Genomic DNA, 70,588 nt, shown 5'->3' with positions numbered 1-70,588 from the left:
ACAGGGAAGAAGAGGGTTGGGACCATAGTTGATGGCCTTGGCTTCTAAGAGGGGTGAGGTTCTTCCTGTTCAAAGCCACACAGGCTTTGATCCTTCTTAGTGTCTCAGCCCTCCCTGTCCTCTTTGGTCCTAGGACTAAAGCCAGACTGTTTATTTCCACCTGCACCCCTTTCCTCCTTCCCCTCTGCTTCCCAGGAGGCCAAACTGGGCAGATGAGCTCATTTACTACCTTAGAGGTGAGTGACTGACAGATCTGGGCCTCCTAAACTGAGCAGGTCACAAGCAGAGAATGCTGGTCTCTGATGCCATCATGGCCATGAGACAGGGCCCCCTGCCCTCAGCTACAAAGAGGTGCAGGCAACCACCTCTTGATTCCAGACTGGGGCTTCCTCTAGGGTGGTGGGCACCAGGGAAGGCAGTATAGGCAGTCAAGCTATAGAGAGCATAAGCCCCATTCCACAGAGGACCCTGGCTTAGGGATCCACAGCAGCAAGTAAGTAGCAGAGCAGAAACTAGAGGAAGGGGAAGTAGTGAGGAAATGTGGATATCTTGGTTTGGATTCCCCAAAAGCAGATCCTGAAACAAGGATCCAAGGTTATATTTTGGAGATCTCCACAATAGTTAGTGTTGTCCCTCTGAGTAAGTAGAGCTTCATCTTGCCAGAGAATGCTGAGGGCCAGTGTAGGACACGTGCCTTCCAGTTATCCCACCTGAGGGGCGAGGGAGTGGGGGTAGTTATACATCATTGCCTGCCAGTCATAGACTGAAGGCTGCTCCAGAAACCTTTAAACCTTCAGCCCTTGGCCTGACATGCTTGTGGGGAGGAGGCTCTGGCTGTCAGGATAAGTCTTTAGGCAAAGAGTTGCAAATGTTTACAGCACAACAAGGGAAGGGCCCAGGGAGATGTGGGCGACTACTTCAGCCTCTGCTGCAGGGAGGTAGATGGCAACAGAAGGGAAAACTGTCCAGAACATTTTCCAGTCTTCTGGTGGATTTCTGATGATGGCATTAAGCCCTCAAGTTTTCCCACTTTTCAGATGATAGCACCAGTCAGGCTCACATCCAGCAGACAGTCTTCCAGCCTCAAGAAAGTTTGTTTGAAGCAGGAGAGAAACAGCCCTGGTGGCCTCTGACCCTGCAGTGATGTTTCCCCAAGAATGAGGCTGTTGTGAGACAGGCTGGTCCTACACTTGAGACTGGAGAGGCAGACCCCAGACTGACCTGTCCCTCTGGTGGCTCCTGGCTCTCTTCCTCCAACATACTAGTGGAGCTCATGCCCAGTTTATAGAGAACTTCGGGATCCAGGATGTTGGAGCTGAAGGGCCCTTCACCCAGCCCCCAACTGCAGAGATGGAGGGATGAGGACAAGAAAGCAAAGGGGGCATTTCCAGGGTCCCACAGCCAGTCAGAGCCATTGTGTGTGGTTTTGCAAGTTGTCAACTAACTGGACAATAATGTCCCTGCAGCCAGTCACAGGGAACTGTAACACAACCAGAGTGTCAAGTGAGAGAAAGACCAGCTAAAGGGTTGAATGTATTCATTTCTGATTGCTGCTGTAACAAATCACCACGAACTTAATGGCTTAAATACACAAATGTATTATCGCACCACTCTAAAAGTCAGATGTCTAAAATGGGTTTCACGGAGCTAAAATCAAGGTGTCAGCAGGGCTGCAATCCTTCTGGAAGTTCTAGGGAACAAACTGCTTTCTTGGCTTTTCTAGCCTGTACAATCTGCTTGCATTCCTTGCCTCACGGCCCCTTCCTGCATCAAAGCCAGCAACACTGCCCCAAGTCTTTCTCACACTGCTGTCTCTCTGCTTCTTATTCTCCTGCCTCCTTTTGTACTTGCAAGTATTCCTGTGATTACAGTGGGTCCACCTGGATAATTCAGGATAATCTCCCCATCTCAAGTCAGCTGATTAGTAGCTGCTATGGTTTAAATGTGTCTTCTCCAAAAATTCATGTGTTAAAGCTTAATCCCCATGGTGGTGGTATTGGGAGAGGGAGATGGGGCCTTTTGGGAAGTAATTCAGTCATGAATTCACACCTTGTAAAAGGGCTGGAGAAAACTAGTTTAAGCCCTTTGCTTCTCTGCCATAGGAACACTCAGTGTATGTCTCCTCCAGAGGACACAACAACAAGGCACCATCTTAGAAACAGAGACTGGGCTTCTGGCAGAGACAGTGAACCAGACTGTGCCTTGATCTCGGACTTCCAACCTGCAGAACTGTAAAAAATAAAAGTCTGTCCTTTACAAGTTATCCAGTCTCGGGTGTTTTGTTATAGCGGCACACACAGACTAAGACTGAAATTTAATTGCATGATAACCTTAATTTCCCTTTGCCATGTGACCTAATGTTCACAAGTTCTGGGATTAGGATGTGGACCTCTTCAGGGACCACTCTTATGCCTATCACAATGGATGCCCAGAGGCCTAAGATATTCTTTTTGAGCAGAGGAGAGATGACAGAACCCAGACCAGCCCAGAGAAGAGGGACAAGCAGAAGGGGTGGGCAAGGAAAGACAAACAACAGGTCCTGACTCAGAGACACTGGCTGAGCGAGCAGGTATGCCCTGCCCAAGGAAGTGTGGGTGTGTTTGCTTGTGTGTGTTCCGTCTGTCTGTATATCTATGTATATGTGCACACACACATACATGCCTGTGAGTGTGCATGCATGCATAATCCTTCCTTACCCTTCCAACTGTCTCATATCAGAATTCTCCAAGGAGGTAAAATGTGAGCAGGGCCGGGCGCGGTGGCTCAAGCCTGTAATCCCAGCACTTTGGGAGGCCGAGGCGGGTGGATCATGAGGTCAGGAGATCGAGACCATCCTGGCTAACATGGTGAAACCCCGTCTCTACTAAAAATACAAAAAACTAGCCGGGCGTGGTGGCGGGCGCCTGTAGTCCCAGCTACTCGGAGGCTGAGGCAGGAGAATGGCGTGAACCTGGGAGGCGGAGCTTGCAGTGAGCCGAGATCGCGCCACTGCACTCCAGCCTGGGTGACACAGCGCGAGACTCCGTCTCAAAAAAAAAAAAAAAAATGTGAGCAGGACTTTGAAGGCAGGGCAGGGTAGCGAGCTGGGCTCTGTCATTCTGTCCCCAGTAAGCACACCTCCACTTCAGCTGGAGGCCATCCCTACTCCCTCCCAGGTCTCATCTCTGCCTAGGTAAGCAGCTCCATAGCCACACAGGCTCTGGGCAGGGCTGTGCTATCCAGGCAGGGATGAAGGTGCGAGGTGGAAATGAAGTTTCTTCCCACACTGGGCCTGGTTCCTGCAGCACTGAGCTCACACAAAAGGAAGGTGGCAGGGGCAACTCATGGTGTCTCACACTAAGGGCAGACCTCCCATCTGGCCTCCAGAAGGAGGCTGAGGCACATATGCAGCCAGGCTTCTCCCCAGACCCCATATTCAGGTAGCAGAAACAGCATGGAGGCAGAGCTCCCCTGCCCCAAATGAGCACGCCCCATAGCCAGGAAACATCAGAGTGGACTGACAACTACCAGACGAAGCCCTCCGAAGACAGAGAGGCTGAGGCCCAGAGAGGTCACAGGGCAAGGTAAGATAGAACTGGGATGGAATCTGAGGTTCCTCTTCAGTTCCTTCTTCCTTCCTTTACAGAATAATAAACTAACAACAGGGAACAGATGAGGACACCTGGTCCAGCATGGTCTGAGTACATAGGAAACCTCAATGAATGCTAAATAGTTGGGTGAGTTGATGAGTGAGTAGATACAGAGAAGGAGGGAGGGAGAAATGGAGAGAAAGAAGAGTAAATGGATGAATGGATGGATGGATGGATGGATGGATGGATGGATGGATTGATGATGAATGGATGGATGATGAATGGATGGATGGATGATGGATTAATGGATGGATGGATGATGGATGGATGGATGATGGATGAACAGATGGATGGATGGATGGATGGATGGATGGATGGATTGATGGATGAATGGATGGATGGATGGATGAATGATGGATGGATGGATGGATAGATGGGCACTCATCTACAAGATTCTGATACAGTCATGGCCTGCACCACATTGTCTCATCCTGGGACTAAACATCCCAGTATGACAGCTAGGAAGGATTCGATTACTCCTTATTCATTAATTCAAGGCAGCGTAAGAGATGATCCAGGGTGTGGCTTCAGGAGTCAGGCTGCCTGAATTCAAATTCCTATTCCAAGACTTACTAGCTGTTCTACCTTGTGAAAGTTGCTAAACCTCCCTGAGTCTCAATTTCTTCATTTGCAAAACAGAAATAATGAGAGTACCAACTCACAGCAAGGTTGTGAGAATTAAATGAGATTATTTACATTAAGTGCTTAACACAGTGTTTGGTGGATAGAGAAAACTAAAAATAATATTAATTATTAATATAAGTAGCTATTAATTTCATGGTTGCTTACCACGTCCTTTTCTTTAATAATAATAAGATAACAGAGATACTGCCCAGTAGCCCCATTTCCTTCAGTGTTAGAGTCAATGGTCTTACAATGGCCCACAGGACCCTGCATGACCTTGCCTCATGTCTTGGCTGGCCCTGCCTTCTATCTCCCTCCCTCTTGTCCACTCTGCTCTTGCCACACTGTGCTTCAAACATGCCAGGCATGCTCCTGCCCAGGCCCTTGGCAGCTGCTCTCTATCAGGCTCGTCCTCCAGAGGGCCTCATGACCCACTCCCTCACCTCCTTCAAGTCTTTGTTCTGATATCCCCTTCTCAGTGAGGTCTTCCCCCGCCCCTTTTGAATTGCCCATTCTGCCCTATCCCTGGCACTCTAATCTCCCTTGCCGGCTTAACTTCACCCCATGGCACCTACCAAGATGTGACTCACCATGCACTTAACTTAGTCATCTTGTTTATTGCCCACTTCCCACAGCAGAATCTCAGATCCATGAGGGCAGTGAGTTATATCTCTTCTGTTTCCCAGTGCTGGAGCAATGGCTGCGCAGAGTAGGCGTTCAATAAATAGTTATTGAATGAATAAATGATACATTGTGAGGATATTCCAGGCCTTGCTGCCTGTGTCCAAAATCCCTAATCAAAGATGAAAGGAGGCACACCTCCAAATGGAAGTGGAAACAGTTCCCAGAAACCTAGAGAGACATCATGAAGGAGGTGGTCTTTTCCTTGAGCTTTAGAGGGTGAGGAGGATGTCCTTAGGTAGAGGGGGTGGGGGACATTCCAGGCCAAGTTGACATCAGCCAAGGCCCTGCAAAGAGGAACGGTCTGCTGATGTGCAGCATAGGGGTCCCTTAAAACAGGCCAACCTTGTTTCAGGGAGAAAGCTTAGAAAGTGGTATAGGTGACTCTAGTGCCATGAGGTAGGTTTTTGCAGGCTGTAGGGGAGAGTGCCAGGTCAGAGGCAGCCCCGGAGAGTCTCATCCCAGCCAGGCAGGCAGACCCAGAGAGGTGCAGCTAGCCTTCCCATCGGCGTGGCTGCAAGAAGGATGGCCTGCACTGAGCAGATGCAGAAGTGAGCTTTCCTTCCTGCCCCTTCCTGCACTGGCCTCAGAACCTCCAGCCCACACTGGAGCTAGAGTGAGGGCACTCAGCTGGGGTGAGTGAAGCCCTTCCTCTAGAAGAGTTACACTTGAAATGGACCCACCTCTTCCGCATGGCAGGATACTGCCCCCTCCAAGCAGGGCACAAAGGAGGCTGCCAAGAAGGCGGAAGCCTGGCCTGACAGATCCAGCTCCGCTCAGCCCCCACAGATCTGAGCTTGACAAGGGCTGCAGGAAGAAGAAGGGCAGGACCCTGTGAGTGCTCAGCCTGCGTTGAGCCTTCACTCTGGGGTGAGATGGGGGACCCACATTCAGAACCTAGCTCTGCTGCTTAACTGTGCTGGGCAATACCTTCAAAGTCTCTCAGTCTCACTTTCCTCATCTAGGAGAACAACTGGACCAGGCTGGGCCAATCTGGGATTTGGAAGTGGGATTCAGAAAAACTTTCAGAAACTTGAAAACTAGGGGGCTCAAGGTGCTGTTCTGGGGAAACCTCTATAGAATCAATGAACATGAAAAAGCATAGAAAGCTGGTTCACAGGGAGAGGAGGACGCCTGAGGGAGACGAGGGTGCCCTCAGGGAGGCGAGGCAGGTGCAGCCTGGGTTACTGATGGCTCTTCCCAATCCATGGCTGCATTTCCAGCCGGGGGTTATCTGAGATATCCCGTGTCCTTATAATGCATTCTCCTTTTTTTCTCAATTTGCTTAGAAAGGATTTCAAGTGTGTTTCCCTGTGGGGTAGGGCCCACATGCTCTTTGCAAAGGGCCCTTGCCACTCCTCTGCTAAAGAGGTGGAAACTATTTCCCCTCCACTGGTCCTGTTGCTGGTTTGCAATGAATGAGGCATCAATGACATTCCGGGAATTCCCGGTCCAGGTATCAAGAAGACCTGGCAGCTTCCACTTTTGCGCTATTGGGGGAGCCAGCTGCCATGTAAAAAGTATCACTTCCCTGAAACCACTATGCTGTAAGGAAGCCTGAGCTAAACCACTTGGAGAGACTACATAGAGAGAGGTGGCCCTAGCTGGTCCAGCCATCCCAGCCCAGGCTCCAGACAGTAAACAAAGAACCCTTCTTGAATGTTTCAACCCCAGCAGACAACTCATGGAACTGTCCATTTGAAATTGGCCCAATTTTCCCAAAGAACTGAAGCTTGAGAAACTTACATTTGTCTTATGAGTTCCTGTCTCAGGAAATCGACCATCAGGCCTCCCAGATAGGATCAAGAAACTGATACATTCCAGATCACCTTATCCAGACAACGAGAGGCCAGACCTCTCATCTGACCATCTGCTGCCTGTTCACTAGCTCCTCTTCCTTCCCTGCTCTACAAATTCCTAACTCTGGTCAGGGAGAAAGTCAGATTTGAGAGTTGTCTCCCATCTTCTAGTGGATGTCACCCATACCAAAGCCTTTCTTTCCTGGCAATACTTGGTGTCTCTGTGATTGGCTTTCTGCACAGCAAGAAACCTAGCTGAACCCCTGACATTTGGTAACACATTGACAGCTGAGCTGTCCCCATTGAGCTCTCCTCAAATTGCAGAACCATGAGCAAATAACTTATTTTTTTTTTACCACTACATCTTGGGATAGTTTGTTATACAGCAATAAATAATTAAGGCAAGTTGTAGTAAAAAAAAAAAAATGCTATAATCCTTACTATGCACATATATTGGGCTCCTGAGTTCAGACAGTGACAGTTCTGATAGTGAGGGATAACCAGCTAGGAGGTGAGGTGAGGGCCCCAGCCTGGTCCCATGAACATCCCTCCTGGACTAGCTCAGTGATCTGGAACCTCACAGACTACCTGCCCAGAGCCACACCACTCTTCTCCTCCCTTACCAGTGTCTTTACTAAGCACCTAATTTATTCCATGAGCAATTCCTCTACCAATGGCCAATAACCATATGAAAATATGCTCTACCTCATGAGTAATCAGAGACATGCCAATTAAAGCAAGAATGAGATTCACCTTCCTGCTTATCGGATTGGCAAAATGAAGATTGAGGGTTGTTATACACTGGGGTGGGACATATTGGGGGCCTCAGGTGCTGGGAGGCAAGCAATTTGAAGAGTAGTTTAGCAGCATTATTGAAATACAAAGTGTGCATAGCCTCCAATTCAGCAATTCCACTTTATATATTGGAGAAATATTTACATATGTTACACAAGGGGGCACATGAAAAATGTTCTCTGCAACAGAGTTCATCACTGTGAAACTCTGAAAATGTACCACACCTCCACTAATAAGGGCATGTATCCTTGCTCTGGTTAAAAGGCAGCCATTAACATAAATGGTATTTTGTGCCATATTTATGCCATAACATAGGTAACATATAGATGACACACATACGTGGTATATAGCACAAAACTACTGGCTTGGAAAGGTCTCAAGACACATTGTTGAGTGAAAAGAGCATCCATACAGTATAATATTTGTGTAAACACCCTCACAAAAAATGGAAATACAAACATTCAAATGTAAATGCAAAATTTTAAGTGTGGGAAGAAACTCAGGAAACTGGTAAGAAGTCTTCTCAGGGGAGGCAGGGAGTATTGGGAGGGCCAAGGGGGACGTTTTTCTTATTTCTATTTTTTAACAATGATAATGTATTTATATATTTCTTACATTATTAAAAATAATTCTTAAAAGAAGTATTTATGAACGTTCATGGAGCTTCCAAGATAGTGGGGGCAGCTAAGAAGAGTCAAGGCTAGGGAGACAGCAAGGGCTGGAGACCAAGACTTGGGGGGTATGGGAGTACAGGGCTGGGAGATTATTGAGCACTGGTGCAGTTAGGGAAGGCAGCCTGGAGGAGAACCATCCTCACAGCAAAATGCTGGTGGGACCTGAGTGGGAGATGAGGAGGACCTGTCCAAGCCAAAGCAGGGTGCCCTGCTCCTGGGGAGCTGCATAGGGAGTCTCTGGCTCAGTCAGGAAATGGGATTGGGCAACCTTGGAGAGTTTGCCCTGCCCCTGGCTTCTCCCATGCTCTGATTGCTTGGGTTGCTGGGATGTCCTTCCTGCTCTGCCTGTGAAGCTAAGCAGCCAGGACCCAGGACAGCAGGGATGTAGGACTTGACGGGTCACCATTGCTCATCGCTCAGGAAGACACACACACACACACACACACACACACATACACGCACACACGACTTCTTCTGCCCCCAGAAAGACTTTACACTCATCCTCATAACATCCATCCATTTTTGCACCTATCCATCCACTGACTCCAGTGATGATTGAGAACTCACTATGGGCCTACTCGCTATGGGCCTAGTGCTGTGCCTCAGCCACTAGCCCTCCTTTGGAGGCCCAGGTCACTACAGATGGAAGGACCCGAAGGGTTCATCTAGTCCAAACTTCACCCATTTTATAGATAAGAACAGGGCTGTGACTTACTCATAGGAAGCAGGGCCAGAACCAGGACTAGTCAGGTGCCAAGGAAATCCCCTTACTCCCTGCACCTATCCCGTCTACCTACATCTTTCCTTCAACTCTGTATCCCAGACCCACATCACACCTGCATGCAGAGAGAACTCAAAAATCTTTGGTTCAACAAATGATTCAGTAAATGAATGAGTGAGTTATGAATCAGTAAAAAGTGGGTAATGCTGGATTTCTCATCAGAGAGAAGAAAGAAGAAAGAGATCGTCTTCAGGGATATAAAGAGATTTCCGCCCTGCTCTTCAGGCTGAATCTTGGGTGGTGCACCTGTATGGGGAGAGGAAAGGTTCTGGGCAGCTGGAGGGCATGTTTGTGCTTCAGTTCTAGATGTTCACTGGATCAGTATGTGCACATCTGTGCCTGTCAGGTCAGACCCAGAACAATGCTGGGAGAGAGGAACTTAGTCTAGGGCAATAGTTCTCAAATGCCAGCTTGCATTAGAATAACCTTGAGGACTTTCAAAACACAGAATGCTGCTCCCCCACCCCGGAACTTCTGATTCAGTGACTCTGAGGTGGGCCCTACAGTTTGCGTTTCTAACATGTTCCCGGGTGATGCCGCTGCTGCTGATCTGGGACGGCAGTTTCTCAGTCCTGGCTGCACAGTGGAATCAGCAGGTACCCAGCCTGCATCCTGGACCAACTGCCTCAGAATATCTGGAGAAGAGACCTAGACAGCAGAACTTCTCAAACCTCACCTAAGGTGAAGGGCCAGAATTTTCTTTCATTATTGTCAATCAATGGTGGATCAATATTTCTGAGAAATACAACAAAAACAGATTTTCAGGAAAAAAAATGAAATAAACCATAAAGATCTACAAAATATATGTCCACATTTTTCTTATTAGATTCAGCAAGCATAAAACTACTCTATCACTTGCCATAAAAGATTCTAAACACTTACTCTCAATTTCTGTACTTCTTTAAGGCTAGTGGCCAAAATTTCACAAGCTGGCAGCATCTAGGAATACCCTCTTTTGAGTAGTCCTCGGTTAGACCTTCTGTAATCTCAGAGCTGGTCACAAATCAGACAAAGATGACCAACAGCTTAACCTAACTTTCTCCAGGGGAGTAATCTCTTGCCTCTCTCTACATATCTACAGCCTCAAATCTAGATGGGCATCAAATCCTCTTCCCTGTGTCTATGGGGTTAGTCTTTATAAGGGCCAGAGTTGGGGGATTTTCTGAAATATCTTTGAAAACACTGGCCAGGCGCAGTAGCTCACGCCTGTAATCCCAGCACTTTGGGAGGCTGAGGTAGGTGGATCACTTGAGGCCAGGAGATCAAGACCAGCCTGGCCAACATGGTAAAACCCTGTCTCTACTAAAAATACAAAAATTAGTCAGGCATGGTGGTGAATACCTCTAGTCCCAGCTATTTGAGTGCCTGAGGCATGAGAATTGCTTGAACCTGTGAGACGGAGGTTGCAGTGAGCCAAGATCGCATCACTGTACTCCAGCCTGAGTGACGAGCAAGATTCTGTCTCAAAAAATAAAAACACTGCAATGCGGAAAATCACTGGCCAAAGGCTTGCTTAGAGAGGTACTCTTTTGTTGCAGTTAGATTCCTAGTTAGGAAGTTAGCAGTTCTGGGTTCTGGTTTTAAATCTACCACTAGCTAGCTAAGATACCAGTATTTCTCTAGGTGTCACGCACCCTCCCTGAGAAATGGGTAGAAAAGCATCTCTGGTTCCTGCAATGTCATCACCATGGTTCTAATGATTAGAAACACATATTACCCATGGGCTCAGTCATCAATGACCAGGATGAAAATCATGGTGAGAACTTCTCAGAAAGAATCACCTGGTTGGCTGGGTGCAGTGGCTCATGCCTATAATCCCAGCACTTTGGGAGGCCGAGGCGGGCGGATCACCAGAGGTCGGGAGTTCGAGATCAGCCTGACTAACATGGAGAAACCCCATCTCTACTAAAAATACTAAATTAGCCAGGTGTGGTGGTGCATGCCTGTAGTCCCACTCAGGAGGCTGAGGCAGGAAAATCGCTTGAACCAGGGAGGCAGAGGCTGCGGTGAGCCGAGATTGCACCATTGCACTCCAGCCTGGGCAATAAGAGTGAAACTCCATCTCAAAAAAATAATAATTAAAAAAAAAAAAGAATTTCCTGGTTAACTAGTCACACGGCTTGGAGGACTGGTTATTAAACTGATGGCTGCTGTCCCTCCCTAGCAGTGTATGCTAGTACCTCAGCGCCAAGCGTGCCAATTTGAGCTGTGATTTCTTTTTCCAAAGGCAGTATGTTGACTCTCTGACCTTTGAATCTTTTATTTGGTCACAGCCATGGATAAAGAAATGAACCTGGAGAAGCAGCGTAGCCTCTTCCCTAGAGGGACTTAAGTCCTAGCTCTGACAGGGACCAACTATAGAAGCCTGAGCAGCCCTTCCCCTCTCTGGGCCTCACTTTGAACATCTCAAATGAGGGGAATTAAACTAGATGTTCTCTAAAGTTACTTGCAAAATTCTCTAATTTTGTATACAGTATTAATTTGCCAACTCTTGCTAGATTTTCATCAACAGTGCAAATATTTGTAAAAGATCAAAGTCACTTCTGGTGCCAATCATCAGGAGCAGGGTGGCCAGGGTGACCTCTTCTATCCCACCCATATTTTGCACTCACTTTTCCACTTGAAGCCTGTCACAGTAGCAGCTAGTCTTTGACTGAGGGTGTACGATGGGCCAGGCGCTGATTTAACCACTGGGCCTTGATTCATACATGTAGTTCCCTATGATCCAAAGCGGTAGGTACCATGAAAGGCACTATTATCAGCTCCACTTTACAAAGGGAATTGTGACCCAGAGAATGGAAATCACTCACCCAAGGTCACACAGCTAGAGCGCAGCAGACAGAATTCTCACCAGGCAATCTGGCTTTAGTCAATTCCCATTGAGCTCCTACTATGTGCATATAATAAAAGACACTGCAAAGAATCAATATTTGGGGACACCTGTGATGGTATTTACGCCATGTTCAAAAACTAATTTCCCCTTCTTCCTGAGAAGCTGGGGGAAATTCAGGACAACTTGAATTTCCTTTGTCAATATTCTATATACCTGCCAACGAGAACATTAGCAGATTGTGCAAGGAGGCGTGGTTCTCCGCACAAATACTTTCTATTATTGCTGAATCAATAACTCTGGTGCTCAGTGTGAGAGAACCATATTTCTTAAAGAAAGAGAAAAAGAAAGAAAATGCTACTCAAAAATTCTAGTTCTCCCTTCACAAACAGCCTCCCGGTAAGAGCAGCGGAAGGGGCGGGTAGTTGATGGCTAGATGGGCTCTGAAATTCAGCAGGAGGACTAGGGACGGGGGATGGAAGAGTGATACTCTCATGTCATAGCAAGCCCTGGGAAAACAAGAGAGGTATTTCTAAGGGCCTGCAGGCATTGGGTGGCCCTTCCCTCAGAAGGGCACCATAGCACGGCAGTTAAGAGCATGGACTCCTGACCCAGACTGCTGGTCAACTCCTAGATCCACTGCTTATTATTAGTGCTGTGACCTTGGGCCCATGACCTCAGCTCTCTGTGCTTCAGTTTCTTCATCTCTAAAACACAGCTAACAATATGGTTTTATATGGGGATTATATACATTTATAGGGTATACCTGAAAGGATTAGAATTATGCCTACCAGGGACCAAGGCTAAGTATGCATTAGCTGTTATTAGGAGTTTCAGGTAACTCACCAAGCCCTGTATTTGGAAATGCAGAAGTCAAGAGTTTAGGTGGGTGTGGGATTTAACTTTCCCGTTAAATATGTTTCCTTCTAAGAATAGAATTGTGATGGCCTTCCCAGAGTGTAAAGCAATGGGAATGAATTTCTTTCCCTTTTCTCCACCACCCAATCGTTTCCATCCTTTGATTCCCCCGGGATCCTTTGCTGATGGTTCCAGCCCATGTGACCTCCCATCCCTCCTGCACACTCTCACAGCCTCCAGCTCACACCCAGCCTAGAATATTCCATGACTGTGGGTAAGTCAGCCTCCCAAGAATGAGACTAGATTTTTCCTCTGCTTCTCTTCCTCCCCTGCTCATCTTCATGCAGGGGCCTGGGTCTCCTCTTCCCATATTTCCTGAGCAGAGCTGGCACAGAGCTGGGCCCACAGGAAAAATCAGAGGCCAGGAGTTTGAGATCAGCCTGGGCAACATAGTGAGACCCCATATCTACCAAAAAAACAAAAAAAAACAAAAAACTGGGCATGCTGGCATGCACCTGTGATCCCAGCTACTTGGGAGGCTGAGGTGGGAGAATTGCTTGATCCTGGGAAGTGGAGGCTGCGGTGATCTATGATTGTGCCACTGCACTTCAGCCTGGGCACAAGAGCAAGACCCTGTCTCAAAAAAAAAAAAAAAAAAAAGAAGCGGGGACTCTGACTGGAGGGGACCATGAGAACATGAGCTCCCTGGAGCACATACGTGCCTGTGGAGGTCACTGAACCCCCTCAGGGAGGCAGGATAGCGTGCTCACAGCAACTTGAGTTAAATCTCAAAGGACAGCTGTCACCACATGGTAAGAGATATGGATGAGGGAGGCCAAGGAGAATGCAGCCCTCACACAGTAGGAACGCGGCTTTTCTCCTTTCCCCAGGCGGAAGGCGGAGCAAACAGTGGCTTCAGTGTTGTTCTATTTCACTTCTTTCTTTGAGCTTCAATTAGTTAAACATCTCCCCTTGTTTCTGGCTTATTTCTAGCCTTCAGCATTATTGAAAACTTCGGTGTATCTTGGGAAGGTGGGAGGGGTGAGCCAGGAGGTGCTACTTGCAGCTGTCATACTTCCACGTCCCCTACTTCGCATTTTTTCAGGGCTTTGTCTAATTCCAGGAACAACTAAGGGCTGTGGAGAAGAGATCAGAGTGGAAGGAAGTGGATCCCACCCCTTTTTACTGACAGGCTAGCTCAGGCCACTCACCGGCAGGCTATGATGATGATCAGAGTGTCTGCTGCCTGAGGGCCATCAGCCCCGGCCCAGGGAGTAGCCAAGCAGAGACCCAGGGAACCCCTGGAAGGGAGGCCAGACCCCTCAAAATGTAAACATGAAACAGGGGCAATGTAAGGCAGCTCAACCATGGAGACGATTCCATTTCACAGATGAGAAACTTGAGGTTCAGACGATGAATCCCTTTTCTCCAAGGGCTCACAGCCAGTGAGTCATACAGCCGGACTGGAATCCTCCCTCCCAGTCCAGGCTCCAGGCCAAGTGAACTAGGCAGAGGACAAATCTTGCAGGCCGCTGGCCTCACTCTCACACTACCCCACCCAGCCCTGCCAGCCACCAGGAGAGCACTCTGAGTCAATGTGGCATTCGGCTCTGGTTTCCTCTGGCTCACTCCTTTGTCCTCCCATGGCCCAAGGGGAGGGCAGCTGTTCTGGACATAGGTGACTCCATGACAAAAGGCCACCTCCTCACCTTGCCAGTCTGATACCACTGGCCAGTGGCCCTGTCCCGACATTCAGGTGAAAATGCCCCCAAGCTGCCCAACCACTGGGCCTGACATTTGCTCAGTGAAGGGCTGAGTCCAGGATCTGCCAACCCCATGGACCACTCACCTTTTACTGACCTGCTGTCTCAGGCTCTTGCCCTCTGGGGAGCCCCAAGCTGAAGGTCCTACAACGTCACCCTGCAGTAGAGGCAGCGTGGCCCAGAACAACAGGAAGAGACATGTGTCATTGATCTGTCTCACTGCGCAGGTAGAAAGAGGTTGGGGAGAGGGCCAGCTAAGTGCTGGGGAAGAAGCCTTCCCGGGGGTGGCCTTCCTGAAAATGCCAGGTCCCAGGCCTCATGGGGCCTTGGTTTCTCCACCTGTGAGATGGAAGCATGAATTGAGTGACTGTCAAGGTCCCTTCTGGCTCCAATGTTCCCTGGGTAGCAGCATCAGGACCAGGACTCAGGCCACCACCACTTCCCTACAGAGTCCCCTGCCTGGTCTCCCTGCCCCTGGGCATGTCCCAGCCACACCATCCTCCACCCTATTCTTCCCACGTTCCAGCCAGTGTCACTGCCACAGTGGAAACTTCCAAAGCCTGCCTTACCCCGCCCACATGCCCCAGGCCTGAGCTCTGCCCACTGGCCCTGCCTCTCCCTAGTAGTCCCCCTGTTATGGACTGAATGTTTATGTCCCACTCCCCACCCCAAAGCCAAATGCTGAAATCCTAACCCCCATTGTGACGGTCTTAGGAAATGTGGCCTCTGGGAGGTAACTAGTCAGGAGTGCAGACCTTTCATGATGAGGTTCTTGTCCCTATATAAAGGGACGGGAGAGCTTGCTCTGTCTCCGCCCTGGGAGGCTATGAGGAGAAGATGGCCATCTGCAGGCCAGGAAGTAGTTCCACACCAGACACCACCTGCCAGCTCCTTGATCTTGCGTTTCCCAGCCTCCAGAACTGTGAGAAATAAAGTCCTATTGTTTATAAGCCCCCGAGTCTATGATATTGTTCTGCAGCCCAAATTGGCTAAAACATCCCCTCAGGCACCCATCTGTGACAGACACCGCCCATACAAACCACCTGCTGGTGCGTGGGCTTGCCTTGTTCTCGCTCGTTTGCTGTTGACACCTCTAGCCTCACCCAGCTGAGCTCCCCTCATTCCTTAAGCCGCCTTCCCTGGCCCCACTGGCTGGGTGCATGTGTTGGTGATGCTCACTCCTCCCCCCATAGGCCTTGCCTGTTTACTTATTGTCTCCCCCACCAAGCTGGGGCAACCACTGTGTCTTCTCTCCGTGTCTCCTGCACTTAATAGTTGCTCATTAAATAAAATTATGTTAAGTTCAAACCAAACACTGTCTCCTGCCTTCCGTCCAGTGTTCTTGTAGGGGTCCAGGAAAGGCAGGCATAGTAATGGCATCCAGAGCCTGCCCACTGTGCGACCCTGCCCTTGACCACTCCACGCCCCTTGCCGTGAGGCTCCCGGGGTCCTCCCTGTCCATTCGTTCACTTGACATCTAAGAACCTTTGTTCCAAGCACCCATGGTCAGACCTTGCACGGGGTCTTGCACATAGTAGGCCTTCAGTGTTTGTTGACTTTGAATCAAAATAACAATAATGGCAACCTCTCACATTTCTAGGCAGAGTTTGTCCACACAGGTCCTCACTTGGTCCTCACCATGGCCACCGATGACAGGGGAAAGAGTGGAGGGAGCAAGCTAGGCATCTCGTGGGCCACAAAAGACGACGGAGCAGGGGCAGGGACAGGCCCCGTGGGGTGGAGCCCAGACCCTGGCACAGGCCAAGCCCTCCAGGGCAGTCTCAGCCTGCCCTGCGCCACCTGGGATCCCCTCCATGGGTTTCTGCCCAGGACAGCTCACAGCGCCTGCTCCTGGGAGGAGCCTGCCCATGGGACAGGGCGCAGCTGTGAAACCACAGACGGGACAAACAGAGCCAGGCCTGATGCCACTGGGCACTGGAGCCTGGACTATTCCGGAAAACATGGGCTCCACAGCTGTTCTCAGGCACAAAGTTCAGGGCTCGTTCATGAGCAGGTAGAAGCTCCACCAGAGCTGACTTAATCTCTATTAATCAAACATGACCTGTTTTTCTTCAGAGACCAGTGACAACAGAACTGCATCGTCACTCCTGCTCTGCTCTGGCCTTCCTGAACCAGGGTTTGGGAGGCAAAAAAGAGAGAGTGGAATCAAATTAACATCCCATGGAAGCCATGGGGTAAAAATGAAAATTAAAACTGAGCAAATCAATGTCTGTTCTTTCAACAATGCTGTAAAATTGTGCTCTGAAATTGCATAGCAAGAGCAGAGTCTGCAGCCTGAGGCTAAATTGGTGTGACTCTAGCTAAATTAAGGAGATAGCATCAGAAACCTAGGGAATGTCACCTGGCCACAAGGTCAGGCCGGGAGCTCCCTCTGCAGGACCCAAGGCACCTCATCTTCTATGGCACTGGGACTGAGCAGTCTTAGTCACAGGCAGACATGGGGTCCATGCAGTGGCCCCGAAGGCAGGGTAGAGGTCCCTTTCTCGACAGGTGCTGCCTTTCCTTAGACTCCTCCCTGGACTGCGAGGACCAGCTCATCCCTTCCTGCCTGGGCTGCTGCATTCACCCACACTGACTTCTTAACTCCACACTTGCCACCTCCAACCCAAGACTACCCTGCTGCCTGAGCAAACCTTCTAGAATGCAGACCCTCCCCTGCCCAGGGACACATGTGTCCCTAAGTCCTCCAGCCCATCAAAGTCACCGTTTCCTTTCACAATCACATACAATGACCCAGCCACCCCATCCCATTAGATTTACGGAAGGTCTAGGCTCCCTGCAACAGTGCTGGCTCCCAGGCAAGTGGGTGGGGTGTCTTACATTTTTCTGGTCACTTTTTACGCTAAAGTCTACTCCTGTTCAATTCTTGAACACTTCTGTATTGGTCAGAATTCCATGGGTAGTGAGCAACAGAAACAAACTTTAAACATAAGGGAAGGTTTATTGGAAAGCTCCCTTACTGGAGGCAGGGGCAAGGCTGGCTTCAGGTCCAGTTGGAACTAAAGCCTCAAAGGCTACCAGGCCCTTCTCTCCCTCCTCTCTTCTCTGCCCATGCTCTTGGCTTGGCTCTCGATGAAGCCACTATATTTGGCAACTCTGGTTCTTCACGAGAAAGGAATAACCTCTTTCTGTGGAGCAAAGTTTAAAAATCCCAGCTGAGCAAGGTGGCTCATACCTGTAATCCTAGCACTTTGGGAGGTCAAGATGGGAGGATCACCCGAGCCCAGGTATTTGAGACCAGCCTAGGTAACATAGTGAGACTCTGTCTCTACAAAAAGTTTTAAAAATTAGCTGGGCATGGTGGCCCACACCTGTAGTTCCAGCTACTCAGGAGGCTGAGGTGTGATAATCACTTGATCCTGGAAGGCAGAGGCTATAGTGAGCCGTGATCATGCCACTGTACTCCAGCCTAGGTGACAGCATAAGACCCTGTCTCAAAAAATAAAAATAAAAATCCCAGAGAAGGGCTATGATTGGGTAATTTCAGATCAGCCGTCCATTCCTGTACCAAACAACTATGGTCAGTGGGGTAAGACACTCTCATTGTCCAGCTTGGTCAATAGCATTCGGCCAATCCACAGTGGCTGGCTGCTAGCCAGATCACATGGCTGGAGAACAGCATGCCTGTTCTTTGCTCCCAAGGGAACAAAATCGGTTCTTAGGAGGCAGAATCATCTGATATGAGAATGGTCTGTGGCCCTCCAAAGAGGCAAGTACATGACAGATACACAGTTTGTTTGTGGTATTAAAATTTCATGGTAGGAGGGAGGGCAATCAGGAAACTAAATATCTAAAAAGCCTTCTTGTAAATAATGACGGGGATAAAAAAAGGCTGAGCATGGTTGGAGTAGAGGATGGAGCATTTCTCAGAAGAACAGTACCATCTTGGGACAAAACAAAGAAATTTCCTGTTTAGCTCCCGCTTCCCACAACCTCTGGCCTCTCTTAACCCTGTATCCAACATAACCCAGCACCTCCCCTTTCACTGCTGGCACAGGCTGTTGTGTATTGTAGACTTTTCTGAAGATGAAGCATAACATTCATTGACAATTCACCACCATAGGGAAGCTCCCAGTTCATCCACGCTTGGACCCAGCCAGTGCCCTCAGTCCCTGTCTCCTCTTCTTTTTCCTCCTCCTACACCTTCTCCATCTTGGGATGCCATGCTCAATCTAGTCATTTCAATAGCTTTGCTTTACAAAGCTAGTTAGGTCTCTTTCCACCCCCTTCTCTTTTAGATCACGCTGAGTTTGTCTTTCATCACCAAAAAGGCCCATGAAGGCATTTTCAAAAACATAAAGCCTCCTTTCCACCCTGAATCTACCCTTACTCACACAAAGCCTATAAATGACAATGTCGTTATTAACTTGCTCAGATCACATTGCTAGGCAGGGTTTCTTCTACCACCAGCAGCCTCAGAAAGTGAAAGCCTGTCTAGAGGAAACCCCATAAGCTCACGGTTTTTGTTTTTTTATTGTTGTTTGTTGTTAACACCTTCCATTTAGAGGGATCAAGTCCAGACTTCTTTGACCATTTAGGCTCCCTTAGATGGGGTTCCCCAAAGGTGAAGATTCCCGTGCAGAGATGCGTAAAGAAAGTGCTCCCAGGAGCGACTGGTAAGAGACGAGGCAAGGCAGGACAGAGAATAGAAAAGACCCCAGGCAGAGTCCTGGCTCTGCCTGGCTCCATAAGGAGTTCTAGAATGCCCATTACACTTCAGAGGTCCTTCCACCTCCAGGCAAAGGAACACCAGTCAGTCAGTGCTAAGGATGCCCTTAGAGGGATGGGAGGATGTAAACTCCTGGGTATTTTGTGCAAAAAGTGGTTCTCATTGCCCCAGAGGAGTTCTAAGAAAGTTCTAGGTTGTGAAAGGGGACCTATTTAGAATCACAAGGACAGCCAGGGGACTGGCACTGCCAGCATTGAATGTGTGTGTCCCCCCAGATTCCCGAGTTGAAGCTTTAACCCCTAATGTGATGCTATTTGGGAGGTAATTAAGGTTTAGGGTTAGGTGAGGTCATGAGGGTGGAACCCCCATAATGGAATTAGTGACTTTAGAAGAAGAGGAAGAGACAAGAGTTCAATCTCTCTGCCATGTAAGGAAACAGCAAGAAGGCAGCCACCTACAAACCCAAGAGAGAGCCCTCATCAGAACCTGACCATGCTGGCACCCTGATCTTGGGTGTCACAGCCTCCAGAATAGAGAGAAATCAATGTCTGTTGTTAAGGCCACCCAGAGTACGGTACTCTGCTACAGCAGCCCAAGCTAAGACAGGCACCCAGAACACCCCACCCAGAGAGGAAACGGGGCTAAGCCCCACAGCGCCTACTGCTACCTGGACCCTTCTAAAGCTGCAAAGAATCTGGCTTCCCTCCAGCCTACCTCACCCAGCCAGGCTCCCAGCTGCATGAGACTTACCTTGCTCCCTGCTTCTGCTCAGGAGACTTCCCCATTTGCAGTAAGGGTCTCCCCTTCCTCCATCTGTTTAAACCCTTCAACGTGCTCCTGCAGTACCTTCCCAGGAAGTGCCCTCTCACTCCCCTGAGCCGGCCCAGCACCTGTGCCATGTCCCGCCTCCCATCAGTTATGGATGCCCAGGTCTCTTGGGTTCCCTATGCCTCTCCTTCCCATGCCCCTGCACACTCTGAGGCTGGCCTCTGCTCTCGGTGCCTGCTATAAGGCTGGCCCCTGGAGACCTCCAGCTGAAGGCTGCTGAAGGGAACTGTCCCAGCCATCTTTCAGAGTCTTTCCAGCCCTCAAAGTCCTGCCAGCTTATGATGTTTTATAGGAGGTATCCATCTTCTACAAGGAGCCCTCTCTCACCAAGCCCATCTGGCTGGGTCCGGGAAAGCCAAATCATGCCCCAGGACTTGGGATAGGGTTTTCACTCTGCCACCTTCTAATAAATGAGGAATCTGGTCAATTCTTCCTCCACTTTTCCTGTAAAGATTTCCCTGTACCACTGAGACTAAGCTCTGTAGAAAAGAGGAGGGAAGGGAGAAGAAAAAACGACGAGAGGAAGGTATGGGCACATTCACATTCATCCTTATCCTTGCAGAGCTTAGAGAACAGTTCACAACAGTGAGGCGAGGCTTCAGACTCGTATCTGCGAGATTTCACAGGAGAGGGAGGTGGGAGCTGGAGCAACCAGGAAGGCTGCCTGGAGGAAGGGGCTGAGGGTAGGGAGGAGGCACTCAAGGACAGAAAAGTGTCCCATGTCTCAGATAGGGAGACCAGAAGGAGCACAGAGTGTCTGAGTTATTTAAATTGGGACTGAGTTTTCCAAGGTCTCTCTTGGCCCTGCCTGCACCTCTAGGAGAAAGCTTGGTGCCCCACTAATCACATTCCTCACATGCTTTCCCCTCAGATCCTAACAACAAGCAAGGTGCAACTGCGGCTTAAGCTTTTAAACCCCCTGCACCAGGCCCATCTGTCAGGAACAGCTCCCAAGGAGGCTTCCGAGGCTCCAGAAGAACAGACCTCACCTCATGAGCCATGACCCAGCCCCAGGTTGAACCTGTCCCCACAAGAACAGCACTGCTCCACAAGATCCACCTGACATCAGGATCCCTAGCCATTTCCTGAAACATACAGACACCCGGGCCCCATCCCAAGCTACGTCATTGGAATCTCTGGGTGAGCCCTGCCATGGCTGTGTTTGCTGTCAGTTGGGTTTTTTTTTTTTTTTTTTTTTTAAGCATTTCATTTTGATAGAATTTCAAACGTACAGAAAAGTTGAAAGAATGATCCAAAGCATATCCATATACCCCTTTTCCAGATTTACCAACAATTTACATTTTGCTTCATCTGCTCTCTTGTTCTATCTATATATCTATCTATGTGAGTGTATTTCTGAATGATTTGAAAGTACGTTAGAAACATGGTGCCTCTTTAATCCTAAATGTGTATTTGTGTATTTTCCAAGAACGAAAACATTCTCTCACCTACCCACAGTACAGTATCAGAATCGGCAGATGTAGCATTGATACAGTACTATTTACCCAGCATCCAGCCTCCCATCTCAGTCATCCCAGTAGGCATTAGCACCTGTTAAAACTCCCCGGATAGGTGTTAGGCAGTGCTGGCTCAGCTGAGACCCAGGGCAGCCCAATCCTGTGCTCAAGCAGGGACCACAGCCTAGGCCCCCTCCTCCTTTTCTCAATTCCTCTCTCCCACCTGGGGAGCTACAGCCCGGGCAATGCTGGAAGCAGATAGAAGGCATTAACCCCTTCTCTGCAGGCTGGAGGGAGAGCATAGCCCCTTGGCTGGCTGGGTAGCAGCAGCTGTCCTGCACCAGCTATAAATAACCTGGAGGCTGTGGGCTGTGGGGCGGGGCCACTGTTGCCCTGTGGAAGAGGTGGGTGGAGAATACCCCCTCGTGCCCAGGGCCTTACCTCGGGCCTCCCTTCCAGGGCCGGGTCGGGTGGGGCTGGCCGGGGTGTGGCCACTGTGCTGGGCAGCACTCTCGGGGCTCTAACCCCCATCCACTACTGGCATGAGGGGTCCCTCAGGGCCCCTAGGCCCCCTCTACATCCCACACCTCCTCTGCCTGCTCTGCCTCCTTCTACCGCTGCTCCAAGTAAGTGCAGGGAGTGGGAGTACACGAGGTGGGGCACCAGGAGCGCAGAACTCCCAGCTCTCATGACTAGGGGCGGGGGTCTCAGGGCATGGTGACTGGGCTGGATCGGGGATCCCTGAGTCTTGATGATGAATTGGAGATTCCGTGCCTGGGTGAGGGGGCAGGGGAAGGGAAGATGAAACTGTGAGGCCGGCCAGGATGAGACTGGGAGTCGCCTGTGGATAAGCAGAGGGTTCTGGGGTGACACCCTAGCATCTGGAACTTGCCTACCTCAGGGCCCAAGGTTCCCTGTCTCCTGTCCATTCTCTCCCCACCCCCATGATCCCCCCTCCATCTCTCCTGCAGGATCCTTGACTTCTTTCCCCAGCCCATCCCTAGTTCTGACCTTTACCCGCAGGGACCCGCAGAGAGCCACCTCCTGCCCCTGCTGCCTTGTCTCCACCCTTCCTTTCAGTGCCGGAAATCAGGCCACCCCCAGTACCAGATGAGCGATGGGGACAGAATGGGCTCTGGGAGAACCGGCCTCTCCAAAGGTTTCTCGAGACTCTGAGCTTCGTCCAGCCACACCCCGTGACTTTGTCCAGAGTTAGGGGCCGCCGATGGAAGGTGGGGTGAAGGGACACAGAACAGCCATCAAAGGAGAGCTGAAGAAGTGGGGGAGAGGCTGGTGGGAGTGGTCCACCATTTTACAGATGGGGAAACTGAGGCTCAGAGTGGGAGGGTGACCTGTCCTAGGCCTCACAATCTGGGGAGTGGTGCCAGAGCGGAAGCTAAGAGGCCTGTCCCTGTCCAAGACTCCCCCCACAGACCAGCCTTGGGGACCATTTTCTGGGGCTTAGTGTCCCTATATGTATAAGGAGGGTAATTCATTCAACAGTAATTCAACAGATATTTGCCAACAAAACCAATCCAAATCCCGCTTTGCTGCTTAATGTGTGACCTCGGAGAGGTTACTCAAATCCTCAGTTTCCTCATCAGTCAAATGAGGATGACAACGGTGCTTACTGAACAGGCTTGTTGTGGGGGAACACTGAGGTAATACAAGTAAAGCACGCAGCATCATGCTTGGTGTGGTGTGAGCACGTAGTGAATGCCAGCTACGCTTTTGTGCCAGGCACCACAGATACAGCACCACAGAGGGTCCCTGCCTTCCTAGGGGCCTGGCCAGGTGGAGGAGAGAGGTGGGAGGCAGGTACCATGCTGAGCTGTGGTCAGTGTCCCACAGGGAGATGGCCCCCAGACCGGCTGAGTCCTTTGAGTGACATTGCAGACTGCAATTGGGATGGGTGAAAGTTGTGCAGGGGGTTCACCATCCACCCCTCTGCCCCCAAAGACATCCTGGGCTTTGAGTTCTCTTGCCCTCTCCCACTTGTTCTCCAGATAAGTGCCTTCCAGGAGATCCAAGTATTGGGGCAAGGGTGGCCCCCAGCCCGTCCTTCTGGGGGCCATGCCGCCAGCCACCCAAGCTAGTTAGACGGAGGAAGCTTCTTCTGACTGCTCCAGAGGTGCCCTAGGATTCTCAGGGCAACACTGTGGGCTCAGCTTCCCTTGGGGTCATCCCAGGCCCTGTCCCCAGCTCTCCCGGGGATCCCAGACTGGGATAGAGACCAGTTACTTGCCCACAGCCACTCAGCACGTAAGCAGCTGGAGAGCACTTAAACCCTAGCCTTTCTGACGCCAAAGCCCAGCCTTCCTCTCGCTGGGCCTTCATGGCAATGGGACTTCTTCCTGGGTCCTGAGACGATGAGACCTGGAGCAGGAAGTAGAGAGAGAAGGCAGCCCAGGAGAGTCTGGCCTGGCCTCGGAGGCTTCTCAGTTATTCATCCAGTGTTTAAGGAGGACTGTCCATGGGGAGGATCCAGGGTCTGAACGCTAATCTGGTTCCTGTTCTTGTGGAGTTTATCGCCCAGAAGGGGGCGTGGCAGGAAAGAAAGGAGTCTGTATTTACAAGTTCCAGTAAATGGGCTCAGAAGAAGTATGTGTAGGTGTGAGGGCCCTTGACAGGATGGGGGGAGCCTGGTAGGAGGTGGGCAGCACAGCAGGGATGGAGATGGGTAGTTCAAGGGAAGGGATGGGGGAGAAGGTAGGGGGGAAGGCCCCAGGGCCCCAACCCAGAAAAGACATCTGTGCGAGACTGCAGAGCTGTATGGATCTGAGGACATACCCTGAAAAGACATCTGTGGGATCTGAGGACATGGGGCGCTCTCTGAGCGGGGGAGAGGACTGGTCTGATCTGCAATTGTAGGGATTCCAGCTGCTGTTTTTGAGTGAAGAGGATGCCCTGGCCCAGGACACACTGAAGGCCTGGAGGAACCCAGCCAGCCTTGACCCCAGTGCTCCCTATTCCCCATGGAGGACTTCGGGAAGCTGCTCTGGAGGCAGGCAGTAATCTGGCAGCTTTTACGTGGTGTTAGGCGCCTTACTCAAACACCGGGAAGGTGGGGCCACTTATTCACAGACAGGAAACAGGTTTAAAGAGGCTCAGCAATGCCACTTGCCTCTCACTCTGTGAAGATCCCAGGAGCTTCTCAGCCCCTGCTGACTGAGTTCAGCTCCTTGGAGCTTTGGACAGCGAGACATCCCCATAGCGTCTCACGATGGTGCCTCTGTGACCTCTTGCCCAGGTCCTGGCTTCTGGTGGGCCCATCTGCCCCAAGAAGGCTCAGCAAAGAGAAAAGAACACGGAGAAGTTCCTGGCAGTCCCTGGACCATCCCTGACTTGTCCGGCTCACACCAAAGACCAAGTCCACCGTGTGCCCTAAGACGCACACACTGAGAGTCGGCAGGGCTGGGGCTCCAGGGCCATTTGCCAGCAGCTAATGCATTGAATGACTCTTCCCAAAAATTCAACTCCCTTCGGAGCGTTTTCTAGCTTATCTAGCTCATTTAGTCTCTGTTTTTGCCATTTTGTTGGTGTTTCGGTATTAAAAAAAAAAAAAATTCTGTCTGAGGGCAATGCCTACTTAATTTTGTATTCCTCCTAAGTCTCAAATTTGCAGCCTCTAAGAATTATGGGACTACTCTTTATCTTCTTAGCTGTCATATTCTACTTCATTTAATTTAAACCATTTTAAGCATTCCTCAGCCAGTTTATCTACAGTCACTTCTTCCAAAATTCTAACTTTTTAAATGTTAATTATAATTATAATTATTTTATTTTATTTTGTTTTGTTTTAGATGGAGTCTCGCTCTGTTGCCCAGGCTGGAGTGCAGTGGCACAATCTCGGCTCACTGCAACCTCTGCCTCCTGGGTTCAAGCGATTCTCCTGCCTCAGCCTCCTGAGTAGCTAGGACTACAGGCACCCACCACCACACCCAGCTAATTTTTTTTTGTACTTTTGGTAGAGATGGGGTTTCACCATGTTGGCCAGGATGGTCTTGATCTCCTGACCTCGTGATCCACTCACCTCAGCCTCCCAAAGTGCTGAGATTACAGGCGTGAGCCACCATGCCTGGCCTTAATTTTTATTTTTAATTTTTGTGGGTACATAGTAGGTGTATATATTTATGGGGTACATGAGATATTTTTACACAGGCATACAATGTGTAAAAAACACATCATGTAAAACGGGGCATCCATCCCCTCAAGAATTTATCCTTTGTGTTACAGATAATCCAATTGTACTTTTAGTTATTTTTAAATGTACAGTTAAAGTATTGAGTACAGTCACCCTGTTGTACTGTGAAATACTACATCTTATTCAGTCTTTTTTTTTTTTTGGTACCTGTTAGCCCATCCCCTAACACCCTTCCCAGCCTCTGGTAACCATTCTTCTACTCTCTATATCCATGAATTCAATTGTTTTGAATTTTAAATCCCACAAATAAGCGATAACATGCGATGTTTGTCTTTCTCAAAATGCTAATTTTTAATGATTGCAAACCCGTGGGGAACAGATGATTCAATAAGCTTATTTTATTTTACCTAGCAGCCCTACAGGGCCTATCATGGGCACTGACTCACCTCACCTATGTTTAGTTTCACATCAACCCCACGAGTTAAAACCATCCTATCCCCATTTTACAGATGAGGAAGTAAGGTGAGCTCATGTGCCCAGGGCCGCTCAGCTGGTACGTGGCAGGGCCAGGATTCCAACCCACAGCCTGACTCCAGATTCCCTTCCTTTAACAAAAGTTTAATTTTAACGTTATTTAATTTTAATGTCGAATTATTTTTAGGACATTCAGACAGATGCCAAAACAAATCAGAAGAGATGTGACTTTTAGGCAAACTGGACATTAGATGTGTTGATAATTAAGGGATAACTTTAGGCCAAGTGGTCTGTTACAGGACCTCTTGCTGGCCAGTTCCTGCCCCTATGTTGGGCCAAGTCACCTCTCCCTCCCATCCCCGTCCCCCTCCTTCCCCATCAGTGTTCAGGGCCCAGGGCTCGGCACAGGGGAGGCAAGCAGGGCTGAGGGGAGAGGCATTCACGGGCATTTAGAGAGAAGAGAGAACAGCAGAATGAGGAGAGGCCTAAAGCCTCTCGGGGGAGCTGGAGGGGAACTAGGAATGTAGGAAGACGAACTAGGCTGAGCACAGACTCAGAGACGAGAAAGCCCCTGGGAGCTGCCTGGGGTGGGGGTGGGGGTCCTCACTCAACATCCAACACCCTGCAAGTTAGAACTGAGTATCTAAAGTCTCCTCTTCCAAGGAATCTGCCTGGACACGCCAGGAAATAATGACCCACTTCCCTCATCTGACTCCCCACCCCTCACCCTCCCCTCAGCCAGTCTCAGCTCCCATTACTGCCCCCTATGTCTATGCAGGGCCTGACTGCCTCCTCCTCCCCCTCCTTGTTCATGGCCACCTTCCTCCCTTCTTCCCCCTCCTCCCTGTTCGTGCATCCTTCCTTCCTCCCCCACCTCCTCCCCTTTCTCTTCCCAGTCTCCTCCACCTCCTTCCCCCATATTCCTCTTCCTCCCCTTCCTTCTTTCTCTCCTCCTCATTCTCCCCCTCTCCCTTTTCCAACCCCTTCTTCTCTCCTCATCATCATCATCCCCTCTCCTCCCCGCTCCTCCTTCCTCCTTTCCTCCCTTCCCTCTCCCTCCTCCTCTGCACTCTTCCTTCCCTCTTTTCCAGTCTTCCCCTCCAAGCCTCCTCCTTCTTCTCTTCCTCTCCTCTTGCTCTTTCCTCTAACTCTGTGCTCCCTCAGGGGCAGGGCCTGAGCTCAGTCTCAATGAAATCCACTGAATGAAAGCAAACATGGGATGGAATCCTGCCCCTCCCAGCTAAGTCCTTCTCTGACCTTGGGAAGCAGAGGGAGGGAGCTTACCCCATTCCCCTCTGGTCCCTGGCAGCCTGGGCCCAGAATGTGTGGTCCTGTAAATCTCCCCAGCTTAGGCCAAGGGCTAAATATAGACAGAAGCTTTGTCGCCAGGTCCTGGAGGGAACACTAGACTGGGCCAGACCCCCAGGCTCCAGGGAGGCGACACCTTTGAGGCCTGACTAGGCCCCGGGCACAGGTTCTGTTTGGATAGGATCCAAGGTGGAAGAAGAGCAGCTGGAGTATTGGCTCTCACTCCTGCGTCCTTCCCCAGCCAGGGCCTCTCCTTTGCCTCTTCTAAGGTGAGGGCCTCCCATGCCAGGCACTGAGAGGCGGGAACCAGGACCTGAGCCCTCACACAGGCTAGGCTCACAGTAAAGTTCAGAGAGAAGGAAATATAGCAAGCAAGAAAAGCCCAGAACCTGGGCTCCCAAAATTAGGGGTGGGGATGTAGCTCTACCTGGCTGAGGGGGCCATGGTTTCATTAATCCATGCAAGCAGTTAGTCAGTCGACAAACATTTATTTAGCACCTGCTATGTGCCGGGCTCTGAACTAGGGACTGGGGACACAGATGTGGACCCTGGGCTCCCACAGCATACAGTCAGTCTCACGGGCTGGGGTGTGGATGGTGGGGAGCTCTCTGTCCTAGGACAGCCAAGAGCTAATTAGCACACATGCCCAAGATGCTTCCCTCAGAAGAGAGAATCATGGAAACAGGAAAACAGTCTATTTCTTCTCTACACTCTTACACACCTCTGACACCAAAAGTGTGGATTTTCTGCCCCAAGCAATTCTGCACTTCTCTGGGGACCTCAACTGGGTGTCCTCCAATTCAATTCAATTCTGATGCTATCTTCCTGGAGTCAGCATCAGCCCCCACAGGTAAAGGCTCAGTCCCACAAGACTGCCCGCAATTCAGATGCCAATCACAAGACAGGGCTTCCCATTCTCTCGACGGACAGGCTATGTAAATCAAGAGTTCTCATGACCCTCTCTTTGGGTTCAATAATGTGCTATAACATTTTGCAAAACTCAAGGAAACATTTCTATTTCCGGTTTATTTTAAAGTCTATCACAAAGGATACAGCTGAAGAGCCAGGTGGAGAGGCACACAGGGCAAGCTGTGGGGAGGGCACGGAGCACCATGCCCTCCCTGGATGCCACCCTCCCAGCACCACCAAGTGGTCACCAACCAGAAGCCCCCAATCCCACCTTTGAGGGGTTTCATAGAGGCTCCATTACCGAGGCATATTAACCCAATCTCCAGCCCCTCTCCCTTCCTCAAGGCGTAGGAGGGTGCTGAAAGCTCCAACCTTCTAACCATGGCGTGGTCTCTCGGTAACCAGCTCCATTTGGTAGCCCACCAAGAGTCACCTCATTAGAACAAACGACACTCCTGTCACCTAGGAAATTCCAAAGGCTTTAGGGATTCTGTGTCAGGAACCGGGGCTAAGACCTAATATTTATAATTCCTCATCTCTCTTGTGCAAGGTCCTGCCCACTGGCTGGGTCTGCCTCCCGTGACCCAGCTCTCTGCCTCCAAGGCCTCTGCTCCTCTGTGGCAAGAGAGGGGCTTCTCACTGGAGCGGCCTCCTGAGCCCCACAGCAACTCTGTTCTGGGGCTGGGGTCCTCTCAGCATCTGTGACCCACAGGTCTTCACTTCCTCACCCAGGACCAGCTCTTCCCATGGGTACCTGACCAAGCCACAACCTGCCGACTGTCTGGGCTTGAATCCTGCCTCTGCCCCTTACCTGAAGTGGGACCTTTGGCAGGTGACTTTGCTTCCCTGGGCCTCAGCAGCCTCATCTGTGAAATGGGGTTATTTGCAGCTACCTCAGAGACTGCTGTGAGGATGAAATCCGCTGTCTTCTGTAGGGCATTTACAGGCAGGTCTAGCGCTAGAGTCAGTGCTGACTTTGCATGAAAGAAGCCTCCTCTTCCTGCCTGTCTCCCCTCTCCTTTTCTTGGCACCCCCAAACCAGATTCTGCAGTTTTCTGTGTGGGCCCTGGACTTGCCTGCCTCTGAGGCTTTGCTCTCTCAGCTTCTGCCTGTGTCACTTTCTCCTCTTCTTGCTGCCTGCCCTACTTATGGCCCAAGTCCTTCCATCCTTTTAGATTCTGCTCCAGTGCCCAGTTCTCCTAAGGGCCTTCGGTTTCCTCAATGAGCATTCACTGAGCGCTGCTGAGGAGTGAGCTCAGCGTGGGAGGTGGAGGGTGTGCCTTCAGGGGCCCATTGTCCGAGGGAAGGCTGCTGAGGGCAAACGGAGTCCCACACTGACTGGAGAGCTGGGGAAGAGGGGCACAAGATTTCCAGGAAGCTTTTCTGGGCAGGAAGAGCTTGAGCTGGGCCTTGGGAGTCCCCACGAGGGGACTCGACCTCCCATCACTGAGCTCTCGAACTAGCCCCCCTCCTAAAGTCCTCGCCAAGAGTCGCCATTCAGCATGTGCAGTCTACGTGCCAGGCTCTTGACCTACAGTAATTTGTTGAATGCACACAAAATCCTATAGGATTTGTACCATCCCCATTTTAAAGATGAGGAGATCAAGGCTTAGAGAACTTAAGTGGCTTGCCAAGGCCACACAGCTAAGCCCAGCATCCCCAGAACTCTGCACACAGGGATGTGTGCACTCTACGCGCTCTGAGAGCTCTTCTCAAGTTCTTGGAATGGGATTATCCAAGATGTGTCTGTCCCTGACTTTCCTGGACCATGTGTTGTCTGAGGACAGCAGCCTCCCTTTCCTCCTCCTCCCTGCCCACCCATCACCACCACCACCAGGGGCTCTGCCCAGACTTGACACCTGCAGGGTATATTACAACTTGGGACTGAGTCAAATCCACCCAAACAAGCCCCTTGAAGAGAATGAGTATCTTTGGCTGTGCCAGCTTTTGGGGCCAGCAGAGAAGTTATAGGAGATGAAGCCAGGATCTGGGGTTATTCCAAAAATTACTTCTGATATGCCTGCCCTAAATTTTGCTCAGACCCAAAGAGCAAGCATCAGTTGCAGAATATGGTAACCCTGTGCCCACTCCCCACAAAGTGCTTGCTCAGCCAGAAGATGGCCACAGCCTGAGACCACAGAATCCAAGGCAAGGACAACCCCACATTGCCTGAGTCCTGGGAGAGGATGCCCTGACCCCATCATGGGTTCAAAGCAGGCGTCAGAACCCCCAGTAAAGTCAAACAGGACATCACCTCAGTGATGGGGCTACAAATGTCACAGCTCAGGGACTTTGAGAGAAGGCACTAACATCTGAGATGGAATGGCTGTGTCTGCCTAAGGGCGCACCATGGACACTGCATGCTTCTAGGTTGCCCATACCCTGACCTCCAGAGGCTGGGATTCACTGGGAACCCTCCCAGGGAGGGTTCTCAAACAAGGAGGATGGGGGCCGTAAAGAGGGTGATGGGTCAGGCCTAGAACCCTCACTCTCCCCAGACCCAACCAAAAGCAGAGCCTGAGAATTCTTCCTGGAAGGTATCAGTGTCTGGAGGGTTCCCTTCCTTCCCCACGCCCCCGACCCCTGGCAGTGGGTCAGCAAGGTCTTCCTGATGCCAGAGAAGCTGGAGCTGAGGAACTCTCAGCAGCTCTTTTGATATGCAGACAGCAAGACCATGGCCCCCAGGGTTTGTCCTGCAGGCCAAGAGGCCAGAACTCCTGGCTGACAGCTCAGGAGGCCCCCACAGTGCCAAGACACACACACAACACACACGCCTGCTCCTGTGCATTTCCCTCAGTACTTCACATCGTGGGTGGGAGTTTAGTGGAACACAGGTGCAGTGAGTGCCTCTAAATGGTGTCTGCCTCACCCTAGGCTTCCGGGAGGGGTGCAGGGGGCAGCACTCTCCTGTCTGCGCAGGTGGGATCATTCATTAGAAGCTCCAGGCTGACGTGGTGAGGCTGAGCGTGCAGCTTCCAGGCCCAGCACAGGAAACGGACTGAGCCCAGTGTGGAGAACGTGATGTTTGAGGGCTTTTGGGCTCTGGCCCCTGGGGACATCCTGGGGCAAACATTGACCCAGCTGCCAGGAGAAGCACATCTGACAGGCCGCAGGAAGAGAAGGGGCTGCCCACTGATGGAGCAGTGCCTTCTAGAATCCCAGAATCAGGAATGTCAGGGTTGGGAGGGGCACAAAAGTCACACACACGTGTGCATGCACACACACACACGCTGACCACAGAGCGAGAAAGGAGTGGTCTTGGGAGGAATAGGGCCAAGGGTTAGAATTTTAGAGTGCATTGCTCTCGTTCAGTCATACAGCATGCATTTTCCAACCTCTCTGCCTTTGCACATGCTGTGCTCTCTACCTAGAATGCCCTTCCTGGCCTGATCAGCTTGGCAAGCTCCTACTCACCCTTCAAAACCCACATTAGCATGACCTCTTCTGTGATACTACCCCTGCCCTCCTCAGTAAATCATACATGCTGTAAAGCTGTACATCCTATCCATCTTTCCCACCGGAAGATGGTCCCTTCACGGGTGCACATGCCCACATCTACTTTATCCATGCACATCCAGCACCCATTCTGATTATTTTTTAGAAGATGGGATCCTGGGTGCTTCTCTGTGTTTTGGATGGAATTGCCATTATTGCAACAATCACATCTCTTCCCTAGTGAGTGCCTAAGCTGGCCCTATGGTCCCTTCTTTTGTCCCTACTCATCTTTCTGGTTGCCCCAAAATGCTACCTCTTTCAGTAAGCCTTCCCTGTCTTCCTGAATCCAAGTTAGGCACCTCTCTCATGTATTAACCTAATGCTGTTTGTTGCAAGTACCTGCTTACCTGTGTGACAGGGAAACAAAGTTAAATCATGCATTTGCCTCCTCTTCCTTCTGCACTTTCTAAGTCTAGAGGATCCCTACCTGGCCTGGGACTACCTGAAGGACACCCATCAAGTTCCCCCAGCCAGGGCCTGACACACAGTAGGTGTTCTGCAAATATTTGTCAGTTGAATGAACAACTAATGGAACCCACCCCTCACCTGGCTTTGCTGACAGAAGGACATGAGCCCCATCACAGGGACACATCCCAGCCTGAGGAGGAGACAGCCTTGGGAGCTGAGGGATGGACAGAGCAGACCCTTGCCCAGGAGACAATGCTGCACTGGGCCACTTCTGAGGACTTTCTTGGGTCTAACCCAGGCCAGGCTGCTGCTGCTCCATGTGGCCGTGGGCATCTCCCTCCTCGTCGTTCTCCCTCTCTGTACTAACAGGAGTAAGGGATGAGTGATAGGATAGGATGGGGGCAGACAGGCACTGTCAATGGCTAGCCTGGGCCTGATCTCTGACCCTCATCCCTGCTCTCCCCTAGGCAGCTGGGCAGAGCCAGAGCCTGTGGGCACTTCTGGAGCAGTACTGCCACACCATCATGAGCCTCACCAACCTCTCAGGTAGGCACCCTCCGCCACCACCCTCCAGCAGCTTCCGGAGATGTGGGTGGACCCTAGGGGAGGAAGAGGCTTTCCTGAGGCTAGCCCAGGCTCAGCCGGGTAGTGGGTGGGGTGCTGGCTTCCAGTCCTGGCTTGATTTCTGCCTGGCTGGGGGCTCTTAGGCAGGCACCTTCCCCATTCTAGGCTCAGGCCTGCCCCTGATAATGAAGGGCTTGACTGGGAGGCCCCTCCCCATTCCCAGCTCCCTCGAGGTAAGTCAGTTGGCTGGCATTCAGGAGTTCAAGGAGGGGATGACCCCTCTGCTTTCCAACTCCGGGGAGACTGGCAGAAGGTGCTAAACATTCTCTGGTTGCCGTGGCTACAGGTGTCACTTCCTGGTAAGGACTTGCAAAGCAGCAGCCCGGCCCTGAGTTCTGGCCCCTCAGAGGTTTCCAGTGGCTGATTCACAGGGTCAGGGCCAGCCACTGCTGGATTCTGCTGGGTTCCAGAGAGATGTCTCCAGTGTCCCACCCTGTATCCTGGCCTTCCCAGGTCTGCATCCACAGGATGGGAGTGGGGGTGACCCTCGCTCGGGCCTGGGGCCACCGCCAGGGCACGAGGAGACAAGGGTACTGGCCAGCACCCAGACCCAGCCTCCAGGCGCTGCCCAAGCCAGGCATCAAAGAGAAAGTCTTGCTGCCTGTTCTCCTTCCACTGGGGTGGTCAAGAGCTCAGGTGTTGGGATCAGGTAGACCTAAGTCTGGATCCTAGCTCTTCCACCCAGCGGCCTCGCCCAGACCCTGGAAACTCACCTAACTCATCTGTGTTAGTGTCCTAGTGTCCTGGGGTCACTGGAACAAAGCACCGCAGACTGGGGTCTTGAGCAGAAGCTGATTTCCTCACCATTCTGGAGACTGGAAGACCAAGATCAAGCTGTGGGCAGGGCTAGTTCCTCCCGAGGCCTCTCCCCTTGGCTTGCAGACGGTCTTCTTCTCCCTCTGTCTTCACATGCTGTCTCCTCTGCATGTCTGTGTCCCAATCTCCTCTTCTTCTAAGAACACCAGTACTATCGGATTAAAGCCCACTTACCTTACTTTACTTTAATCACCTCATCGAAGACCCTAAATCCAAACAAGGCCACATTCTGAGGTATTGGGAGTTAGGACTTCAACATATGAATTTTGGAGCAACACAGTTCAGCCTGTAACACCATCTGAAGCTAGTTTCCTCATCTATTTAGCAATGGGTCTAAGTCCACCTCAGAGGCTCCCAGTGAAGGCTGAATGAGAGCCCACATGGACACCCAGCACAGGCCATGCCAGCATCAGACAGGACATGGAGGCCCCTCCCTTCAGGAAGGCCCAGCCTTCTCTCACCCTCAGAGGCAGCGCGGGTTTGTCAGCAGACCCATAGCCTTCTCCCTGCCTTCCCCTGCCCTCCCTCCAGCAGGTGGCACAGACCCTTCCCTGTCTCCCCTGGGGGATGGTCCCCCCTCTGAGTGCAGTGGATAAGGTCCCAGCTTCTCCAAACATACAGCCTTGCCTGTTCAGCTTCTAATAGCATTCATCCATTTGCAAAAGGGATCCACATGATTTCTATAAAATTGGGCACAAAAAAATGTAACTCTAAGAAGAAGCCAATAAGTACTTGTTCTTCCGCAACCCAGGAATTTTTATAATGCCTCATATCCCTCAAGAATTTATGCATCCATAGAGCCTCATGTTCAACTGTTTTCTTTATTTTCTTTTTCTTTTTTTTTTTTCAAATGGGATAATAGTGTGTCCATAGTTTCATCACCTGCTTTTTCCTCTTATAACTCAGAGTGAACATTTCCCCATGTCATTAAATATTCAACCACTTCATCGCTGGTGACGCTGCCTAGCAGCCACTCTGGGGATGCATTACCCCATATGAACCATGACTGGATGGTGGATGTAGAGGCTGTTAGGGAGCCCCTCGAGCTTCAGGAATCATTTCTCAAGTCCCCACATGATAATGACCTTCTTTTCAGTGTCCACTCTTTGAGGAAATGTATCATGACTAACACAGAGTTCAAAACCAAGTAAAACCAAACACTATGTCTTTTAGATGTACATACCCGTGAGAAAACTGGAAAAAAAAAAATATGAGCCAGAGAATGACAAATGCAATAGTCAAGGGAATGTTTCCTCTGGGGAAGGAGAATAGAAATAAATACATAAGTGACTAGTAATGATGTAGTTTCCAATTGGGTGGTAGGTTTATTATATTGTCTACTACATACAATAAAAAGATTAAATAAAATAAAGACTAAAAAATAAAGTTAAGCCATGCATGGGCTAATGCACGGGCTAATAATGACAAAGGGTCATGAAACTATGATCAATTCAATTGTATGCCCCTGAAAAAGGAAACACATGCATAATCACAAGAGCGATTATGACTTCAGGCAGGCTTTAAATAGATTATTTCTATTTTATTCATCACAGAGGCATCTACATACATTTGAAAAATATTAGGGCATATATTATGAGGCATATTATTTATCCCATCCATAGACAATATAAAAATCCAAATGGACTATTTATTTATTTATTATTTTTTGTAGAGATGGGGGTCTCACTGTGTTGCCCAGGCTGGTCTTGAATTCCTGGACTCAAGCAATCTGCCTTCCTTGGCTTCCCCAAGTGCTGAGATTATAAGTGTGAGCCACTGCACTTGGCCAAGAATCCGAATGGATTCAAAGATACCTTGAAATAAGTCCTCAATGCAACACACACACATATACAAGGGTTGGTCAAATGGGAAGAGAGCCGTGGCCTGAAGACAGGGTCCTGGGCTTTCCTCAGCTCTTCTGCCAAGGTATCTGTTCTTTCTTAGTGATTCACTGGGCTGAAGCCTAGAGCATTCCAATGGGTGCTGCGGATGGGTTAGTGAACAGGACCAGCCCTGCCCTTGGGGAGGCATGGACTGGTAGATGAGATAATGAACAAAAAGCAACCTGGATGTGACATAGGCCCAGCACCCAGCAGATGGGGTCACCAAAGAGCTGCATGTCTGAAGGATGAGTGTGGAGCTGTAAGGCCATTTCCAGTACAAGAACACAAACAAGGAACAGATAGCGAATGGTTCCTGGTAGTGACATATTGTTCTGGAGGGTCTTTCAAATGAAGTAGGAGGGTGAGGATGGGGAACAATGATCATGAAGAACCTTCTTTGCAATACCAAAGATGGTTCCCAGGAATGACACATTGTTCTGGAGGGCCTTTCAAATCGAGCAGGAGGGTGAGGATGAGGGATAGATGATCATGAAGGACCTTCTTTGCAATACCAAAGAGGTGGTCTCCATCTCAAGGGCAACGGGGTGGGGGCACTCCTATGAGGCAGAGTGACAGGATCATAATTATAAAACATCGTTTCATCTGCCATGAGGAGACAGGGAGCCCATTTGGGCTGCTGCAGAGATGAGGATGGCCTGGGAGAAGCAGGGGAGGGAAACCTCTTTTCCTTGTCTGGGAATCCTATTGTCCATTTGTAAAACAAGAATGTGGGACTGGATGTCACTGAGGGTCCTTTCTGTCCCCACAGCTTAGTCCCATGGTTTGACATGAAGACACCAGGCCACTTCCTCTGTCCTGCAGTGGAGTAGGATAGGGTGAGGAGGGGGTGCCTGGCCTGGGACCCCTGTCTCCAGTGCTACAGGGCAAGAGTGAGGCACCTTCAGGCCCCTCTGGAACCTCTGCGCCCTCAGCAACCCCATCGTAATTCCCAGGAAACACCACGACTCTTCCAGCTGTGCCTGAATAGACTCCCTGTCTATGCAGTCTAATCAAGGACAGTCCCTTAGAGAAGCAAAGATGCATCCTGTGCCTTTAAATCCTGTTTTCCAGCTGACATTTGAGTGGTAGGGGATGAATGAGAGAGAGAATGTGTGTTTATGGTGAAGATGCATAACTGTGGTTCTGTGTGCGATTCTGTTGTGCCTACATGCCTGTTTGACGCCACGTAGTAGGCTTTGCAAGTGTGTCTGAGCTGGCCTGGAACTGTCCACTGCTGCTACAACTGACATCAGAGGTGGGTCATGGGATGGGATACAGGGCACCAGAGGCACCTGCCTTACCCTGTTGCTTATGGTACACAAGGGTCTTCCCGAGCACCTGTCACACTTCCCTGAACCTATTTGCCAACATGTCCCCAGTAGCCTGGGGAGACACAAACTGTTCCAAATACTTATCCCCTAATGCCTGGCCTCCAGCTGGGATGGGGCTGGCCTGCAGCCCGGGGAACCCATCACTATCCCAAAGCCTCTAATCTACCTCTGCTTCTTTAGTTAGCAAAAAGGCCCCTGTCTTTGTTTGTTTGTACTTGGATTTAGTAAAATTGAGGGAAGTTTGGGGCTTTTCCCAATTTCCTCCTCATTTACCTATTTGCAGACACTAAAGTGAGCTGTAAAATCAATTTGTTCCCAAACTGCTACCTTTTCTAGTTTTTCCTGTGTCACATCTAGAATGACAACTGTGCCTATAATAATATCCATGAAGTAATGGCCCCACATCCAGGGGACCTTGGGTCTGTGGGTCTGTGCTCAGACCCCAACTGCTCATTCAGGATGCAGAACAGCCTTTGACTCTGCCGCTGAAATGGTTACTTCCCAGAGGAATCTTTGGTATGTGAGATCTCCCAGTTAAGAGCGATCCCGTTCACCCAGGCCAACCATCTGTTATGAGCTTTCCCAGTTAAGAGCGATCCAATTCACCCAGGCCAACCCTCCGTTCTGCAGAAATCCACATGAGATGAGAAGTCCCTGGCCTCTGGTCATTGGGAGCACACCACCTGTGGACATAGCTGCATCTCAGGAGGTGGTGCACTTTAGGCACCACCCAGGCAGTGGCTCCAGTAACAAACAAGGTTAACAACTTAAGCTTGGCTTAGGATTTCTCCCTTCCTCTGTGCTGCACTGTGCTGTGTAAAGGGCAGTCCCCTGTATATGAGGGACACTATTTCCCTGTGAATACATGGGCTCACCTGGCCAGCCATACTCTGGCCTGTGTGGGATCCTGGGTAACAGGGCTCAGTCTAGGAATGGAGGGTAGGACTCTGCCGAGGTTCTCCCCTGCTCCTGGCACTGGATAATATGAAGACCAAGGAAATTCTACCTCTGCAGCTGCCCAGAGCTGAGCATGAGCTCTCACTGTCCATTCAGGAGGCAGAGGATAGACCTGGCTGACTGCTCAGCACCTTGTACCTGCCAGTCAGCAGGCCCTGGAGAGATTCCAGGGCTCAGCCCTGGTCTTAGTGTGGCCTCGCTCGCTCTGCCTGGGCAGTGACAGAACCATTAATATGGAGGCTGGTGAGAGCAGAGCACACAAAAGCAGCCTGCCTGCCACTTCACCTCTCTTTGCCCAGGGCATGGTGCTAGTTTATGGTGGATTCAGCCTCTCCTAGCAGCTTAGGTTTATGTAGAGCATGGCAGGGGAACAGGACTCATTCCTGAGACTGGGTTCCAGCTCTCCCTGCCCTCTAAAGATAGAAACACACAACACACATGTATGTATTCCCCAGTCTCTCCATCTCATAACTCAGAACCAGAGAGTCTCAGAGCTGAGAGGGGCCTCGGGGAAGATTTCACTGATGGAGAAAGCCCCAGAAGAGAGGGCAAGAGTCCTGCCTGGGGTACCATGGCAGAGAGAGCAGAGTCAAAAGCTGGACCAAAACGCAGCCTGAGTGGAAGCATGCCTTACTCCAGGCCCTGCTGCCCCAGCCAGATGCCCCACTCAGCAGGCAGACACAGCAGGCCTGCCCTGGGCACTCTGAGGGTGCAGCCACAGCAGAACCCCAAGGAGGCAGTCTGGGGTTGGGGGACGTGAGCAAGTTCCCTGGGAAAGTTTCCAGCTCCTCCACACCTGCTGTGGGGCCTAATTCTCCCGGCCCCTGCCCGTTCCTGGTGTGGAAACCAGGGTCAGGTGAGGCCCTGCCCAAGCCTGGAGGAAGAGAGACACATTCTCACTTTCTTTCTGGTGCCCAGGGCACCAACACCTGAGTGTATAAAGCCTTCCAGATAATTTCAGCCAATTTCTCCCCTAGACTTACTCCATCTGATTAAATGGCCACCCGGTCACTCAAGCGGGAGACCCGATGTTATCCCTGCTTCCGGGCTCCTGCTTAAAACCAGCCACCCACTCCAGTTCCTCCTCACCAGGTCTGGCTGCCCCTCGGAAATCTCTCTCCATTCCAGCTTCCACGGCCTGATCCAAGGTCTTCAACCCACTCAGGCCACTTGATCTCATTAGACTCTTGGGTGTCTCCCTGTTTCCCTCCAGGCCTCCCCAATCCATTTCCTTCCAGGAGGCTATAGAGGCTTTTAGAGGGTGCAGATCTGCCCATGGGCTCTCGGTCCCTGCCTCCCTCCAGTGTCCTCTCTCACGGAGGAGAAGCTCAGGCGGAGAGCTTTCGAACTTTGGGTCGCGGCTGTCTCTCGGTTAGGAGAGCTGCAGTGTTCTCCTCCGGCAGGGGGGCAGGTGGGAGCGCTTTGCTGCCCCCTGCAGCTCTGGGGCCTGCGATCCCCGCACGGGGCATTCCGTCACCCCAGGCCCACGCTCTCCAGCCCACAGCCCTCCTCTGGACGCCGCGAGTGGAAGACAGCCGGGAACTGAGAAGCCGTACTCTGGGCAGGGTAGGGGGCCCGGGGGCTGGAGTCCGAGCCCCTCCGAGAGGAGCCGCCCGGCCCCGCCCCCCGGCGCCGCCATTGGCCGCGGCGGAGCGGCTGTACCCGCAGCTCGGTGCGCTCCGCAGCTCCTCTCCGGGAAGGTCCCCACTTGACAGCTCTGGGCGACCGGAGGCGGCGCCCAGAGGCTGCCCGGGAGACCGGAGCTGGGCTGGCGGGGGCCAGGTCCCCGCGCCCTCTCGGCCGCTCACTCTCGCGGCCACTCCCTCGCAGCCACGCCGAGCGCGCACTCCCACTCCCTCTCCGCGCGCGGCTGCGGGGCGCGATGGACGCGGCACTGCTTCACAGCCTGCTGGAGGTTAACTGCAGCCTGGCGCTGGCCGAAGAGCTGCTCTTGGACGGCTGGGGGCCACCCCTGGACCCCGAGGGTAGGCGGGAGGCGAGAGGTCGGAGGCTGCCCGGGCTCCTTCTCTTGCGCGCTTAGTGCGCCCCTGACCCCGCGCTCCGAGAGCCCGGCGTCCCTTGGGGCGCCCCTCTGAGCCCTACTGCGCTCTCTCGCGCCGCCAGGTCCCTACTCCTACTGCAACACGACCTTGGACCAGATCGGAACGTGCTGGCCCCGCAGCGCTGCCGGAGCCCTCGTGGAGAGGCCGTGCCCCGAGTACTTCAACGGCGTCAAGTACAACACGACCCGTGAGTGCCCCCGGCTCTCGCTGCCTGCTCTATACCGGCCTCCAGGGAAGGCGGTTTAGGGAGTAAAGAGGATTCCGGACCCAGTGGCACAAAGCAGCTGAGGGCCGTGGTACCGCAGACCGCTGGCGTTAAGGACCCCTTACAATGTTGGGGGCGCGCCTTCTGCTTCTGCCCCCAATACAGCGTCTAACCTCAGTAAGCCAGTGATTTGCCCACAATTCCCGTGCTCCATGCGGTGACAGCCCAAAAAGGGGAGAAGGAAATACTTCCTCCTCTTTAAGTGTAAACCTCCCTCCCTCATTGTAGGTTCCCGTTGCCTGAAGTTCCCCATTAGGGCTTCATTGTTTAGATAATGGTTCCCCTGCCCAGGAGGGGGACCTGTCCCAGGAGGGCGGATATGCTAAGTCCCAAATCCCCCAGAGTGAGTGCAGTGACCAGACCTTACTACCAGAGTGGAGAGAAGGAGGGCAGGAGGCAGGAGGGCTGGGGCGAGCGCATATTTTGTGGGAAGGACATGCAGGCGTAGGTTATGCTAAGCCAGAGGGTGCGGGTGTTGCATCTTCCCTAATCCGAGGTCCCAGGACTGACCTACTGGGCTGAGTCAGGGGCTGTGGGCAGCATTATTCCTGCGCCCCCATGATGACTGGTGTCTGAATCAGCCCCCACCCCACCACCTCTCAAGGAGAACAACCTGTGCCTGCCTTCCTCCTGGCAAGTCACGGACTGGCTTGAGGCTCTGGGGGAAAGGGCAGCAGAGGTTGCTGGAGTTACACAGCCTCCAGGTGGGGTCGTTCAGTGTGGGTTCTGGGTGTGTGCATGTGTGTAGGTGCCTGTCTGTGCCCTGTGGAACAATGGGACGGGAGCCAGGCGTGTGGTCTGCAGGAGGCTGTGGGGGCAGAAATCACTGCCCCACCTAGAACCCCCCTCACATCTCTAGCCGGACCCCAGTTGTCAAGCACGCTGAGACCCTATCTGGATTGTTTGTCTGAAGCCTCTCATCCTGGAACCATCCTTAGAAGCCATCTCAGAGTGTCTGTGTCTGAGTGGTGGCCCAGCTCCACCTCCACCACCCATACACACACACACACACACACACACACACACACACACACACAAGCTTTCAGAAGCTGAGGCTGAGGGCTTTGCCATGAGGGATGGTTAGAAGGCAAGAGAGATGCACCTGCACCTGATGCCAAGCTGCATTCCCCTGGCTGCACCAGCTGAGGGCTCTGGTGGGCCCAGGGAGCACATGCTTCCCATCCATGATTAAAACAGATCTCCCTGGAAGGAAGTAAGGTCCTCAAGCTAGGAAGTGTGCAAGCAGAAGGAATGATTTCCCTGTACCTTCCTATTCCTGACCTTATAAAACTGTATTTTTAGGATTCCATGAGCTGTGTGGGGTGGGCTAATGGAGATCAGCGTGCCTGATTCAGACTGGGCCCGGAGATTCAGGGCCATCCAGGGTAAAGTGGGGTGATGGAGCATCTCAGCCCACAGCCTGTGAACCTCAGGGAGCTCTGCTTTGGTTCTTACCCCAGCCTGGGCTATGCCTTGTTCTCCCCAACCAGCCTGGAGGCCCCCCTTTCCCAGGGCAGGGCCTGGGTCTCTTCTTCATAGCCGAACTGAGTACAGTAATATTCAGTCAATTTGTGGAACACCCACTATGTGCCAGCCACTGCACGGGCACTGTATTGAGACTTTCACTCACAATTGCAACAGACAAAAAGAACAGAATGATGAATGCGCTGATTAGGGGGGAAGCACAAGGTCTATGGAATTGGGGTGGGGGTGGGTGATAAGGAAGACTTCCCAAAGGTGCTGCAGACAGCACATATCAGGCCATTCATATCAATTAAGTCTAATGAGAAGCTGATAAAATGTTGGCGCACCACCCAGGCTGGTAAAAGTAGGGCCAGTTAGCCCCTGGTATCTAATGAACTATTTTCTTCATTTAGACCAAAGTGCTCCCGGCACTGCAACTGCTGGAGAATGAGAGGAGCTGGTGGAGGGTGGGGAGCACTTACCATTAACCAGCACCTATGAGGTCAGCCTAGGTGGGAAGAGCAAAGGCTGCTAATGGCTGTGGAAATGCATGATTGATTTCTGTCCTCCCCTTTCTTCACATCAGCGCTGCTTCCTTCTTCTCTGTTTGCCTTTTCCATGGGATCCTTCCTTTAAAAAGAATGACAGAGGAAGAAAACTCCATGAGAAGCCTAGGGGAAGAACAGGAGCGTTCAGGCTCTACTTCCTGCCCCAATTTTGTTATGCTATAGCCAAATCCCCACTGAAGCCTCATTCCTTAGCGAGCAGGAATCGCCCGGGTGGGGATAGCAGTTTAGATATTAGTCTCCGCAATTTTTCAACTCAACTGAGCACACAGAATCTGCCACAAAGCTATCAAGTGTTGATCATTTTCCAGGTGCCAGCTACTATTGAGAGAGCTTTGTATCCATATCTCAGGCATCCATAATCCCACTCACCCACACTCCCTCTGTGATACACACTGCTTTTATGCCCATATGGCAGACAAGAACACTGAGTCTCAGACACATGAAGTAACTTGTTCAAAGTCCTAATCAGCTCCTGTGCACCAGTGCAGGCAGGTGAATCCACAGCCCTCACTATTAACCATGGAGCAGTACTGCCTCCATAAGAGGCATTCGGTTTGTGAGGAGAGCTTAGAGATTTGGAAAGAAAACTCATACCTCTGGCCTGGAGGATCAGGGAGGACTTAGCCCTCTGAGCTGGACTTCTGGGGACAGGTTGGGTTTTAGCAGGTGAGTGTGTAATAGGCACAGGAGAGGCCCTCTAGGCTGAGGGGACTGGGCAAAGCATGGAGAGAGGCAGGGCTTTGTGCCTTGGGGGGAGTGAGTGTTGTATGGAGAACAGGGAGTAGGAGAAACAATGAGGCTGGGGAGGAGCATGGAGGTCAGGTGATGCAGGCCATTCTACAGGGCTTCACCATCTGGAGAGGGAGCCTGGGTGAGCTTGTGAGCAGGGGAGCTCAGTTTTGGGAGCACACTGTCCTCTGGAGGGAAAGGAGAGGTAAGGGGACTTCTGCACAGAGCCAGGTAGACTACAGGTTTTGGGAGCAAATGAGGATGAAGACGCCAGCAATCTTGGGCATTTGAAATTGACAAGATATGGTGAGAAACAGCAAGGTAAAGCGTTGGGCACACAAGAAACAGCTGAGCACAGTTGGGGATGTGTTGGCTTTGAGGAGCTGGAGGGATACCTGAGCGGAGATGTCCAGAAAGCAGCCGGCTGGGTTGGGAAAAGCTCAAGAGAGCGCCAAGAGTGGAGATAAGGCATTTAGAAGTCCTTAGGATGTGGGGTTAGCAAATAGCTACAGTGTGTGAGTTTGGGAGGCTGGGTCAGAGCCTTGAGCCATCTTACCCAGAGCTATTTCCAGATGCAGCAGGGCGAAGGGAAGGGAAGGGACTAGTGCATGGCCACACATGCTAGTCAGTGGCAGAGCCAAGTTAAGCACAAGAGTCTCCTCGGGTGTTCTCTACACAACCTGTGCTGGTGCTTCAGTGGCTGAGCTTCCACGTGTTTGTACTGTGGTTTAACTCATTTAATCCTTGCACCATCCAGTGACAGAGACATAGCATTATCCTCATTTTACACATGGGAAAAATGAGGTGTGGAGCAATTAAGTCACTTATAACAGAACAAGGATTCAAACCCAGGTTCTGCTGCCTCTCAAAAAGCAACTCTGCTAGGTTAAGCAGAGAAGAAATTTTTAAAAAAATATATTGGGGAGCTTATGGAATCCAGAGTGGGCTAGAGAACCAGATTTGGGGCCCCAAGCCAAGAACACAGGGCAGAGCTAGCCCAGTGAGGGGACCTCCCTCTCCCTGAAAGGCCCTGCCAACACCACCAGCCCTGGCCACTAGGTGGGACACAGCCCTGCTACCACCACTGCCACCACTACCACCACTACTCTAGAGTCTTTTTTTTTTTTTTTTTTTTTTTGAGACAAGATCTCAATCTACTACCCAGGCTGGAGTCCAGTGGCATGATCAAGGATCACTGCAATCTCAAACTCCTGTGCCCAGGTGATCCTCCTGCCTCAGCCTCCCAAGTAGCTGAGACTACAGGCACATGCCACCACACCTGGCTAATTTTAAAATTTTTTGTAGAGGTGGATCTTGCCATTTTGCCAGAGCTGGTCTTCAACTCCTGGACTCAAGCGATCCTCCTGTCTCTGGCTCCCAAAGTGCTGGGAGAATAGGCGTGAGCCGCTGCACCTGGCCAACCTGGAGTCTTAAGCTTCCCGCAGTTATCTCTGGAGAGGCTTTCTCCCTGTCTCCATCTGGGGGCCCCCAGTTCACTAATTCCCTCAGGTAGGTGCATCTGATGATTGGGGGAGTATGTGAAGCCCCAGGTCCCATGCCAAAGCTCTGGCTACAAGGGAGCCTGGGAAGTAAGGATCTGGCATTTTAGCTCTAGGTGGGGAGGTAGCCTCGATCTTCCCCCAGGATTCCCCGAGCCCAGGTTCAAATCCTGGGTGGCTAGAAACAATCCTAAATGTCCATATTCAATTTAATCGGGGCAAGTCTTATCCCTTTTGTGGGCCTCAGTCTCCCTATCTGTATTCAGAAAGGAGGTGGATTAGCATGGAAGTGGTTTGGCCAGAAGTGGGGCACTTATATCCCATTTTCCTCTCACCTCTCCCCGTTCCACATGGACTTCTCTGAGCCCATCTCTGTGCACATCTCTGTCTCTGTGTCTCTCTCGTTGTCTCCCTGTTTCTGTTTTTCTCTATGTGTGATTCTGTTTCTGTGTGTATGTTTCTATGTCCGTCTCAGTTTCTCTCTTTTTTTTTTTTTTACCTCTCTCTCTCTTTCTCTCTCTTTCTCCTTCTCCATCTCTCCTTACTGCCTTCTCCGTCCCCCGGCTCCATCTCCAAACCCACCATCTCCCAGCTCACATCCCTCACTCTATCTGCCCTTCTCCTGCACCTCATCTTGCCTGTCCCTGTGGTCCTTTTGGCTGCAAAGGAGGGTCCTGCCACCTCCCTCCTGGCCATGGTCCATTTTCCTTCTGTGGAACCACTAAGTGCAGCTTGGCTCAGCCTTGGCCTCCTTGACCTCAGGCTCCACAATGTCCTACTGGGAACGGCTGGGGTCATCTGTACTGAGGCATCTGCCAGGACAGGGGAAGAAGGGGCATCCCATCTAACCTAGCCACATGGGGAGGTTAGGGGTCCTCACTTCCCAGAACCCCATTCTAGAGACATGCTGAAACACTGGTTGTGTTACAATGGAAACACATAAGCTGAGTGGTCTCCAGCCAGAGGGGTCTCTCCCATTGGGTCTGCCTGCTTAATCCCTTCTTCAGTCCTCAGGGCCAGAGGTGATAAGAAAGGCTGAAACCTGCCCTCAGGAAGCCCCAGGCTGCTTATCTACCAGGCTTGTGCAAATCAACAGGCAGAGATCAGGAAGAGGGGTTTGGTGGACACTGGGACATTCCTGGGAGGCTTTCTGGAGGGAGTGGGGGTAAACTTTAAAGGTCTTGGAGCAGTTGGGATGCCATGTTTGTTGAGGACAGGCACAGTGCAGGAGTACAAGCCTCAGGAGGACCCCAGATAGACCCTGCCCTCTGGGTTGAAGAAGTAGAAGCTGTAAATCCGGAAACTTAGGTCTGCATTCTCAGACACCGGTGAGACCTGATCCCGCCCTGACTCTATTCCATTCTCCAAGGCCCATCAGTTACTCCATGTGTGAGAACAGCTTCCCTGCTGGGAGAGAGGGAAGGCGGGACAGGCACAGCCATCACAGAGGTTTAGCTAAGAGAAGAAGGAAGGAAGAGAAATAAAGCAGAAGTGGATGCCCTTGTGGCCACCCTCCACTCCAGAGCTGCCCGGCTGCAGAGCCCTCTATACATTGAGTCCAGCCCTCCCCTCCCCACTTAAGGGTAGGAAATGACTGCCCAGGAGAGGGAAACACAGCTGCCCAGAGTCCTACAGCAAGTCTGGGCCCTGATAGGCCTCTGCTGGCTCCGGAAACTCCTGGCTTCTGCTCTAGCTTCTACCCACCTCTGCATGCATCTTGATCTTTCCTGTCTCGTGCTCTCCCCAGGAATCCTCCAGCCACCTAATCATCTTGCTCCGGCTCACCCCTTATTGAGGTTGTATTTCACCCTTTCCCCCAGAAAGCATTGAGGAGCCTAGAGACAAGGTTTTCAAAGATGCATAAGACCTGAGCCTGCCTTCCAGGAGCTCCTGTTCTAGAAACAGTGACAGGCAGACCCTCAAAGAGAACTTTTTATTATATGCTCTCAAGTAAAATGGCGCAGTGAAGACAGTCGGAGCACATGGAAGGAAATTATTCCAAGAGGAAGGGAGAGTAAGTTTGGAAGACTTCATGGAGAAAGTCTTGTTGAACAGTACCTTGAAAAATTGAGCTAATGATGTGTCAGATGGAAGGGAGCGGGGGAGCAGAAGTGGAGGAGGAGGGAGGGAAGCAGAAGCCAGATCATGGAGGCCTCAGATGTTGGACTAGGGCATGGGCCTCGATTCTGCTGGCTTTAGAGACAGCAGCTGTTTGTCCGTAGCCCTATGGTGCAGGACCAGAATACTCTGGCCATTTCCTCTCCTACCTCCTGCTCATTAAGTCAGAGGTCCCAGCATCCTTCCCTGTGCACTCCCTACCACCAATGCCACAGCGGAGCTTGGATCCCTGAAAAAGGACTAAAGGAGGAGCCCCATCTCAGTAACCCTCAGGGAGCTCCCCACAGGGCTTCTTGTCAGGGCCCCAGGTGCAGGCATCTGGGCCCCTCTGACTGCCCACCCCCACCAGGTGCTCCAGAGTCAGGCAGGCAGTCCCTTTCCCACACAGCACCTGCCAGGAGAGCCGCTGGGGCAAGGGAGAGTGGAAGGAACCTGGGCTCAGATTCAGCAGGGCTGGATCTAAGTCCTGGGTTTGTCATGACTCACTGAGGGACTGGTAGACCCTCCTTGTCCAAGTCTCGGTTTTCTTATCTGTTTGAAGGGGACAGCAAACATGCTGACCTCGTGGGGCCATGGCACACAGGGGAGATGATGCTGCTTGGGGCTCCCTGTGGACAGCTAGGACATTGTCAGCAAGGGGAGGGGAGTTGAAGGTGGCCTGGGGCCCGGAAGGAGAGGCCATCATGTCCTTGGGGAGGGGAGAGTCCCACCTACACCAAGAATGACTATCCTCATTCTGGGGTGGTGCTCTCCTGCTGTCTCTGAGGGCCCCCAGAACTCTGTGGTTTCTGGGGATGTCCTGGGAGGGGGAAGTCTGTCTATCTAGACTGAGAAGGTCTGGTGCCTAAAAGCCTGTGGAGAAAGGCAGCCACTTGCCCCCCGGAGGGATGCTGCTGGCATTCTGCCAGCCAGCTGTCTTCTCCCTGCATTACTTCACAGGAACCATGAACTGAAAGCCAGTTCTAATTCTGACCATCCTACTGACTGCTTTTCTCACTTTGGGCAGGTTGTCTCCCCTCTTCAGACCTCAGTTTATCTGCACCAGGTGGGTGGAGGACTTGATGAGTTCTAGTGATGTTTCTCAGTTCCAAGGCAACTTCTGCCACAGGGGTCCTCTGTTCGTCCTCTCCCCACCTTCCTCCACAGGCCGGCGTCATGGCGACGAGCCCACTGAGCGTTGCTAGGATGGCTGGAAGGAGGGAGCCCTGTACAGTAGAGGCGGGAGCATGAGGTAGGGGCCTCCTCCCACTGCCCCTTCTCTGGGGAGGGCAGAGCTTACACAGTGAGCTGGGTTCTGCTCCCCCTTCCCTTTTTCATAGACCCAGTATGGTCTTCATTAAACTGCTCAATGCCTTTATGACTCAGTTTCCCCACTGTCTCCTGTAAGTATGCTTACAGATCCTGCTTAAGGATGGCAGGGCACCATGAGTGAAAAGTCCTGTGAAAATAGGGAGCTGAGGCTCTCTGGAGGTCCAGAACAGGCAGTTGAGGTTCAGAGAGCTGTGTCCATACAACATTAAGAAATGGAATCCAAGCTCCCTGGCCTGAATCTCAGACATCACCAACAAAGGGCCCTGGGGATGCCTTTCCCACCCATTGGCTGGGGTTGGCAATAGTAGACTCCCAAACTCAACCTAGCACTTCTATGTCAGTCTGGGTCTGAGCTTGGGTGAACATCACCAGCTGCCTGTTCCTCTCTGACCACCAATTTGCTGTGATTGGATCAAGACAGAAATATGCAAGGTGGGCCTCAATGTTGGTCAGTCCTCCTTAGCCTGCAGTGGCCTCCAGGCAATGCAGGGTACTGACTCAAGGAGATGCACCTCATTTGGGAAGCTCAGGAAAACCCTGCTGTTAGCACCAGGACTATACATCTGACCACCCCAGCTCTGGCCACACTTCCCCAAAAGTCTCTTAACTGGGGATGAAAAGCAATCCAGTCCAGGAAGTGGAGGCCAAGCTGGGAGGAGACATTGGCTGAGAGGTTTTTCCCACAAAAAGCAAGAAAGATGGCCAGGCATGGTGACTCATGCCTGCAATCCCAACATTTTGGGAGGCTGAGGCAGGAGGATCACTTGAGGCCAGGAGTTTGAGACCAGCCAAAGCCACATAGTGAGACCCCATTTCTACAAAAAAAAAAAAAGAATTAGGAAATTATCATGGCATGATGGCACATGCCTACAGTCCCATTACTCAGGAGGCTGAGGCAGGAGGATCACTTGAGTACAGGAGTTCAAGGCTGCAGTGAGCTAAGATCACACCACTGCCCTCCAACCTAGGTGACAGAGTGAGACCCCATCTCAAAAAATGTAGGTAAGAAAGGTGACTCAAAGTCAAGGTCAAAGATTTCCCCACTAGGCCCCAAGCCAGACAAGAAGATGGCTGGATCTGGAGTGGCCTAACTACAGGCAGTAAAAGGAATTGAGAGTGGGATATCTGGCCCCTAAGGTATTATCTTCTGGGGATCTGGACACTAAGTGGCAATGACACTGAAGAGGTGGCATAACTGGCAGCACCTGCTGAAACACAGGGTCATAGGGAGAGCCTCTCTCCTAGGTACACCAACTCCAGGGTCTCCTGTGAGGAAGTGTGTCCCAGAGGAGAGAGATCTTCTGCCTCTTCATGGTTGAGTGACCCCAGACGTGTCAGTTTCTCTCTTCGGGTCCCACCAGACCAGATGCAGAAGTTGCCTTCCTTCCTAATTCCCAAGGAGATGCCTGATGACTCAGTTTCCAACTTGCTTCCCTTGGAACAGTCAAAGCTTTCATGCCAGGAACCTGGAGGATGGTGCCCACAAGTTTGCTGTTTGAGACTGACACCCCTCCCCCATGTGGGGTTGGACTGCAATGTCTGCAGTTTGGCAGCTGGGTCAGCCTACCCGCGGCGTCTTGTCGTGTGATCTGGCTTCCTCCTGCGTGTGTGACTGTTTTGTATTTGCCATGCATCTTGGTGGAGCATGGGCATACAAGGTGGCAGACTGTCTTCCTGGCCCACTCTGAGCCTCCTACCTTCGATGAGTTCCCAAGTAACCTAGGAAACAGCATCAGCCTTGGTCCATCCTAAGATCCTGTGTGCTCAGCTTTGTGCAGTACTTAAGAAAGGGCCAGAAATGACAGCAAACCAGGCCATGCCTTTAGGGGTTCTCAGCCTTGTACAAAATAAGGCAAACTTCTGCTCCAGAGAACCTGGGCTGGTTAGGAAAGTACAACACCTTTACAGGGGTCAGTGAAAGAACAATCCCAGCCTAGTGTGAGCCAGGCAGACACAAGCAGCTGGACCCTTGGGGAGCTGGAACAGTCATGGAAGCTACCTGGAGGAGCTGGGGCTGGAGCTGGGCCTTGAAAAGGGGCATGAATTGGCGTGACTTCATTGGGCCGGGCCCAGGGCCAAGATCTGAATATCAGGTGGGAAGGCTGGTTCTTAGGAGCTCTCCGAGGTCCCCAACCTTAGAGATAGGCAGGGATGAAGAATGGCATTACGCTGTCCGCGGTGCTGAAAGTTCCGATCTCATGTAGTGACTTCATTCCTTCTGTAAATATTGCTTCTGGCCCTCCCCACCTCAATGTCATCACTTTCTCTCCCTCACCACCACTACTACTAGTACTACCTCTTCTTTTTCTCCTCCTCCTCCTCTTCATCCTCCTTCTTCTTCTATAATCATCATCACAGGGTCTCACTCTATCACCCAGGCTGGAGTGCAGTGGCACAATCTCAGCTCACTGCAACCTCTGCCTCCCAGGCTCAAGCAATCCTCTCACTTCAGCCTTCTGAGTAGCTGGGACTATAGGCACACACCACCACGCCTGGTTTGTTTGTTTTTTTTTTTTTTTTTTAGAGAGAGAGATGGAGTTTCATCATGTTGCTCAGACTGGTTTCAAACTCCCAGGCTCAAGCAATTCACCCACCTTGGTCTCCCAAAATGTTGGGATTACAGGCATGAGCCACCATATCCAGCCTTTCCCTCACTTGCTGTACTTTTCTTTCCAAATAGCCAATGACCCCATTGCTGTGCCTCACCACAGTCCCATTCACTCTTTTCCCCGTGCCTACCCCTGCCCCTTGTACTCCTTCCCCCAAAACTACCACCAAAAATAGCCCCTCATGGTCCTTGTCTCCTATGGTCCATGTCTCTCCAAACGGTATCAGAGATAGAAGTGCCAACCATTTGAAGGTGATGTCAGGGTGCTTGGAGTTGTCACAATAGCTTGGGGATGCTAACTGGCATTTAGTAGACTGGGGAGTTTCACATAACATATAATTGATACACCTGAGATGCCAAACATCATAGAGAATCGATTTACTGTAGTTTTTCTAAGAGGCAAAACTGAGACTAAGAGGGAAGGGACTTAGTCATGGTCACCTAGCTATCCAGAGACAAAACTACAGCTAGAATACAGGCTCTCATGTCCTAGCCAGGCTTCAGGACCACCCCAGGTAACTGCCTGAACTGGGAACTCTTTGCAAAGTGTCAGCATCTGAAACGGGGAGAGCCCATTGTAATGGGGGTTTTTGGCAGGCCTCGGCCACTCTGAGCATGGAAACCAGGCCTCCCAGACTACAGAGTCCTGCAAGAGAAGACCCTGCCTGCATCATTCAGACCCTAATGCCCCTGGAAGCCCACACTCCACATCATCAGCATTGATCCTCAGCAGGGGCACCTGTGTTGCTATGGTAATGGGCACCCACCTCTCTGCATCCAGCCCCACAATTTTAGCCTTGCCATCTGCCCTCAGAGTGTGTGCCCATCCATCTATGGTTTCCAGGGGGTGGAGGGGATTCTTTCCATCTTACTCTCTCCTGTCCAAGGCTGTGCCTAAGGGCCCAGTGCCCTCATTAGCTACAGCAGACAGCTCCTCCGAAGAGTGGGGCACATCTGTCCTCCAGTCCTTTGATACCCAGTGTCTATAGCCAGAAGCTTATCTGCAGGCAGGGCTGGGCTGCCAGAGAGGGAAGTCCCCTCCCACTACTGCATCCTACCTGCTTTCCCAGGGGTCAGCAGGTCTGAGTCAATTCTGTTCAGCCCACATTTCCTCAGTGGCTCTGTCCTGAGGGAGATCTGGTGGCTCCAATATGGCTTCTACTTACTTGTCTGTTCTCAAGGAGCTCAAGTCCAGTACCAAAGAAAAGAATGATTAGGTCCAAAGATGTGAAATTCATAGTGAATTATGGCAAATGCACTAAAACAGAATTTGTGAATTTGTGTTTTTCAAACTATGGATTGTGATGCAAGAGTGGACTGTGGAGTCAATTTAGTGGGTCATGATCAGCGTTTGTGTGTGAAATGAATAGAAGGCATTAGAATAGGCTGGATAGGAAAATAGTACAGTTGTGCTCAAGCTAAATCTTGCTTTTTGAAACTGGATTCTGTGTGTGTGTGTGTGTGTGTGTGTGTGTGTACTGGATTATAATATAAAATGTATGTGTTATTGTGGTTCAAGGGCAATAAAGTGGAAAAACTACGTTACAAGGGAAGGGATAGAGGGGGAAACAAAGAAAGGATTGCTTCAGACCTAGGGGTGTTGGGGATGGCTCCATGCAGGAGGTGGCATTTGAGAGTGGGTTAAAGATGGGTAGGAGTTCATCCGTGAGCAGTGGATAAGGAGGAGGTGCTTTAAGAGGTGGATCCACACAAAGAGGGTATGTGCCAAGCCTGTTTGTGCCAATGCCAGTGGCCATGCAGAATGCTGGAGATGGGTCAGGGCAGCTAGGCTGGGGCCTGTGTATCAAGGGCCTTGACTATCATGCTAAGAAATTAGACTTTATTCTTGAGAGCAATAAACAGCCACTGATGGCTTTTAAGCAGGAATCAACATGGTCAAGGTGGCAAGAGAAGAAGCAGGGAAGTGAGAGAGGAGGCCGTTGTGGCAGTCCAGGCAAGAAGACTAGAGAGCAGATGGAGGGATGGGCAGGAGGGGAGTGAACTCTGGAAAAAGAAAAGGAGGAGAAAGAATCCATGGAACTTGGAACCCCATGGACATTGGTGTGAGGGAGAGGAAAGGTCTCTGATTTGCAGCATTTCTATCCTGACCCCCTCCCACCTGCAAGTCCGCCCCACTATCAGTGCCACCACAGGATATCATATTTGGGACACAAGTGTTCCGAGGCCCCATCCTCAGGGAGCCCCCACACTGATCAGAGTGACCAGACTCACTCACCTGGACAGCTCAGGGCTGGTCATCGGGCAAGGTTTGGAGTGTGGGGCTCAGGCGGTCAGGACTGGAGGTGCTCGGGAGAGAGAGCTATAGAGTGAAAGCAATCAAGGTCTTCCTGAAGGAAGGGGCCTAGCATTGAGCTTCAGGAAAGCTAGATAGTATTTATGAACACATAGAAGATAAATTTTTCTGCCCTTTGAAACACAGACAGGATTCTGGTCTGCCTCACCTCACATAGACTGTTCAGAGACACTGTAAACCCCCATCAGGGAGGGACTGTTCATTTCACAAAAGAACTTACCCTCCTTACACGCTTACTTTTTTAGTTCGGTGACATCACCATCACCGACCCTCACGAGTTGAGGTAGCCTCTCCCTTTCATGAGCATGAATGTTGGTAGGAAAAGATGGTCCTAGGTATCAAATTCAGAGCCCACCTGGGGAGTTGGGCACCATGGCTAGGGGTGGGGAGCAGGCTTCCTCTTCCTGGGAGTCAGAATCAGCATCAGACCAGGGCATTCCCTGACTCACTTGGCAGGGGGAGGGCAGGGCCCTGCCAGGGATGGGCCTTGGCCCAGGAGGAAGGAATAGGCCAGTCATGACCCTGGGTTTGAAGAATGGATGAGCTCCAGGCACCAAACTAAAAAACAATTAAGCTAATAGAATCTTCCCCATTGATTTTGCTCTTCGGCAAGTGCTCTTTCCCAATTCCATTGCTTCAAACTCATCGGGCTCAATGGAAGTGGGTTTTTAAGTAAACTTAATTATTTCAGAACACACTGCTTCCAAAAACAACCTAAAGTTCCCCCTCCAGCTCTGCAACTCTGTGATCTGCGAGCTATTTATTTTAATTAGCTTTACATTGTATATCTAACATATGCTAAAAAGAAAAATTCACAGACAACTGCCCATTAGTCAGAGAGATGAACCCTGGTACAAATCACCCCCAAACAATGGAACATTCAGCATTTGTAACCCACCCGGGAGGTCAGAAACACACTAGTGAGGAAGGCAGAGCAGAGGCAGACTTGGAGAGCTCCGGGCCTTCTCAGGTGGGAGGGCTTCCTCCTGATTGGAGCTGGCGTATGGAGGGGGTGTCTTAGGAGCCAGACCTTGACAGATGGAGCTGAGATAGAAAGAAAGGCAAATATGAGCATTTTTCAACTTTCCTACCATCCCCCTTGACAAAACCTGCACTTGTGTGCACAGGACGATGCTCCTTGAAACGTCTTTTCACACATCGTATTCCAACTTGAATACAGAGGCTGGTTCTTGAACATTGAGAGACATCACATGGTGGCCTCCCAGGCAGCAGCGGCCCAAGAGCAGCGGCCCAGCCCTGAGTCCCCAGCATTCACTCATTCCTGTTTGCCACTACTTGATATGGCCTAAAGGTTAAGAACAGAAGACCTGAAGCCAGAACTTCTGGGTTTGAATCCTCTTGTCATCTTTGTATCCTTGGCCAGCAGCTTAATCTCTTTGTGCCTCAGTTTCCTCCTCTCTGAAATGGGTTCATATTAATGCCTACTTCATGGGGTGGTTGTGGAGATTGAATGGACATGTGTATCCATAGCAGTTAGAAGAGGACCTGGCACATGGGAAACACATGCTATGTAAATGGTAGCTATTATTAAAATGGAGATGCTGATATTGGTGAAGTATGGATCTCAAATATAAAACAATTGAGATGAGGGTGTAAATTATGTGGCATGCTGAAAGCAGTGAATCTTCAGGCACAACCCACTGCTCACAGTTGGATTCAGTTTTGAAGCAAATGAACAAAATGGAAGTGTACAAAGTGCTAGTCAAAGATTGTATCTAAAATGGGTTTTAGCATGCCTTTAGCAATCTTGTAAGATGAGTCTTTTGTGCTATTTTCACATAAGTGGCTTACATGTAAACTTGCACATTGTATTTCCTGCCCTAGGAGAGCTGAGGTGTGTTTACCTTATCCTGTGGGCACTAGGGAGCCAGGGAGGGCTCTTGAGGAGAGGAGTGACCTGACTCTTGGCAGTTGGCATTTTTTTGTAGGGAATGCCTATCGAGAATGCTTGGAGAATGGGACGTGGGCCTCAAAGATCAACTACTCACAGTGTGAGCCCATTTTGGATGACAAGGTGAGTGGCCCTCACCTGCTGCAACCCCAGGCCTCACACACGTATTAGGACTCAGGTTGAACACAGAGGATCCCAAGGGGGGCAGACCAATCCTTGTGTCACCCAGCCACTCCCTTCTGTACCTCCTGCCCCTGCCCCCAGTGTCCTGCCCTGTGCTCAGTGACACTGTAGAGGAGTAGAGAAGGGGGACATGGAGTCCTACCTTCAAGAGAGCTTGGGCTGCTAGAGGATACAGCCAAGGTGGCATGTGACACAAAAAGGGAATGACCGTGTAATCAATGCTCCCAACATCTTAGACGCTGTGTGGCTGCACACCTTCCTCTCCCTCTGGGCCTCAGTTTCCCAATCTGACATTCTGATTCTGTGACTCCCCATGGAAACAAATGCAGCCCCACAAGGGCTGTCCCCCTGGGAAGCTGGGTCCTGCTCTGCCTCGCCTGCTCCAGCTCTTGCTCTGGAATTCAATTCGGTGCTGCTGAGGCACCGAACTCCTCTCCTTGAGGCTACGCCTCATTCCTGACCTAAAAGGATACATCTCAGCTCTGTCCCCTCCTCATTACCCAGCACAGTCCTCAGTGGGACTGGGACTTTTCCCCAAATGAAGTCCAAATTGAGAGGGAAAAACATTCACCCGCCCTGAGAAAGTCATTCTGCAAAATGTGAGCCACAGGGGTTCTGCAGGGAGGCCACTCAACGGGCAGGGAGGCCTCCAGCCCTCAGTTCTCACCTCCACTCTTTCTGCCCCTCCAGCAGTGGAGAATCAACACAGGGGGTGGGTAGGGTGGAGGGGTGGCTCTCCCTGGCAGGAAGGAGTATTTCATCACTGACTTTGTTTCAAATTGCCAACACTTGGTGATAATTAAAAGTCAACTGACTTTTATTCAGTTTGAATAAAATTTCTAAATTCTCTATAGACAGTGCACCCTCTCGTGTGGTCTCCAGGGCAGAGTAATCTCAATGCACCCCACCCCAGGCCTCCCATAGGCCATTGCTTCTGAGGTAGGATGGCAGGTTGGCCCCATTGTACAGACATCAAAACTGAGGTCCCGAGATAAAAATCAACCCACCCTCAGTCACTCAGCCAGCTGGGATCTGGGCTGAGACTAAACTCAGGAGAAGCATTCTAGAGTCTAGAATTTTTAAAAAGAATCTGTACCCATACCTCTCAAAATGTGCCCCCAAAAATGCATGTTGGTGCCCGGCACAGCGGCATATGTCTGTAGTCCCAGCTACTTGAGAGGCTGAAGTGGGAGGACTGCTTCAGGCCTGCAGATCAAGGCTGCAGTGCACTATGATTACACCTGTGAATAGCCACTGGACCCCAGCCTGAGCAACAGACTGATACCCCATCTCTAAAAAAATAAAAATAAATGCATGTTGGAAGGCCTGACCACAGCCACTTATCACAACAAGAGCCACCCAGGGCCAACAGGAACGAACTCTAAGAGCCAGGCATGGCAACGACAGCTGGAGCACTTCTGCCCCCAAGGTCAGGACACAGAGGTGGCCATGGCTGGAGTACCCAGCCCCACCCTCACGTGCCCATGCCCCCGTCTTCCCTGCCCATGTCTGTCTGTCCAGCAGAGGAAGTACGACCTGCACTACCGCGTCGCCCTTGTCGTCAACTACCTGGGCCACTGCGTATCTGTGGCAGCCCTGGTGGCTGCCTTCCTGCTTTTCCTGGCCCTGCGGTGAGTCCACCCTTCCGCCTTGCTTTCTCCTCCTCCCTCCTCCTACAGTACCCCCTTCACCTCTCCCAGACATTCTCACCTCCATTCTGGGGTCCAGCAGATAAAAGGGCCAGTGGAGAAAGGGGGGTTTGGGCGGGGTGCCAGGGCATAGATCACCAGCAGGCATGTGGGGTGCAGAGTGGGAGCTGGACTCAGAGGCCTCACTGTGGCCACCGTGGGTGGGAAGTGGCTCCTAGTGCAGCCCTGCCCTCATCCTAGGCTGAGTCTCTACCTGGCCTCAGGGCGAACCCAGTCCCAGTTGACCCCTGACCCCGGCTGACCCCTGACCTGCACCTCCCACAGGAGCATCCGCTGTCTGCGGAATGTGATTCACTGGAACCTCATCACCACCTTTATCCTGCGAAATGTCATGTGGTTCCTGCTGCAGCTCATCGACCATGAAGTGCACGAGAGCAATGAGGTCACTGCTCGGGGAGACTTGGGGCTAGACCTGGGGGACTCTGGGCTCTGGGGGCACCCATCTCTCTGTCTGCTGTCTGCTTAGACCCCTCCTTTGACAGGAAACTCACTACCTATCAGAGCAGCCCTCTTCTTCTTGGGCAGCTTTTACTCTTACAAGCTCTTCCTAATGTTGAGCTTCTGCAACTCTACCCCATTCTTGCTCCCACTCTGAGAACAGATCCTCTGTACTCTCTCCAGGCTCTGAGACAGACCCCTTGGAGATTTGCACACAGAGACTGATGTTCACCAGTCCCCCCTACTCTCAGCTGGTGACACCTGACTTTCTGGCTGCTCCTTGGCTGACCCATGGCCAGAATGCTGTCATCTGGGCTGTGGCTCAGGTGCAAAACCATACCTGAGCTCGCCTCCACCCTAGCCATTGTCCCACCAGAGCTGGGCTGGGAGGAGCAGGAAGCTGCCAGGCTGGAAGCTTCACAAAGCTGACTCCAGACACATTTATCCTAGTCCACTCCTTATCTTGTGGATTCAGATGTCCTCAAAGACCTCTTTGAGAAAAAGAGGCTAGAACTAACCTCTGTTGAGCTTTCTCTGAATCCCAATGAGACTAGCAGGGATCATTTTCCCCATTACATAGACATGGAAACTGAGACTCACAGAGGTTGAGTGACTAGCCAAGGTCACATGCAGTGATGATACCTCTACATAAGGGGCTATCCCACATGCTAACTGTCCACCCTGGATTTCTGTCCATTGCTGTGTACTGTATCCAAGCCATTGTAAAAGTATAGACTAGTTTTGGGCCATCGCAGAGCCCTGTGGCACACCATTAGAGACTTCTCAGTACATTTCCTTTGGGTGGCCTGTGCCTTAGCAGACACCAGCCTGGTGTGATCCTTAACATGGTCCCACAAAGAACCTTGCCTCAGAACCAAATAGGCTCACTCAAGTTGAGGGCGCCTTCCAGCTCCCACGTGGGCTTATGCTAATAGAACATCATCAACCATGGAGGAAAAGTAGGGTTGGGAGGAGGGGCTCGGTAACTTCCCACCTCAGCAGGACTTTCTCAGGAAAAAAGGAGACAGACCTCCACAGGAGGCTGTGCAGGGAAGCCCAGAAGACAGCCACGGGGACTGGGCAGGGAAGCCCAGAAGCAGCCAGCAGCTCAGGACAGGAGGGTTGTCTAAGAACCGGGGCTGTCAGAGCCAGAAGCAGAGCCCCTGACACACAGGTCCCCGGACCTTGAGCTGGCTCCATCATTCCCCATGTCCCAGCCTTGGCTCTCAGGGTGCCCTGGGGATGAGCATGTGGGGAAGATGACCAGGTGGGGGTATGTTGAGAGGAGCTCTGGCGTGGAAGCCCAAGGCCTAGATCCTGGCCCTGCTGTGGCCCACTGTGTGGCTCTAGAGGGGCGGGGGCTTCCCCTCCCTATTTCCTTTGGGAAGGTAACCTTTGTGCTTGGGGAAGGTAGCCTTGCTCAGAGGGACAGGGACAAATTCCCCTCTGCTGGGAAGGCACGGAACCACAGCAGGCACAACCACAGCCACAACACAGCTACCCTCGTGCCTGTCTTTGTTATCCTCTGTCTCCTTCAGCCACCCTGGAAGGCAGTGTTACTTTTTGAGGTTCAGAGAGGTACAGTGACTTGCCAGGAGCCGGGTACTTTGCAAGTTTCCCTCCAGAGCCAGTAATGATTGTGCCAAGTCCAGAAGTTCCCAAACCCAGAGTCTTTGGAGTATCCCCTCCTTGGCCGCAGCCCCACTTCATACACCCTTGACTCACTTTACTCACTTTTTTTTTCATTTTTTTCTAAATGAAATTCCATATCCCATCCCTAAAAGGAAGCAGATCTGACTTGCTATGGATTGAAAATGACTCAAAAAAACTAAAATGAAAATACAACAAGGTGGTTGAATTCCAGCCTCTGTCTACAGAAAGCTCAGAGCCAGACTCTCCCTCTCTTTACTAGAAAGAAAAATTAGAGTTAGAGAGAAGTTAAAAAAGCACACTGGCCCCAGTGGAGAATGGCACCTTAACTTAATCTGAAAGAGTGAAAGAGCACTGGAGAAGGATGAGGCTTTTCAGAGTGAGGTTCACTGGTATTTGATGGCATATTCACAAACCCCCTTTGGGAAGCCCTGTGTCTTGTTGCCCTGCCTGGGGATATGTATGTCCTGCCTGGGCCCTGAGCAACCTCCTGACAGCCTGTGCCCTGCACACAGGTTTGGTGCCGCTGCATCACCACCATCTTCAACTACTTCGTGGTGACCAACTTCTTCTGGATGTTTGTGGAAGGCTGCTACCTGCACACGGCCATCGTCATGACCTACTCCACCGAGCGCCTGCGCAAGTGGCTCTTCCTCTTCATCGGATGGTGTGAGGGTCCCGGGGGCAGCAGGGCCTAGTTGGGGGGAGGACTTCTCACCAGGCCATTTCCCTTCGTCTTGGGTCCAAGGACCAGAGCCCGGCCCTGCCCTCCACCCCCAGCCCAGTCCCGCGGATGCAGCTACTTCCCTCCATGCTGGTGAGGAACAAGCAAAGGATCCCTTCAAAGGATATTCCTCAAATAGCTCTTCTCCCCCTGCCAGGAAGGACCTGTCCAAGGCCTTTGTCTCTGGCTCAGAAACTGGCTGGCTCTACTCTATCACAAAGTCACGCATCCCTGCTTGGAGAGAGGGGCGGGGGCATGGGCCAGGGGTCGAGGGACAGGGCACCCCTGGGGTTATGGGTAACCTGCTGTTGGAAGAGTAAAAACATAGTCCCAGCCCCATTGTGGTCCACCATGATATGTCCTACAAGAAGGTCCCTGTCCATCGGTCCCCTGCAGCCCAAGTCTGTCCTTCTCTCAGGCATCCCCTGTCCCATCATCATCGCCTGGGCCATCAGCAAGCTCTACTATGAGAATGAACAGTAAGTGGATGGGCCAGCCATGGGGGCTCATGGGGAAGGGTGTGGGGTGTTAGGAAAGGTCAGCCTTGGGCTCTGGCCAAGCCGTGGAGCAGGAGTTGTAGCCACACTTAGACAGATTCACTGTCCTGTTGTCCTTAAATTGAAAAAAATAGCCCTGCACTCAGAGGTACTCACGCAGTAGGGCTCAAGGAACTTTGCTGAATTAAGTTAGGAATCATGGTTCCTTGCAGTGTCTCCCCGGCCCCTCCCCGTACCCCACTTCCGTGCCACGCACGCCCCCTTTGGTCTTTGTAAGACCTCCTCAGACTTGGATGTGGCAGCTCTGGCCCGGGGTATGTGGAAGGGGCCAAGGCCGCACATGACATCCAGAGCTGTCCATGAGCATTTAAAGAGTCCATGAGCATTTAACAGAGATTTTTTTTTTTTTTTTTTTCCCCTGAAGTCCCAGTCTATGCCTGGGTGCAGTGTCCCATCCTGAGGTTCTCCCTATGCCACAGGTTGTGATATGCTGAGCCACAGCCCAAATGACAGCAACTCTGGCCATGGGTCAGCCAGGGAGCAGCCAGGAAGTCGAGTGTCATCAGCTGAGAGCAGTGGGGACTGGGGAACATCACCTTGTATGCAAATCTCCGAGGGGTCTGTCTCAGAGCCTGGAGAGAGCAGAGGGGATCTGTCCTCAGAGAGGGGACAAGAATGGGGTAGAGTTCCAGGAACTCAACATTAGGAAGAGCTTGTAAGAGTAAAAGCTGCCCAAGAAGAAGAGGGCTGCCTTGGTAGGTGGTGAGCTTTCTGTCAAAGGAGGGGCCCAAGCAGAGACCAGAAACCCTGGAAGACAGGGAGAATCCTATCTGCGGCAGGTCTGCACTGGATGACCTCCAAGATTTCAGAGGGCTGAATTCCCCAAAGTTGATGGCCCCTCCCTGTGGTCCAGCAGTTGCTGGCCGACCCAGACCCTAAAGCCTTTCTCCTGACCAGCATCCCCAGAGAATGAACTAAGTCTCTGGCAGCCAGTGAGGCCAGCCAGACAGCAGCTCCCTTCACTGGGTGAACAAGTGTTGGCGCAAAGACACAAAATCCCAGGCTGGAGGTAGGAAGACTCCACTTCCACATCTGCTGCTTTGTGTGGCCGAGTGAGTGCCTGGCACACAGAACAGCGGGTTTCAAGCAATATGGGAACAGGTGGCCTAACGCAATTGGCCGTGGACCAGCAAGGGGGAGCCCAGCTCTCCCTGTGCCTCCTGCATGCCCAGTCCTGTGCCTAGCAGGCTGCAATGGGGCAGGCGAGAGAGGAGGAGCAAGAGACCCATGGCCTGTCCTCAGTCTGGCTGGGGAGATTAGACCCACCGTGTAGAGCAAAAGACAGCCTGGGTGGGTGAGGGTGGTCAGTGGAGCTGGTATTTCCACCAGGGCTTTCTGGGAAGGGTCAGTCCTGGAGGCTAGGTCTCAGGAAGGGTAAAGCTGGAGGACCCTGGGCCCAAGTCTGGGGGATTCCCTCAGTTCCAGCTCAGCAGGCCCCCTAAAGCCACCCCATCTTCACAGGTGCTGGTTTGGCAAGGAGCCCGGTGACCTGGTGGACTACATCTACCAAGGCCCTATCATTCTCGTGCTCCTGGTAGGTCCTCAGTGGTGGCTGGGATGGGGCTGGGTGACAGGAGGACAGCGGAGGGTCCACCCAGGCAGAGACAGTGGCAAAGATGTGGCATGGGTGGCCCTGCACACCAACTCTATATGCCACCCCATACCCTGTCCGTGCCACCCTATGCCCCAGCACCACCCAGCCTTCCCTTCCTCACGCTCGATGCCCTGGCGCAGCCCCACACCACACTGGTGACCTCAGGGCTCTTTCTCTGGGAGGAGAAAGGATCTAATGGGTAGACTTCCTGTGCCCTCCTGGTCTGACACTGTACAATGCTGAGACAGCCAGGTGAGCAGGCAGCTGGTGACAACAGAAGAGTGTGCGGACTTCTGTTCATTCCAGACCTACGTTCCCCTCGGCACCCAGCGACCCTCTCTGGGTCCAGCCCACCGCCCCCAGCCTGGAGTGGAGAATACCGGGATGAAGCGTAATGAGCAATTGTTCCTTGTCCAGCTCCCTGCCCTTTGCCAAATGTATTTGCATCTAAGGTATAATTGCCACACATCTTTAATCCACAAAGAGCTTTAATTAAGGGAGAGTTTAAGTAGAGGCTGCATTCTGCAAAAGGAACCCATTATATATCATACCTTTAAAAAAAAAAAGAGAGAGAGAGAGAGAGAAAGAAAGAAAGAAAGAAAGACATACATAAAAGCCCCGTAAGAAATTGGCATTTACGTAAGACTTATTTCAGGCTCAGTAATTTCAGGCTCCTGTATGTACTGGCTTCCTTAAAGGGCCACAGTTCCTTCTGGGAGACTCAGCGAGAGTGCCATCTCCTCCTGCACACAGAAGGTGCCTGGTGGGGCTTTCTTTTGTCTACCTTGGAGACAATTATTATGTATCTCTTTTATTTTCTTACTCTCCTTTTTCTGTGACTTTGGGTTTCATTTGACCTCCATCTTTGGAGTGTCCTTGATATATGCGAACTGATGACGACTAGGAAGTTTTTTCACCCACTGCTGGAAATTCCACTGTCAGGGCTTGTTTCACTTCAGAGGCAGAAACCAGGTTTTGTCAGCAGCTAGTAGGATTGTCCTTGGACTCCCAACTGCGGTGAGTCACTCACCCCTCAGTGTGAACAGAAATCCCATGAGATCCATTTCTTCCCAACCAGCTGCCAAGGGCCATCCTGGAGGAATAAGGCTTTTGATGAGCTTGGGTTGGAGCCAAGGAAAGCTGGCCTGGATGGGGGACCAATGGTGGCAGAGAGTGAGCCCCAGCTGTAAAGATGTTGGACAGGTGGTGAGGAAATGCCAAGAGAAAAGGAGGCGAGGAATGCAAGAGCTCAGTGTCAAGACCCAGCTCCCTTCCAGACCCCTTCTTTGGCTCCACCCCGGGGTCTGTGCTCATAAGCCCTTTCCTTCTTTCCTTTGGGCCCAGCTCTTTGCATCAACAGGGGCTTCCAGATTCCAAGCTGAGCCCTTCCAGAAGCTCTATCTACATTATTTCCAACCCTTGCACGCTCAAGTCTTAAAAGAAGTAGGGTTATGCTCTCCATTTTACAGATGAAGAAGCCGAGAGAGATGAATTGGCTTGCCCAAGGTCACCACTAATAGCTAGCACAGCTGAGGCTCAAAGACAGGTCTCCTGCTTTGTCCCCACCATCTGCCTGCTGTCCTCAAGGTTGGACACGTGCTTGGTGTTCCTGCCATCCTTACACTCCCCAGCAGTTCACAGTTGCATTTCTGCTGCTAAGAGATACTCACTTATTTCTGGTTCTGAGAAGTGAATCAGGTGGTTGAGCTTGCAGGAAGCCTGACTTCTTGTTGGTGTTATCACTGTTGGGGTCATGGGAAAGGATTGGCAGTCACTAGGCCAGACACAGGTCTTAGTGCTCTCTGTGAGTATTGTGCTAATCTTCTAAGGCAGGCTCTGTGGTTAGCCCCCTTGGGGGTAGACAAGGCAGCAGGAACTCATGAGGTTAAGCAACTTGCCCAAGGCCACACAACTGCAAACTGGAACAGTCAAAATTTGAGCCATGAGACTAGGACTTGGTGCTTCAGTTCATGTGTGGGCCGGGGGGGGGGTGGGGGGGAGCTTATCTTCAGTTCTTAGCCCATCCTCCATTTCTCCAGGCCTTTCTGACACCTTAGGAAAGGTGTCATCTCCCCCACCCCAACCCCTCCAGGCCCCCAGCTAGGCCACAAGCCCTCTGCAAGCAGGGGCTCTGACTGCCTGTCCACTTCCCCATCGCTGATGCCTGGCTCAGAGGCTGACACGTGGTCCATTGATTCATTGAATGAATGAACAATTAAATAAAACCAGAAACAGGCTGAACAAGGGCAGGGTACAATAGACAGTTCTTACTAAAGAACTGGAGTGTGTTTTTAGGGGGAGGTGGAGTTCAAGAATGGAAAGTTGGAGAGCTCAGTGTGGGCAGGTGACCAGAAGGCTCCCTGGAGAGAGAGGAAGGTGCCTGTGGTGGTGTGAAGTGGGAGGCTGGGAAACAGGCTCAAAGGAAAGAAGGATTTTCAGGTTACATAGACCCAAGCTGAGATGAGTGGGGCCACATAACTAAATGCCTGCCAAGTGTAAGGATGGGGACAAGGCCTTGTCTCCCAGATGCTCCACACTCGACCCTGTCCCTGACCTTGCCTCAGCACAAGAAACAGGGCCCTATAGCCAAGAGGTGCTCAAGAACCACTTGTTTACTGAATAGATGGATGGGTAGATGGGTAAAATAGTGGTTGGACAATTGAATAAATTGGTTGCTAGGTAGATGGATGGATAGATGGATGGGCCAGTGGATGGGCAGATAAAACAGTAGATGGATAACTGAATGGATTGGTTATTGGGTAGGTGGATGAATGGGTAGATGGATGGGTGTGTGGATGGATAGATAAAAGAGTAGGTGGATAATTGAATGAATTGGTTGTTGGCTAGGTGGATGGATGGAAGGAAGGAAGGAAGGAGCGATGGATAGATGGATGGATGGATGGATGGATGGATGGATGGATGGATGGATGGATGGATAAAAGTAGGTGGGTAATTGAATGAATTGGTTGGTAGGTAAGTGGATGGATGGATGGATGGATGAATAAAAATGGGTGGATAATTGAACTGATTAGTGGGTTGATGGATGTCCAAAGATTAATACTAAATTCAAGAAAATGTGGCAGAAACGAGAGTATGTTTTGATTCCAACAGTTTCTACTCTCAGGGAAGTCAGGAAGAATCAGAAAAGGTCAAATACTTTGCATTACTTGTATGAGAAAATTAGGATTCACTTATATGTTAAGGTGACTTGTGTCTCATGATCCAGGGGAATATGCTGGAGACCCAGGAGCTGGAAATTAGGTGAGCCTTAGGAGAAAGCTGGGGATATCAGGTCATGGCAGCCCTGCTGAAGGCTTTCCACCCCCAGCCTTCCCTTGGACCCCCCAGGCCATACCACTATGTGGTAAGAGAGCAGCAGGCAGTAGCTGAGGTGGGGTGTGAGCTCTCCCTGCCCCTAGGGCTACCCGAAAGCTTGTGGGGAGCATCCAGAGGCTACAGGGTTGACAGTTTCAGGATATCTGCCTGGATCCTGTGTCCCTCCTCTCCCAGCCAGGATTCAGAACTTGGGAGGGTTAGAAGGGCCCAGCCCAAGCTTAAGAACCAATGGATTTTCTAGACAGATCCTCAGAGGGGGGGGTGTGTGTGTGTGAGTGGGTGTGCACACACGAGCCAGCAGACACCCGTGGACTAACATGTGTCTCCTTCTGGCCCATGAGCACTTTGTCAGGAAACAGCTCCACTGTGTCAGGCCGACACACACTCCCTTGCCTGCCTACCTACGCTCGGAGGCAGGTGAAAAGAAACACAGATGTGCCTGGGCCCCAGATCCACGCTCACACATGCACACGCTCTGTGAGGCAAACCCACTTGCACAAGGGCTTAAAGGATAGACCCACAGACCCACATCGCAGCTCCCAGGGGACAACACAGTCACAGTCACAGCCGACACAGATGAACAGACACTCGCAGGCCCACGGGGACCCACACCCAGCAGGGAGCGACTGGGGAGCCACACAGGCCAGTTCCAGGTCCAGGGGCTGGGTGGGGAGGCTCTGGTGCTAAGGGAAAACTCAGAATGAAGATAAATGAGGCCCTTCCTGGGGCCTCAGAGCCAGCCCTGCAGCCCATCCATCTTCCCTGTCTAGGGTGCCTACGAAGGCTCTGGAGTTCCTGGGCACAGGGGGATGCTGGCAGATTAATCACTCATTCAGCAACTGAGTTCTTAATCCCTCCATCTGGCCTTGTCTGCCCCACCAGGGCAGTGCTGTCCTCAGTCAGAAGGACCTCAGGCCGACCTAGAGCCAGTGACAGTGCAAGGGACTCCGAGAGCCCCTCAGTCAACAAGTAGGGACAGAGACAGGAAGGGGCTTCTGTAGGGTCCGTATGCGGGGGAGAGGGTTGGGGGCTTTCTGAGCCTCAGAGGGCACGTCCTGTGCTCTCGGTCACGACCCACAGAGGCTGCCGCCTTTCCTCCTCAAGCCCGAGCTGGAGACGCAGGCCCTGGAAAATGGGCTGTCTCCCCATCCTGGCGAGGGAGGAGCACAGGCCTTGGGATGCTGGCAGGTGCTAGGGGGACAGGTAGGATAGGTGTGTACATGGGACGTGGGTTTCCAGGGGGCTGCGGGGAAGGGGGCTGCCTCTCAGCTCATCTCAAACACGTGCTCCTTGCTTTTCCCTCTTTCCCATGCCTGCCCTCCCTCCAGATCAATTTCATATTTCTGTTCAACATCGTCAGGATCCTAATGACAAAGTTACGTGCGTCCACCACATCCGAGACAATCCAGTACAGGTATGTGAGGGGGTGCCTTGACCCCGCAGTGGGGAGAGGATGAGGTCATCGGGCTGTCCCCCTGCTTCCTGGCAGAGCCCTCTGCTCCAGGCCTCACCCAGGGAGCTCACTCAAGCTCCCGGAAGAAACACAGCCACAGTGTCTCCTGCCATCCCACCGGGTGAGGCCCTGTCTGCCGCATGGGCTCAGACCTGTGTCCACCTCTTGCCCCCAGGAAGGCGGTGAAGGCCACCCTGGTGCTCCTGCCCCTCCTGGGCATCACCTACATGCTCTTCTTTGTCAATCCCGGGGAGGACGACCTGTCGCAGATCGTGTTCATCTATTTCAACTCCTTCCTGCAGTCGTTCCAGGTGGGGCCCATGACCAGATGGGGGCCCCACAGTGAGCTTTCCTGAGGCTGCTCTGGCAGCCATGCCCTCATTAAGATGGTCCCACGGGACTGGCACACCCGTGGCTCAGTTACATCCACAGAGTTAGAAGCCTGTACACGCTCAGCCTGAGCCTGGCCCGTCATCCCCACGCAGCCTGCATCTGGGTCCTACCAGCCTGCACCTACTGTCCCAGCACCTGTTCTGAGGATGCAGGCAGCCCGGCCAAATGCCCTGGGACAGGTCACACGATATTGAGGAGACTGGAGTCTGCCTGGCTCCAGGCCTGTGACCACTGCTCACTCACAGCGGACCGTGGAATATCTGCACCTTAAGGCTAGGACCCCACCCAGCTCAGACTCCAGGGGTTCCTGGGTCAGAGCCTTCCCCCCACCATCCTGTCCCCAATGCCACCCCTCCAGGCAGAGCAGTTCTGCAGGCAGGTCACTGATCACTCCCTTCTTTCCTTCCTCTCCAGGGTTTCTTCGTGTCTGTCTTCTACTGCTTCTTCAATGGAGAGGTATGAGGCCAGGTCTGCGGGGGCGCCTGGGATATCCAGGTCCTCAGATCCCACTCCAAGGCAGCTCCAGTGGTGCTGCCCAGCCTTGCAGGAGTCCCAGGGAGGGGAAGGCTTGAGATACCACCTGGTTTTAGGGGAACAGGAATCCTCCTCGCAGGGGCTGGAGCCAGTTTAGAAGGTCAACTATGCCCCGAAATAACATGCCAGTGCTCCACACATGCACTCAGAGAGCTGGATGAGCAGGGAAGCCCAGGCTGCAGGGCCTCATGGAAGAGAGAAGCCAGAGCAAAGGCAGTGACAGGAGGAAGCTTCCAGAAAGAGATGTGTATCATGCAATCAGGTCTGTATGGACTCAGGGAGCAGAAGAGAGACCAGCACATTCCCCCCTACCTGCCACAGAAAAGCCCACACAGCGAGAGCAGGCTCTGGGGAGTCAGGCGGCCGTGAAGCTTGGCACCAACCTTGAGGCCCAGAGCCCCAGTGCAGCTGACGCAGGGGAGAAGCGCACTGGCACCTGGGCTGGGGTGAATGAGAACATACAGCAAAGACGAAACACAGCCCCCGGGGCCCGGGAGCTTCTGAACACTCCAGAGGAATGCACTTGCCTGTCTTGGCGCAGGGCACTGGCAGACCTGCAGACCTGTGTCTCTGTGGATGAAAGCACATTCCACTTGCAAAGTCCATCAGTAGAGGCGGGTCCTGTGATCTGGATGAAAAGAAGAGAGGGGGCCAGTAAGGCAAACAAACAAAGGATGTTTATGGAGCATTTATTCTGTTCGAACCACGTACAAGCTAGGATGTGAGGGACACCATCCAATTTCTAGAAAAATTCTTCAATTGCCAAACAAATGAAGCTTAAATGGCCCTGGGTACAGCCAAGTTTAGAAATGACCAGGACAGAGAGCTTTCCCTTTCAGGCATTAAACACCATGGTTAGTCAGGCAGGGGAGTCTAGCAGGAGCTAGAGAAGGTGAGGGCTGCAGAGGGGACGGTCTCCGGGAGGGAGGAAGAGGCGCTCCAGGTGTGAGCTGGACGCACACCACCAATGCCCTGCAGGAGCAGGGGCCCAAGAAGGCTGAGGGGGCCAAGTCTCCAAGCTGCGCTCTCTGGTCCCAAGATGCTAATTTTGAGGTGGCAGAGTGAGTCAGGGAAGGGAAGGCAGTGTGTCCAGAGGAAACTGGATGATCTGGGAGGACAGTGTGGAGTGAAGGAGGTGTGGCATCAGGCCTCTCCAGGAGAAGGATAAGGAAGGGGCCCCTGGAGAGAGGCAACAGGGTCAGAGAAGGACCTCGGTTTTGGAAGCAGACAATTCCTTGGCATGAGGGTGGCAGTCGACCCATGAGAGCAGAGAGCAGGGAAGGAAACTGTCCCAGAAGCCCAGGGTTGGTCCCTGGGAGCTGGCTGAGCCTCTGCCTTCTCCACAGGTGCGCTCGGCTGTGAGGAAGAGGTGGCACCGCTGGCAGGACCATCACTCCCTTCGAGTCCCCGTGGCCCGGGCCATGTCCATCCCTACATCACCCACACGGATCAGCTTCCACAGCATCAAGCAGACGGCGGCCGTGTGACCCCTCAAGTCGCCCACCTATGCAGTTCCCCCGTCCTTCACTTTCTTCCTCTGGGTTCTCCTTGCTGGGCAGGCTCTGGTGGGGCAGGAAATGGGAGGGGAGAGACCAGCTCTCCAGCTTGGCAGGAAAGAAGGGGTGCGGCAGCCAAGGGGGACTCCAAGGGACAGGGACCAGTGGGGACCGCCAGGTTCAGTGCGAGAGGGAGCAGAGGGAATTCACAGGACCCCCTGAGAAGAGCCGGTCAAATGTCTGCAGGCATTTGCCCATCCCAGCCTCTCTGGCCAGAGCCTCACTGTAGAGAGGGAACTGAGGCCCAGAGCAGAGAAGGGCCTGTCCAACACACACAGCTATTTATAGTGGCAGACACGGGGCTCCCCTGCCCTACTCACGGTGCCAGCAGTCAGGTGACGGTGTGGCCCTGCGCCAGCCCTTGGCCTCCACACTCAGTGGTGCCCCTGCAGCTGGGTGGGGTATGCCAACTGGAGCAAAGGATCAGTTTGGCTGCCTTATCCCAGGCGCTGTCACCTAGAGAGGCTCACTTGTGCCCCACCCTTGTTCCTCTGTCCCCTCCCCAGCCATCTTCCCGCCTCAGGGGCTCCATGAAGGATGCGGGCTTCCAGGCCTGGCTTCCTCTCTTGGGAGACCCCTTCTCTGCCTATTCCGCAGATTAGGGAATCGAGGAAGACGCCATCAGGGCAGCCACATTCTTAGGTCAACCAGTTGCATCGTGCGGGGCAAAACGAGGAGCAGAGGCGTGGAGGATGGAGGCATGGGATGGGAATAGCGGAAACCAACTATGTCTTCGGTGATTGAAACTCACACCCCATTGCCCTTCACCCTCCAGCCTCCCCTTCAGAAACATCTCTGCTCTCTGTGAAATAAACCATGCCTCTTGGAAATGGCCTCCCCTCAGGTCAAGTCACCCAGGCATCCAAAGAGTGGTGTGGGCCAAGGATTGTGGCTGGGTCTGAGGGGCCACATCCATCTTCCTTAGTGGACTCGGGCCCTGGCCTCAGGCCAGTTCTCTCTCTCTCTGACCTCTGGTAGGTTTGGAGTCTTTATAGTCAAAGCACCTGCAGGCAGGTCTGTCCCTTATCACTCCAACCAGGCTAATACCTGGCCCCAGCCCCCAACCAAGGGCAATTTGGTTCAGTCTGGAGGAGGTGTGCAGCTCATCCAGCAAGCCAGGGCCTGTCCCAAAGGCCAAGGCTCTGGAATTTGGTGGGAAGGGTAGACAAGGCCCCTCAGTCGACCACCGGGGCAGCTTCCGGGCTTGGCTTCCGTCCCTATGTCCCTGCAGCGAAGCCACAGGAGTCAGGGAGGGAGAAGCATCAGGCCATTGCTTCTAAAAGGAACCAATGCTCTAGGTACCCCTACAAAAATAAATTTTGAAAAATCATGTATTCCATCTTGCACATTTTTAAGTTGACATGTAGTATTTTTTACTTAAGCTTTAAAACCTTCAAAGGTGTGATTTCTATCATTTTGTAAATATTTACATCTTTAAATAAAACTGCTGCAACACTTTAAAATATATCAAATGAATTTTGAACACCACAGTGATTTAACACCCACCCTCATCTATTTTAAAAACACCTGACCCAGCTCCTCTTCTTCCTTTTTTTTTTGAGACAGGGTCTCACTCTGTCACCCAGGCTAGGGTGCAGTGGCAAGATCTCAGCTCACTGCAACCTCCGCTTCCCGGGCTCAGGTGATCTTCCCAACTCAGCCTCCCGAATAGCTGGGACTATAGGCATGCACCACCATGCTGGGCTAATTTTTGTATTTTTTTGGTAGAGACAGGGTCTCATCATGTTGCTGAGGCTGGCCAGCTCAGATTTAATTGTGGGAAATGTGACTTTGTTTCCTTCCTCTTTAATGTGTAGCTTCATTCCATGGCCCTATAGAATTTTACACTAA

The 70,588-nt window shown here is 51.8% G+C and overlaps 1 protein-coding gene across 3 annotated transcripts; it reads left to right on the top strand.

Moving 5' to 3' along the window:
* Positions 1-31,561: 31,561 nt before the first annotated feature.
* CRHR2 (corticotropin releasing hormone receptor 2) lies at positions 31,562-70,330 on the top strand. Of its 3 annotated transcripts, none has more exons than XM_031665340.1 (12): positions 31,562-35,513; positions 39,883-40,008; positions 54,648-54,733; positions 56,315-56,424; positions 56,767-56,884; positions 59,106-59,259; positions 59,733-59,793; positions 61,333-61,405; positions 66,130-66,215; positions 66,430-66,565; positions 67,062-67,103; positions 68,528-70,330. In XM_031665340.1, exons 1-12 carry the CDS (start codon positions 35,453-35,455, stop codon positions 68,666-68,668), a joined length of 1,194 nt encoding a protein of 397 aa, XP_031521200.1. In that variant the 5' UTR covers positions 31,562-35,452; the 3' UTR covers positions 68,669-70,330. The 3 variants fall into 3 exon arrangements, with proteins under 3 accessions (XP_031521200.1, XP_021791617.1, XP_021791618.1); XM_021935925.2 differs by lacking the exon at positions 31,562-35,513 and adding an exon at positions 39,402-39,743; XM_021935926.2 differs by lacking the exons at positions 31,562-35,513; positions 68,528-70,330 and adding exons at positions 39,402-39,743; positions 67,333-68,502.
* Positions 70,331-70,588: the final 258 nt, after the last annotated feature.

The sequence above is a fragment of the Papio anubis genome, chromosome 4 (genome assembly GCF_008728515.1).
Source record: "Papio anubis isolate 15944 chromosome 4, Panubis1.0, whole genome shotgun sequence".
In the NCBI taxonomy this organism is placed as follows: domain Eukaryota; kingdom Metazoa; phylum Chordata; class Mammalia; order Primates; family Cercopithecidae; genus Papio; species Papio anubis.
Note: the sequence above shows the minus strand (reverse complement) of the source record. Positions and strands in the feature narration are given on the sequence as shown.

Excerpts from the sequence above, each read along its gene's own strand:
- CRHR2 (XM_021935925.2), top strand. The coding sequence starts at position 39,641 with ATGGACGCGGCACTGCTTCACAGCCTGCTGGAGGTTAACTGCAGCCTG. Across the intron at positions 66,566-67,061 it reads CCTTCCTGCAGTCGTTCCAG|GGTTTCTTCGTGTCTGTCTT; the intron begins GTGGGGCCCATG and ends CTTCCTCTCCAG. Across the intron at positions 67,104-68,527 it reads ACTGCTTCTTCAATGGAGAG|GTGCGCTCGGCTGTGAGGAA; the intron begins GTATGAGGCCAG and ends CCTTCTCCACAG.